The sequence below is a fragment of the Anser anser genome, assembly GCF_964211835.1.
Source record: "Anser anser genome assembly, chromosome: 3".
Taxonomy (NCBI): domain Eukaryota; kingdom Metazoa; phylum Chordata; class Aves; order Anseriformes; family Anatidae; genus Anser; species Anser anser.
Genome location: NC_139722.1, coordinates 72,061,724 through 72,133,812, shown reverse-complemented (window position 1 = coordinate 72,133,812; position 72,089 = coordinate 72,061,724). Strand labels below are relative to the sequence as shown.

Below are 72,089 nucleotides of genomic sequence, written 5' to 3'. Positions count from 1 at the left end.
TCTCCCTCCTCTTTGGGAGTCATGCTGGGCTTCTGATTGCTCCATGTGCCCTTCCCAAAGCTGTTCCTATTTCTCTTCTCTCCTCTCCTAACAGAGTGGCTGGTATTAAGTCGAGTATTTCAGAAGGTCGGCATTATTGCTTTTATAATATATCTGTGATTTTTCAATATGGCTTTCTAAACACATCCTTACTTTGTCATTTAGTACTTTTTTGACCTGCCACTAAGCAGATATTTTTGCAAACTGTCTCCAAGGATGCTGAAGCTACTCCTGAAGAGGATTCAGAAATTATAAATAATTTCAAATTTTCAGAGTGTGTTCTTTGGAACTTCTTTATACTGACATTAATACAGTTTTGAAGCAGCACTGTATCATGTTACTGTCCCCTGTAACTTTCTAGAAAAATGACCGTTCTGCAGCATTTTGCAGTGGCATGTAGGCCATTCACAGTCTATGGAAGTCATTGCATTGAAGATTGTCATAAGTCCAAATGTCAAAATATATAACTGTAATTCCTCTAATAATAATTACTGGTATTAGAGGACACCACTATCTATCTTACAGCAATTTCTTTGCCATGACTGGCATTTCATGCTATCTCAGTTTCTCTCTCTGTCAAACAGCAAGTCTCTCTATTTCTTTTCTCCACTCAGCCTCCTGACTCTTGTTTATGTTGATAACATGCCACTGAATCTAAAATACTGGGACTTTTTTCTCTAAGAAATACGGCGTGATTCTATCTGCATACAAATGTTTGGGTACAAAGTTAATGAAACTTAGAAACTTTCCTACAGTAACTGTTTGAGCATTACAAGGTGTTCCTTAGAGAGCACCTTTAAAAGAAATGTGCATGCATCCTCACTGCACATTTGCCTACTTCTGGTCACAATTCTGAGATTAACATACTATTTTTATTTTAGTAAGCCCAAAGGATTGGGAGCTGTCACACGATGTTGTCATTTTGTCCGCCTGATTGATTATACTGCCAAAGAAGAAGGTGAAACAGAACTGGCATGTGACAGCATTGTTACCACAATTTTATGTTAATTATACAGAAAAAAAAAAGAATCCATTTTTACTTTTCTTTATACAGCCCTTTTAGATACTGTTTGTGCAAAATAGAAGTAAGGCCCATTATGAAGGGCATTTAAAATCTGCTTGGATTTTTCTTTGCTTGTCTGAACAAATGAAGTGAGGTTTCATATTGGACTTGATATTGAAGTTAATGGAAGCCAACATCATCTGTCGATGGATATATGATCAAACTGAAGAAAATGTAAATAGGGGCTGCAGCTCCCTCTCCTGCTAAAAGCAGAGGAGTTTTAATAAAAGAGAAAGGGGTGAGCTTTGTTGTGGTGTGTTTTTTTTTTGGTGGTGGTGGTTGTATGTTTTGGATTTGTGGCTGGAAGAATAAGCCTTGAACAAAAAGAAACACCAGCAATGAATTTGGAAAGGGAATTTGCCTGCTTGAGGTTTTCTGTGAATTCGGAGGTTGGGAGGGGGGGAAGCTTGCCTTTTTATTTTTAAAATACTAAAAGCAACAGAAGTCAAGGGAATAACTGCTACAGTTTATCTATCCCTTAACCTACAGTTTGAGCTCTTTCTTGGGAAAGACACCAGCAGGAGCCATAGAGAAGTAAAGCATTGTTGATCAAAATTGGTTAAAATAAGTATCTCCCTTGAAATGCTTTAAAAACCTTCGTAATACAGAGAAATCCCTCAGTTTCAGAGTTTTTTGGAGTAGAACTTATTTGTCCCTTTGTATCTTTATTTGGTTTTGCATAAAAAGAAATTTGTCATCTCTCAGAAACTGCAGTTGGAAACTTTCCCAATGTTTCTGCCTTAAAGATTGTCTGCCAGGTTGCTTTGAATAAGAATGCCTGAACTTCATGATGCCTAGAGGGGGCTGATGATAGAAGTGATCAGATTTTGTGGGTTTTTCTCAACTTGGGGTCAAGTAGCACATGATTGTATTGAGTTTTGATTCTACAAGTTCTTGGTGCTCATTATGTAGCCTTAGACAAGAGCCTGTGACTTTTCTGTACCTCAGTTTCTTTTCCAGTAAAATTTGGGTTCTCTCCTGGTAACACTGCTAAATCGCATAAATATAGCTATAGCCTCACAATTATTTTTCATTAAACTTTGTTCAGTACCTGATTTTTAAGGTATTTTTCTACTGCAGGAGCCCTTCCCTTGCTGCTCCAAACGCTGTTACTCATCTGCTGAACTGTATGGTCTTTTCTGACTTTGGAAGAAAAGGATTTTGGTTTTGTTTGCCTTTTCTTCTTGTTGCAGTCATTGGAGTTAGGTATTGTAACATCAGTATATTTAGATGAAAATGAAGTCTTTATACATTGGCCTCTGATTAGAAAAGGATGTGTTTAAAAAAAAATAAAAATATATATTAAAAAAAAATCCAGCTGCAACGTTTTATTCTGACTGCTGCAGCAATATAATATACATCAACGTAAAGTATTCCAGGATGTTTTATTTGCTCTCAGTTAATCCACTATTAGAGTCCTTATGCTCTGTGTTTTGTTTTTTTTGTCATTTGCAACAGTCCTAAGTGGCACTGAATAACCTTCACTACTAATTCGTCATTTAAGTTTGTAGGCATCTCCTTTCTATCCTAATTAATCTTGACTTTGCAGTGCCCCTTCCTCCCTCAGTCATCTCTGCATCATTTGTTCATGATTTGCTTCAAGAGGGGCAGAAATCCAGCCCATTTGCAAGCCTGCGTTTTGGATTATTCGAATTCTCTCCATCCATCTAGTTGTGGCGTGGGCAAGCAGCTACTTTGCTGCCACAAAGTTAGCCACTGAAGCTAACCTTGTTGTTCTACGCTGAAGTAACTCAACCCTTGGAGAGTTTGCTTCAGCTCTTTCTCTCTAAACTCTTCTTATACAGAGATTGCTGGCTATACCGAATTATCTGGGATTAGTTACCCCAGGCTTGGTGCATTTTAAATTGCTAAACTCATTCTACTTAGACCCTGTGACTGGTTGGAGCCTGATTGTGAATAACAAACTACTCAATAGGCATTTACTGTTCATACGGGTGTCTTGACAGTAAAATCCTTGGCTAGCTTGAAAGCATTTCCATTTTTCTTTGTCTTCTAAATGCAGAGCAATCTTTCTTGATTTATTCTTTTACTCAAATCTGAAAGTTGGTATTGTCATACTGAAAGAGAGATGAGATTTGGAGGAGAAAAACAGGTCTGCTGAATGCTCAAGGGAACATTTCCTTCTATTTCTCATCACTGTTTGCAAGAAGAAGTATCTTTCATTGTTCAACAATTTGCAGTTTTTTGTTGAAGTTTTTTTTAAAAAAAAAACTTGAAGTTTTAAAAAATTGAATGTTGCACTTAAGGCTGTGAGCTGCAAAGGAGCAAAGATGTGCACAAATCAGTTCTGTATATTCCCTCTGCATTGAGTCTCATGGCTGTTTTAGACACTTTTTCAGTCTCAGAAAGAAAGTCTTAAAAATAATGTTATTTTGGTATTACTTCTGTATCTACTCTTGACAGATTTAGTTAAATAATATGCTCTTTAAACTGTTCAGAAGCATCTTGATGATTTGCAGTCAAAAAGATAAATGATAGTGGCAACCATTTCAGCTCAGATTATGTAATTGCCTCAGATGTAAATGCCTTTTCACATGCTTCTGGCTTTCCAGAACAATCAGTTTTGGAGCTTAAATATTGTGTAACTCCTCTCTTCTTCAAAGGATTTCTTACAAGAAAGAAGGGAAATGCCTGTGCAAGATCCCTTCCAATATTTCTGAGTTGTTAAAGTGAAGAAGTCTTACAATCTTTTCTTTTGTGTCCACACATATATACATAATCTCAAGCACATACATGACCACAGCTAAATGAAATACAGACCTTCAGTGTTTGAAGTTTTTCAGGTGAATTTAGGAATCAGACAGGCTTGCCTACAACACAGTTTTTAAAGTACATAGTTTTCTGGAAATTACATAGTAAAACTTCTTTTATTTTTTTTTCATATCTGGCATCCTCCGCACTGTTGCGAAGCAGCATCAGCAGGAGTGATGGATGATAGCTCCTACTTTTTAGATTTAACAGTTCTCCTGAATCTTGTGTCTTTGCTTGGTATGATTGCGAAGGAGTTTAGTAAAATTTTTTCTGGTTTGAACAGATGTTTTTAAGCATAATCAGTCACCTTAGCAAAGTTTCTTAGGGCAGCTTATGTGACTGCTCTGTGTGTGCGTGTATCTGCTGTGTGTGGACATACGTATATGTACATACAAGCAAATCCAACCCCAGTAATACCATTTTATAGTCTTTTGGTGTAGCTGAGCAGAAAGCCTCATCAGACTGTTTGAACCTAAACTGTGTTTCTGTGGTACACGCTTGCAGCTGAACAGTGTTTTTAACAAGATGACTGTTAACTGCTGTCTCATAAGAATTACACTTAAGTGTAAATTTTCATCTTCAAGTTGTCCCTAATAGTTGTATAGACCTAAGCCAACTTTCTATTGTTTAGAGAGAAAACAAGAAAGAGTACCAAAAAGAAAAGAGGGAAGAAGGGGGGAATCAAGATGACCATATACAAGCCCACGCTTCAATTCTGTAGATATAATTTACGTAAATTACATCTTGTTGTCTTTCCTGTAGCCTGAGTCAGACTCCCGGGTTAACGGCACCTCCCCCTGTGCTTCACCCCAGCATTTGGCCCTCGGCTACCCGCTTGCGCAAGAGACAAGCTCGCAGTTTCATCAGACAGGTGAGTGTTTGATCAGATAACATGCTGTATGGGTCTGAAGGTGATTACTGAATAGTTTTGTTTGCATCTTTCTGAAATGGTTTACCAATAAAAAGGAACCGATCTTTGTGATGCTACTGGGAGCAGTACTTAATGCAGCTGGAGCTGCTGCTTCCCCACACCTGCAAACAGCTGCGGTATCTCGAGGATCCATGTGACGCTGAATTATGGATTTCTGTCACTAGATTTCTTGGTCCCATCCATTTTGATCTATTGAATTTACTGGGCTAATCTGTCCTCACTGAATGGAGAACCAGATTGCATTGGAGTGAAACGACCAACAGCTGTTTGTCCTACAGTACATGCATGCAGCCAAGTAATCTGACAGATACAGGAACAAATATCCAAAAACATATAATCAAAATTTCCTAATGGCTGCTTCATGTGTATCCTCTGCTCTTCCTGGTACTTTGATGACCCCACCCCTCAAAGGCTTCACATCTTTAGGAATTATTTAGTAGTACAGCCACTGCACATGAGAGGATTTCTCTCTGAAAGATTATTTTAAATTCTCCAATAGCAAAACTCATTAATTCCACTGGGAATTAGCAGAAATAATTACGGACCATTGAATGTTCAAAATTCGGAGAAAAAACAACCAATTTTTCTCAAATTATCTAAGTGTAATTTCATCCCTATGTTTCTTTTCCAGCCTTTGTGTTACAGATTTTTAAAAAAATCTGTGGAAAGACAAAAATTCTCTTGCATACTGAAAAGTTTTCATTCAGCATGGGCATGTGTTTTTGCTATAATTTATCTGAAAAAACCGCAAAACTTCTCTCAGTTTGATTTAATGCAATGGTAGATTTATGAGTGAGGCTGTCTAATAACAGAGCCAGTTGTATTTCCTAACCATTCCACTTGCTAATTTTAAGCAGCTTTTAAAAAATATTGTGGCAAGGAGGATTTTAACACTAATGGAACTTCTGCTTCTGATTGAATAAACACTGCCTGAAAGATATTTATTTATTTACAAAAAGAATTATATATTCAGTCTGGAAGTTACATGACAAATCATCTTTAAAAAAAAAAGAATACTAATTGAGCAGCTACTGAGTACAATTCCTCCGTCTTGATGACCTTTTACTTATCTATAAATTGTCATATATTGGTCCTTGTTGGCACTTCCTTCTAGTTAAATCTTGGGTGCAGTTGTTGAGCTTTAATAACAGAGAAATTCTTTGTGCTGCAAATCAGTAATTCAACTTTCACCTCCTCTCCCAAGGCTGGCAATTATCAATGACAGTTCCTGCACTTTAAGTTACAAAGGCTTTAGCTAGTGGTTTCCCTTGAAATGTAAAGCAATATTTAAATGGATGTTTGGATGAGAATGCTTTGCAGAATGTTGTTGACTTTTTCTTTTGTTGTTGTTGCTAAATTCATTGCTCTTTTTGTTGTCATATCTGCAGATGACTTGTTAGTTCCACCTCATGATACCAACACAGATCTAACAGATGTTATGGAGCAAATCAACAGCACATTTCCAGCTTGCTGCTGTAAGTGTAATAAATTACGTCTCTGAGAATAGTATTCAATTTGAGGTGGACTAAAGAAGAAAAAAGTCATTCCCATGGTACCAACTAAGAAAAAATCTTCTCTCTGATAAGATATCTGATAATATCTTGTCAAGATATACAAGCTACATAATTCTGTTCTTTAAGGTTGTTCAACATACACTGTTTGTGAGGGGAAAAAATAAGCTTGTGTTTTAAATGACAATTATTCACTACAAGAAAAGTCTGTTGCTCCATATAGAATGTTCATCTGTGTCTGCACAAGGGAAAAGAGCTAGAGTCCCATTTGCTGCTGATGTAAACCCTATGTAGAACTGAAGTGAATGTAAATTCAGAAAATTTGAAAGCTGCTTCTCTAATATAAATTGAAAGAAATGCTGCAGGCTACAGTAGGGACCATAGCCCAATTCTGAGTCCCCGAACTAATTATTGAAGTAGTTACTAAACTAATTGGCCAGAGGAAATAACTGTTAACCACAGCACATAACATCTTTCCCTGCTTAAATACATTGAAAGTTAGTATTTTATTAGTTGTATATTAAAGTAAAACCAAGTAGCTTCATATGCATGGCTTTTATCAGCTGATATACGTTCCTGTTGATCCTGTTCCTTGCAGGGTGTCACTGCCCTTACAAAAATGAGTAGCTATCTTTCTGGTTCCACCAGTATTTCATATACATTGGTGGGTTTGGCAGGGATGGGGTGAAGTGACAGCTTTGTTATTTAGTATATTTTTTTTACATACATACATAACATATATATTTTCACCTTCACATCTTCTGCCTTAGCAAATGAGTAGTGAAATCTGTGATATATTATTACACTCTCAACAGCTCTTCAAAATGAAGTGTAATAGTGATGGTCAGTTTTAAAAGGCACAAGTAAGGGGTAGGTGTTCTTCTTCCAGTCCTTCTGGAAGCATTGGAGCTCTATTCTATTCTATCCTGTTTTGAAAACTCAATGAACCCTATTAAAATGCTTCTTTTATCTCTTGTATATATGTTGTTCATGTGTGAAGGACTGCATCAGAGAAGATGCACTTTCCACGTTTTAAGAAAGTAAATTAGTGTTTAGCAAAAGATGTTTTGTTTCAGCTATCCCTTGATGTTTTCATTGAGTTCAGTAGTTCATAGCCCATTGCATTATAAATTAAGGAGCATCTCTTCTTAAAGCCAGCAGCTATTGGAGCTACTTAGCACAACTCAGGGGTGTGTTTTATGTATACAAATAAACAGAAAATGCAAACAAATTATCAATTCTTGTTTTTGCAAATTTCTGCCTGGCATGTATAAGCAGTATAGCAGCTACTGGCCATTTGGCCCAAGTGAATTTACAACAAACTTGTAGAAATACTTTGCCTGCCCCCAGCTGTCAAGGGAAAAGAAAAATAACGTCTCTGAAAAAAGTAAGGGTTCTTTCCGCTAATAGCGTACATTGAAAGTAGTTTAAAATATTTACTTTTTCTGAAAGTAGAAGGGATATTTTCTTGTGCACTGCCAGCATTTTTGTTTAGTTTCTGTCTCCTGAATTAAAAGGAGCATAGTGTGCCACTGGGAGCAGGTCAAACAGAGGATATGGAATCTCCAGCCTTAGAGGTTGTCAAGACTATTGTTGGCAGCAGTTCTGCTTTGAGTGAGAGGTTGCACTAGATGACCTGCAGAGACCAGGCAATGTTGCTGTGGCTTTCTGAATGAAATTCCATCATATAAATTAAAGGTCACAATAGAAGGCTTTTCATGACTGATAGAGTTCCGGGTCAATCTTTTTAAAGTAGTGATAAAAAAATATACTAAAAATACTGCCTGCCAGCCATTTCCAATGCTGCTGAGTCACTCTGCACACTGTTCATCACTTTGTTCTCTATGACTTCACAACAATAACAAAGTACTTAGCATCTTCTTGGGATGCTCTGGATATCTGAGTGCTTTGGCTCCAACAGTAGCTTTGCAATGTCGTAAGTATGTAAGTGTCTACTGTAATATTTAAAGCCTCACAGCATAGTGGATATAGTCTTTTTAAAACCTCTGCAAGGTAGGGGCATTAACAGCCCCTTCTTGACATAACATCTTGACTTCTTGTTTCTTAATATGGAAGAAACAACAGGGACCAAGATTTGCAGCTGTTCATTGTGGGAGATATTGGGAGGAATGGAGAGCACTGTCAGTATGGGGCCTATAGCTCAGTTGTTTGACTCTGGACATGCCTGATGGCATGAATCCTAAATTCCCCTTAAAGAGTGACAAATTCCAAGAGGGTAAGTCAAAAGCTTTCCAGCCTAATGGGTGATATACGTTCCCCAGAGTTTAGAAATGGGGTTTTGAATTCTCGTTGATTGAACGACAGGGAAAAAAAGAATCCAGTTACATCAGTCATGGGAATGTTCATTTTTGGGTGGTTTAAACCTGTGAAACCTGTGGTCTGTTGAGCCCTGGGATTTTGTGGACTACTTCCAAAGGATGCTCAAAAAGGGCAGAGAAAGACAAGTTCACATACTGTGCATAGTTCTGTGCGGATTTCCCTATGCTGTTAATTGATTTTCTTTTTTTTTGAAGGATAAATTGGGAGGAGGGAGTTGTCTTGCTACAGCCTGTACAGGACACTTCTGTAAAGTGTATTCAAAGAAACGGGGGCGAAAAAAGTGGCATGAAACTACTAACCCCAGAGCATTCTTGGGTCAGAAACCCATGGGACCCTAAGGAACAGTCACTATTTGTTGTTACTGTTATCGTTCCATGCAAAACATGCTGGGAGAGTTCTGCATAGTCGAAGTGACAGTCACAGTATGTAGGGCTTTTCGGAAAGATGGATTTGCAAAACTTCCCCAATGTAACTTCAAGATAGCCAAGCAAGAGTAGAGAAGATGTCTCATTTTTTAACCTGTATCAACTGCTTCATCACACTGAAATAAATAAGCAGGCAACTTGCAAACTCGATGCAGTAAAAGAAATGGGGAGAGAGCAAATATGTACTGTTAACACTTGAGGTAAAGGTTCCAATTTTTGTATTCTCTCATTTTTTCTTCTTATGTTACAGCCTTTTATTCTCAAAGCGGTTCTTGTTTTAGGTCTCTGACCATTCACTGTCTACTTCCTTTTCGAATGAAAGGTCTAAGATTTCATGGGTATTATTGCAATACAGATAATATCAGTAATATTTAATGGCATACCAAGCTGATCTAGTATGATTCATATTTTTGAACAGACAGTAGTATAATAAAGCACTTCTAGGTCTGTATGGTCACAAGTATTGAAAAGGGAAAAACATAGTCTGTATTCGTAACACTTTAAATTTATTACAAGAAAACTTGTGAAGAAAGTTATGCCTAGACCATTACAATACACTTGTAGTTAAATGTTGTTGTTTGTGTGTTTGTTTTTTTAAGGTAAAATCTTTCTGTTCTTCTGTAGTAAATATTTTCTTTTTATTGCCTTTGGTTTTATACTGCCAAGCTGCAGAATCGTGTAAATTTCTAACTTTCTTTTGCTTTTGTTTTTCTATTTACAGCAAGTTTCACTGGCAGGCCACAGGTATGAGACATGTTTACGTATTTGCATTGTCATTGGAATTGAAGTTCAGACATTGTGCAGTTCTGGGATGCTGACCACATGGAATCAGCTGAAAATGATTGGGGACAGTTAGTTTCAAGCCAGCATCAGTTCTGCAAGATCAAAGCTGGTTCTTGCAACAACATCCGTATGTGCTTGTGCGCTGGTACCCATAGCTCCAGTTCCATGAGGGTCTATCCTGCAAAGCATTTTAGGCATTAGATTAAGCTGTCTTCTCTTATAAGGCAACCACTTTACAAACCCAAAGAAGATATCTGGCTAATTAATTTCACAGTTCACAAAAAATGTGGAAATCAATCTGGTATTTAGATACTACCGAGTTCCTGAAACTCCACCTGGTATGAATCATCAATTAAATTTATTTTATAAGAAAGAGAAATAGGAAAAAACACTTGCTATAGGATTTGGTTGATATTAGAGCAAATTTATGACAAATAAGGAACAACATAATCTTGTGTCATTGCAGAGTTCTTGAAAAATTTAATTGCTAAATAAGTCTTAAAGACTAGCACAACTTGCTATGTGCTAGGTTTCAGAAGAATGAAGTGATAGGCAGAGTCCATTTACTCCCCTAAATTGCTTCACCTTGTCTATTAATCCACAGGTTGCAAGGTCAGACCTCCCCAAAGAGAGTATCTAAAAATTCAGAAATATTGCTCAACAAACACTTTCATGGACTGTAATATCTTGTATTAGTAAGATTGCCCTCCCAGACAGGAATTTCTGAAGGGAATGGGATGAATCGTGCCCTGCAGTCAGTGACTCAGACTTCGGGTTTCAGTGTCTTAATAAAGTACACTCGTGAATTAAACTAACATTTTTCAGAAATCCTTCCTGTAAGCAGGCATAGTGATAGCTTGCAGTGTTCTCAGTGATTAATATTAATCTTCATAAAAAAGCATTTGATTTTTTAGATGCAGAACGATTCCCAAGTGATCTTGGGATATGCTTGATATATATGATATGATATATACGATGATATATATGCTTGATATACACCATTCCAGAGCCATTTAAGAAGGGATATTTCCCTGTTTTGCAGAGAACAGAATCCTGAAACAGGAGCCTGGAAATAAGCATCACATTTTAAAGGGATGAGTGAGTCCAAATCCTGGTTGTGCATACTCTGCATTTTTACCACCAGGGATTTTGATAGTTTGGATAGAGCAGTAGTTAGCCTACACTTTTTTTTTTCTATGGGTACACAGCAAGGAAAGCATTTAAGTTATATTTACTACTCTGTAGTCATAACATCCTTTGGGCTTTATTCAGCAAGAATTTTAAATGCTGCAACACAGTAAAATGAGGGTTCTCTTAACTACATGCCTCAGTGATTTGCTGAGTCTTGTGACAATACATCTAAATTTTTAAAGTATATATTTTTTTGTAATATTACGCCCGAGTCCTTAACTGAACCGAGTCTAGAGTATTTAAATCTCTCTTTAGAGGACTGTGCATGCTAAACAGTACTGACATGGTTATTTCTCATCATTACAGGCAATGTGAAGTGCTCATTTGGACGTCAACCAGTGCTTCTTGATGTGCAGTACAGCCCTTTTCTACAAAACGCCAATCGCGAGTTCCACTTCATCAGAAGGCTGCATGGGACCTTGGGACATGCTGTTCAATTTGACTGCGTGTTCTACTTGAAATAGTAAAACACTGAATACCCAAAGATGAGGATGTTGTTTTTATAGTATTGTTTTTTTCTTCTTCTTCCCTTTCTATGCAACTGTAAATTAATGAGCAGTGGGGTATTTGTCACTGATTTGTATAAATATACAGCCGCGGGAAAAGGGGCAGGGGCTTTATATACGTTCTTTTTGATAATCGTAAAGAGAACTGCTAAGGAGTTTGGAGCAAAATGTTACATTTATACATTCCTTTCAGCTCTTTGCTTTTACATTGTAAAATATCCTCAGTTATGTTCTCACTCATTTAATATTCTGTATGGATTATTTATATGCTAACTATCTGACCACACAGACTCCAAAATTATTCTTGATTTATTTTCAGGATTGGCATATGAAGTTCCCATGATTTGCATTATTGTTACTGTTTAACTAAACTTGCCATTGAGTACAAGCTACAGTATTTTAACCCCATTAAACAAGGTAAAATCTAATTTCAAGTCATACAATTATCATGCACCAAAATGGTATTTTTAACATTCTTTTAGTTATTTCCAGCCAACACACTCCATTTGGAGGATTATTTTATTAAGCCTTACTTTACTTTGAATCAGGAGATAGCTAAAAAGAGGACTTAGATGATAGTTTGAGTTGTTTTTAGTAAGGTCTAAGTTAGTGTGATCTTGCCCAACTTTGGAGACAAAGCTTTGCTGTTCCCTGCTGTGCCAAACTTGTTTCAAGTTTTGGAATTTACAGTCTGTGAACTAAAGCTCATTTCCGTGAGATCCCCTTCTGATGATCTAAACACACCAGTCTTTTATCTGCCTCTTGTAAATGAAGAGACAATTAGAAAGCCTTTTCCAATACTATTAGTGATGGAACGTTTTCTTCAAAGCTGCAGTGCTCTTAGATGTTATCATGTGGCATTGTAATCTTGCAACTCATCTTTATCTTTGAAATCATTTATTTATGTACTTCCAGTAGGGATAATTATGGGAAAGTTATGTCACTGATCAGCTGATCTCTAATTTTAAAATAATCATGAGAGATTTTAATGCCTTCATGGAGTTTACAATGCTGCATGGACACTTGATTTAATTTCAGGACATACCTTTAATTCGTAAAACTGCATGCAATATATTTCATGTATAGTGCAGAAAAATGATGCTATGTTGTTCTTGATTATTACTGAAGAAAAAAGAGTCTCAAAATGGTATTGGAAGAGTTATACATTTTGTACCAAAAGATGCTAGAGGACTTTGAAACAGAAAGTCAGGAATTTCTAGTGTTTTTGTGAAGTGGTGCCAACTAGATTGTCCTGCACCCACAGTACTTACTCCTGGACTGCTGCTGCTGCTCAAGGAATTGATTTGGGCACAGTGTGACCACATTCTAGAGTTGGCTCCAGTGCCAGTTCTTTCTGAACCCTTTGGCAAATTATTTAACCACTCTGCCTCTGTTTTCCCATCTGTAAAATGAGGATTGATAGTACTTACCTCTCAAAGGTGTTGTAGAGCTTAGTGTCTGAAAAGCTCTATATAAATGCTAAGTGTTATTTTGGAGTGAGTGGAGCAAAACTGTCAGGGAGGGAAGAGAAGATGCTGGCTACTATAAATGCTTCATCTATTAAAAAAGTAGCATAGTTATTCTGAGAAGAAAAACAAATACATTTTACAGAAGAGGAAAGCCATGACCACCTTTCTACCTCAGACCTATCTTCATGAGTAGTATTGGAAATAGCTTTATATTCTGTTCTCTGCAAAGTACTTTGCTTTTATCAAGCTTATGCCATTCTCTAAGCAAAGAATCCTTAAAAATAACCCACCAAATAAGTAAAAAAAAAAAAAAAAAAGTCTCATTAGTGAATTTGGTGGCTTTTATTTTTGTTCTGAATATGAGGTTATGTATAAAGTTGTTTTTCTGCCTGTGTTTGTATGCATCCTTTGTCCTCTGCTGCCAAGTAAATGCTACTTCACACACTACATTGTAACATTCTTCCTCTGAGACAGTAATAAATAAAAGGAATATATTGCAATAAAATAAGTAGTAGTATAAGTTCTTTCAAGTTTTGTGGTCTTCAAGGATGGCACTTGTCATTGCTACATCTTGTAATTTTCATTCTGAAGAGAACCTATTTTAAAACAGCAGTGCTGTATCAGTCTATTTCTACGTACTAGCATTTTGGAGTGTGGTTTTCATTTATATAAATGAGATAAAACACTTTTTTCCCATGGGTCTGTGCATATCTTCTCTAGTATTCCATCTTTAGTCTGAAATCCTCCTCAGCTGCATGACAGATTTTAAATTTGACCAACTGAGAAGCAGACTGCTTTTATGCAAAAACATGTTATGTATACATATTATAAAACAGCAATAATACATGAAGCTCTGTCAAATATTAGAATTGTAAGTTAGTCTACAAGTTTCAATGCCATTCAGTCAACATGCTCAGCTGAAACACAGTATTAGGTATTCGCTTAGGAAATACATACTTTATAGCCCTACCATGTGCTGATTTTAGGTATTTGCATTAAGAATTTGTTATTGAGTGTGTTAGAATTATGATGCTTAAAGGAGAAAAAAAAAGTCCACAATCCTAACAATTTTGGTTCCTAATAGTAAGCTGGCACTGTTTTCACGTGTAGTATTTTAATACTGATTTTTTTTTCAAAGTAACAATTTAAAATGTGTCAGTGAGGGCATTTTCCCCTCATTTTGGGAAAGGATGCTTAAAAAATAAGTTATAGGAAAAATCAGGTAGTTTCAGCAGTTAACAAGGAATATGATTATAGAAATAGCAATACCTTGAGTCAAATTACATTCTGTGTTCAGAACAGTAAATCACTAATCAGCCTCTTGTGCCCTTCTGGATGGGGATCAGCACAGGAGTGGGCGGCTTGCCTCCCAGTAGACTGGGTGGAGGCGTCCTGACTGGTGAGAGTGGGGGTTTGCGTCTTCTGGGGCTGGGGGATGGTGTGAAGTCCAATACTTTACAGCCTGGTGAGTGTCCTAAGTCATCTGGCCACATACAGAGTTGCTGCACCTTGTACGCAGCTTTAAGAGTAAGGGTTTCTTGAGGAGAAAGCACCCATCTTGGTGGCAAAGAATTTAAATAAATCCCTAGGCTTGGATTTAGACTTTTCCATAGGGACCTAGTTTTTATTGTGTGTTGAAGCAGCTTTCCTTCTCCACTTGATGTTCTCAAAGAGCACAAACTAATGACAAATGACCCTTTCATACATTTTCTGTGCCATGCTTTACTAGTAGTGGTTCCACTCAAAACTCGTTAACTTAAAATAACCTTTTTTTTTTTTAAAACTTTGAAATCTGGAAAATACTCTGAAAAGTTTTCTTTGAAAATAGTTCTGTAAAGAGTATCTTGCACCATGCAATATTTTTTTCTCTTCTCAACTGTTTTCTGTCAGAAGTACTTCACATTTCTGTGTCATGGCTTGACACTGTAAAACACTAGGGCAGTTAGTTAGTGCCTACTAAGCAATGAAAGGACAACCGAGGGGTGGAGACCAGCTAAACGCTTCACAGAGGTGAGCACAGAGGAACTAATGCTGCAGTGCTTGTTAGTATAAACCTAATGATAAGCATTTGTTAGAAAAAAAAATAGCTTGTTTCTAACCACTAAATGCATAAACTGCCATGCCAACAACTGGAGTTAAAGCAAAATGAGGCAGCATTGACTGGTCCTTTCTTCTCCAGGGAAACGGTATGGTTGACTGTCAGGCTTGTGTTCTTGTACTGCTGCCGTTCATGAACAAGTTAATATGGTTTAAGTTACTGGGGAAAAAAGGAGCTTAAGAAGGATGGCCTGTCTTTATCAAAAAGAAGCATAGAAGAATCCAATTCTGTTTGATTTTCTTTGTATTAGAGCCACTGTCTACATTATCTATTTGAAGAGACTGCATAAGCCCTGTTTTCCCTGACAGAGGATTTTTCACTATAAAAATGTGACCTTTCCCTAAACATAATGGGTGGGCACATCTCCCTCATTCGAATGATAAACCCAGACTAATTATGTTTTCTAGGTCTGCTCAATGCAGGATAGACCTCACTCATTTATTCTAAATGCTGCACTAGAAAATGAATTAAAATATGCTTGGCTTTTTTTTTTAAAAAAAAAAAGTATGTGCAAATATGAGGGATGAAGAAGTGGGGAATGGTCAGCTTTCCTCAACCCTGTGCAACTGCAAGAACTGAATACAGATTATTTTTTTTAAACAGGCATAATAAAGCAAACATTTTCAGAAGAATTATGTTCCTGTACTGAAGAGCTCCCAGTCCAAAATACATGCATATCCATCTAACTGAGAGGAACAGGGGGGCTGACAGCATATTTGTTTAAGTCTTTATTACAAAACACCCTTGAGCTGAAACATTATCAAATCAGTTTATTTTCTCAGAAATGTGAGATTGATCTAACACAGACCACACTGCAGAAGTTCGTTGTGTATTGGGGCTTCATCTTCAGGAGAATTTCTACTATGAAACAGATCTTGGGTGGTGGTGGTATTTTTTTTTTTTTAGACCAAGGAAATAGTCTGCAGATGTTCAAGCCTCACTACATGAGCTACTTACTTAGACTCCGAGACATGAGCCCTACTAGGTCAAAGAGACAGGACCCGGGCACAAGAGTTCCTGTCACCCAACTGTCCCCCGGGTCAGGGGCTCTGTCCTCCTATGGTTATTACTGTGGTTAAGAGGAAAACAAAACAAAAACAAATTCAGCTGAATTCATTTTTTTTTTGTTTGTGTAAAATGTATTTCTGTAATGGGCAAGCTTCGGATTTATGCAAAAGACCAAAATATTTTTTAAACATTTGCAGGAGAAACTGGTCTCTGGAGAGAGATTATATTTTTGTTCACACCTCTAGTAGAGAGCTGTCCTAAGAAAAACCTTTCTGAAGGTAAAACAGACACGCAACTGCAAAACTGAGGAATCAATCCTATCTACTGTCACACAGAAATGAAGCTGTCATTCCATAAAGTTAGGTATTAACCTATATTAACTATAGGTAGTTAGGTTCCCACAACAACAAATATCAGCCTTACAAATCCAGCCAGGGTATCACTTAGTAACAGTGGGGCATGAAAAGAAAAAAAAACCTTTGAGTGGGATAACATATTTGAGAAGGGAGAGCTCCATTCGACCTTATAAGCAAATAAGGCTGTCAATAATAACAAACTATATGTTATGTACCTCACAGAAGGATCTTCCAGTTGCCAAAGATGAAATATTCCTTGGCTTACATGTCTTTGGGAATTTATCTCCTGTCTTTAATGCCACTTAAATATTCATGATGTGCTAGCAAAAATTACACTCTGCAACTTAAAGCCATGCTTTAGAAAGAACAGCTGCAGGCAAGCACGGCAGCCTTCTTTGGAAGGGGAAGGCAGTGTTTTCCTAAACTGCTTTTCTAAGCACCGGTACCGGTCTGAGACACCAGCAGGGGATAGATACCGCCAGGAGCGGGCTGCTTCAGCTTCTCCTCCCAGGCAGCCCAGCACTGCGTCAAACTGTTGCAAGCAACACCAAGAAATCTTTTAGATTGAAACCTGCTCTGTGTTAGCATGCTTTTTGAAAGTGATAAGCCAGAGGAGCTGAATAGAATTCCTAGATGTGTGTGTGTGTGTGTTAAAGATAAACGCATACGCAGAAAATCAGATAGACAGGATTTGTCTTAGTTGTTATCTCTGAAACTTACTCTTTACAGATGAACCCTCATGCTTTCGTTAGTCACTCATTTCGTATCATTGAGTGCCTTGAAAATGCCTGGTTTTCTGAGATGTAATAACTAATATTTAGCTTAGAGAAACTACAGTTCAGAAATTAGGATAGCCTAGGGTAACTAGCTCAAAGGAAGATACCTTGGTATTAAACACATCCAAAACAATGGAAAACATAAAGCATCTTTACAGTTTGTTATTGGCTGGAATAAGTGACCTGGTTATACAAAAATAAAGAATACATAGTATTGCAGCAACCCTTCATTCATTCCTGCACATGGAATTCCTTTTGCCACCACAGTACCCGATTTGTCTTCAACTGTGACATAAATGCTTTGGAAAATTAGGAGAAAAAAAAAAGAGGATGAGACAGTATCCCTTACTACCAGTTTGAGAGTCTCAAGCTAGATTTAAGGAAGTTAAGAAAAAAAACTCACATGGATGAGAAAGATTATGACCACTCACCCAGATTGTATATGGAAATAGGTTACTGGTGTTGATCAAATGACTGCCTGAATCCCTGGCCAGGTGAAGTGGAAGTCCAGTGGACAACTCCTATGACTACAAGCCAGAAGAGTTGGAGTGGCCGTGCAATAATAGGTAGCAACTCTTTACTCAATTGGATAGTGACAGGACAAGGGGGGATGATTTTAAACTAAGAGATTAAAAATCTTTAAAATCTTTAAAGATAAAAAAGATTTAGATTAGAGATTAGGAGGAAATCCTTCACTCAGAGGGTGGTGAGGCACTGGCACAGGTTGCCCAGAGCAGCTGTGGATGCCCCATCCCTGGAGGTGCTCAAGGCCGGGTTAGATGAGGCCCTGAGCAACCTCTTCTAGTGGGTGGCATCCCTGCCTATGGCAGGGGGGTTGGAAATAGATGGTCTTTGAGGTCCCTTCCAACCCAAGCCACTCTAGGATTCTAGCTCGAGTCTTGCCTTCCAGCCTCAGGGACGTGAGCTTCCTGAAGGCCAGAACTATCAGTAAAGACAGAGGTGAAGAAGGGATTCAGCACCTCAGGCTTTTCCAGGTGCTTTGTCACGAGGTCCCATTCTGCAGGCCCACAATTTTCCCCTCATCTTCCATTTCTAGTAGGTGCACCTGTAGAAGTCCTTGCAGAGGTCTTGGCAGCCCCCACAGCTTCACATCCCTTGGTTTAGTTCTTCCTTGTTTATGACTAGGGGGTCTCTCCCCTCACCAGCTCCTTGGCTCACCTGTTAGAAAATTGTCATCAGTGCACTCCAAGAAGTTGTCCCTTTACAGTTAGCATAACTCTGAGCCAATGCACCGTCTTACATGCAGCCGTGAAAAAAAACCTTCTGCCATGAGAAGTGGCAGATGAGTAGGGAGGGACCTTTTAAGCACAGATGCTCTTGTTGATTTTGCTTAATACCCCTGAAAGTATTTTGGTGAGCAGTTGTGAGGAGTCTAATGAATGGCTGTGGCACACAGACATGCACAGAGGAAGAAGAACTGTCCAGATGTATTTCTTTCTCCCCAGCCCCAGCAGCTCCTCTGGAATGGAAAGCATAACTCTGACCTACTTGCTTTCAGCAGACTGCAATTACAGTGCCTATCAATTTTCTGTAAAAATACAGATGTGAACAAATGGAAAACCTGAGTGGCTCAAACATGAACAGAATAAGAATGTTGCTCTAGCCCCTACACCCCAGTCCTCACAAAGTTTTCCTTTTCCCAGGCTGAAAAGGTAAACTGGGTGAAATGGAAACAGAACAAAGTAACCGTTCACTTTTTATTATGAAATATGGACCATGTTTTGTACACAAATAAGGTATACCATGGTATCCATCTGTCTACTGCTTATACTTCCATTCTTCCCCCAAAAAACGTCTGCTTGCTTGTTGAGGAAGGAAAATTAAGAGTCATCTTTAGAATGTGAAAGATAATGATTTTTGATTTTGACCTCTCATTTGGTTTCTCACAGTGCATCTTCCACTACCCAGCTGGACACCCGGCTCAGCCCTTCGCCTCCAAAACTGGACATGGTGCTCCAGCCCCAGCATCCTCAAATAAAAGGGAGCAGTCACTTCCTTCTTTCCAACTGATCTCAGTTTTGCTGGGACAGCCCCTCTCTGCTGCCAGAGCTCGCTCTCAGGACAGTAACCAAGTCTCCACAGAAAAGGCAGAAGGTGATAGATGAGACTGCTGATTTCTGGGTTAACCCACTTAATATAGACCTTGATAACTTTTGGAAAATAAATTCTTCTGATAATGACTTAAATTCTTGTTATTGCAGAGACATTGGCTTTGTTTTCTGATGAATCACTAGTAACATTATTTAGAAAAATGGGATTAGGAGATAAATATCTTTGAAAATGCCACTACCATACATCTGCTTTTCATCTAGACTGGCTTTCCTGGGCACAGACTCATGTATATGTAGATACGTATCCTAGGTTTTGGTTGGCTTCTTCACATGTTCTGAGATCATCAGTATCTAAGCATGAGTTTAAAAAAAAATAAAACCAACCTAGCTTTTCCATTAAAAATTCTGCCAGCTTATTCAGGTTGTAGCTCACTTCATTATTTATGACATCTCCTATACCTTATAAATTACTACCAAGTGTAGCAAAAAAAAAAAAAAAAAAAAGACGGTGCTCTTTCTTTGCCCAATGCAACGTTCCCATTGAAAGCTTCTTGGAAAGTATGCCTTAAAATAACAACTTTTTGTGAATAGTACAATGTCATTACACACAACTGAGTTACATTTCTTACAAGCTGATTACAAACACTCTCAAATGAGATCCCTTCATGACACTGTTGATTTTAGGGCTCTTTATGGTTCAATATAAACCAAAACAGGAAGGCATAATCATGCCTTTTAAAGCTATTTGAAAAATACATTAGCATACATACTGCAGCTTAAGCCTGTCAGCTTTGTCTGCAGTCACTGCATTTATTTGTTAGTTTTACCCAGTTGTAAAGGAAAGACAAGTGATAAATTAAGATTGTAGCACATCTGTTTCCACAGAGATTGGATAAAATATAGCATTTTAGTTAATGCAGTAAACAGCTTAAATGGTGAGAGTGATTTTTTCTAAATATATTTTGCCTGAATAGCTGATATAGACAGATGCTTAGGAACATGAATTGTTTGGTTGTTGTGTGTTTTTCTTTTTTTTCCCTCTAGTTTGCAATGGCAGTAGTTACATCTCCCTCAAGCCATACATACTTAGCAAAAGGAATGAGACTAAATTATGTGATTAAAACCACAATATTCCACACCCATTGACCTTCCCCTCCTAGACTAGCAAAAGCGATGAGGTAAAATCAGAAGTACTAGAATTGTGATGAAGCACATCTCAAAGTTCAGTGTTGCAGACTATCCTTCTAGTAAGAAATGCCTCAAAAAGCAACACAGATGATGATTTCAACATTATTTCAGTTAGGTGACATATACCAAAGCCAACTGCGTATAACAGGACCGGGTTATGCCAAAAGTAGTTTAACAGAGTTATCTACAAGAAAATGAAAATAAAACTTACAGCTGAATCCTGCCCAGATCCTAATCCAGCTGCCTCAGTGCCTCCTCCTGGAGCTGCTGCCCCCACAGGAGAGGGGTTGCCAGCCCCCCAGGGCTCCCACCAAGGGCAAAGGCAGGGAAGGGGCCCAGCCCCTTAGTAGGGCCTTAACATTCCCCAGGGCCACTTGGTATTCCTTTGGTAGTGCCCCTTGCTCAGCAACACTTAAAGCTGTGTTTATCTGGTGGATATTAGCAGCATGATGTAGGTAATTAAGTAATAATCACCTCAGAAATGTGCCCTTACCCTAGAGCTGGAGAAAGAACAGGGATTGAAGGCTGGGGCAATTATCTCACTGCTAGCTTCAGGGAAACAAGCACCAAATAAGCATTCCTATCAAAGCCAGCAAATAATTTGGCCAATTACCTATTCCCACATCCCCATCGAAGTTTTGTGATTGAAGATTGCAAACATTTACGCTTAGCCTTCAGCTTAGTATTTAGAGCTCCATGTAGGAGCTGTCTCTGCATTAAAAATTCATCCATGAATTACTGCTTAGTGTCCATACAAATCTCTGTGAGTGGGGACATGCAGGAAACACTATTATTCTGCGATCACAAACCATCTTTTGTACATATAAGCACAGCGTCTGCCAGGGACTGAATTGCACTTTTGGGTCAAACTCACACTTGCTCCTTGACATTTTCATCTTGCTTAAGCAGATTTAAAACTAATGCATCTGCAATGGTGTCAGAAAAGGCCAGTTTTCAAGAAAATTAGGTTGTGAGTGAGTTAACTGAGGGAACTTGAGGCCAGATTTTTGCCTTTGTTGCTGTTGACAGCACACAAGAAAGCAACATAATCTCTAAATTCAGTGTCTTGCTTTCTTTCTTTTTCATTCTCTCTCTCTCTTTCAGGAAAGAAAAGGTAAACCAAGCACTTTTGATGCTGTGTCTGAGGGACAGACTTTTCAAAGACGGAGTTTTTACCAGGACTGCAGACAGCAGACACATGCCAGCTGCCAGTCCCGGCTCTTCACTTGTGGCGGGCACTAAGAACTTGCCACTGCTGGCTGCCAATTTCCTATAGCCCACCAACCTGAGGGCCCTGGGCTTCATAACGATGAATTAATTTCTGAGATATTTACTTCTCAACTACAGAACTTTACATGGAAGTACAAAAAAGTGCCAAGAGCTACAGTAGCAAGATGACTTAATTGGCACTGTAGGCCCCAGAGCCTAAAGCTGTGACTCTCAGAGACTCTGTGCAAGTAACAAACAGCCAACAAGAGCTAAAGGCAGCACCACCTTTCTGCTCAGTTTCTCAAACAACTCAGCTACGAAAGCACTCAGAAAGGTGGCAACTCAGGAGTCGCTCTATTTTCCACACAAGGGGGCTAAGCACACATATATTACATAGCCATGGCATATTTTTTAAACAGGACTTTATATCACTTTCATATAAAATAAATTAAAATAAAATAAAATAAAATAAAATAAAATAAAGGAAGAAAAGACTAAACAACCTAATATGAAACCTGCTTCTTTTTACACACCTTACCTTATCTTCATTAGAAACAGTCATGAGTCTCTGAAGTTTTATGCATGTTAATCATTCCTTTCAGTTCCCCCAGAACTCTAGGTGTTCTCCTTGAAGCTGGTGATATTTAAAAGCCAGTCTGCTAAGCAATTAATCTCAGAGGCTTTATATTTCCAGTTTTTCCTCTTATGCTGCAAATACTGAAGGATGGAAGTATGACAGTAATTACGACCTCTATCTACTTGGAGATATTTTTAGTTTTATCGCAATGACATACTGCAGTCCAGGGTTAGCAGTCCATGTCAAAGCATATACAGAATTTTTCATGTCTAGGCACTTAATCACTCTGTGAGCAACTAGTTAGAGCCTTAACAGGTAATTTAGGGAAATAAATGAGAAAAATTTTAGACAAACCTTAATTTATCACTATTGTTGGCTAGCCACACAGCCCATTTTAACAACCTGCCTTATGCCATTAAATATATATGTATATATCTAAAGTTGATACAAAATACCTGTAGCTGATCAAAGAATCCTAACTCTAAATAAGCATCAGCAACTGTCAGGGATGCTCCCCTAACAGAAACAACTGCTGGGAAGAAAGAGATCATTTTGTTTCATTTAGGAAACACAACCCCCCAAAAATCCATGTATCAGGCATGCAGAGTGAAGAGTCCAGGCTTTCTATAGAACGAAATGAATTCTATCTCAGCCAGGAGTCCACTGCAACTTACAATACAGTGGCTTGTTGTCTGTATTTACTTAATGGTTCTGCATGTTAGAAATAATCTTTACTAATCTGTTCTAAGTTAATTGCTCACTAGTTTGCATGTCTCACATAATCTGCATCAGATGCTTAGGTTGCCATCCATGGTAGCTTTTATAACTGTGGAAAGTTAAGATAAAAGGCTTCCTGTTTATGTTAGCAGAAGGCTTTATCCTGCAAATAAGCCTTTGTACGCAGTTCAAAAATAATGAGGTATGAAATCACATAATTCAATGAATGCTTCCTAGAAATGACCAGAGGCAGCTCTTTCTCCAGTTATTTGAATCATTGAACTAGGTTTCTAATACATACCTTTGCATTATCCATCTGGCTTTATAATGTGGCAAACAGAGCAACTTTTCAGACCTTATCTTCCTTGCTCTTTACTCACGCACAGTCCTTGCCTTCCTCTCCACCAGAGAGGAAGATCCTAAACACTAACATGCAGTGGAAGCGTGGCAGAACCCAAGAGCGCTGCTTACCAAAGTCACAGAATTGCTGGTATGATCTTCTTATGCCCATCCCTGTTTTTGGTGGAGGGTGTCACTCAGGTTTATCTTACCTCCATGCTTGAGAGCCTTACAGCTCGGCAGCTGGAGGCGTGCTGCAGCGCACCGCCACCATCTCATGGAGCTGCAGCCTCTCCTCGCCTCAGCCCTTGGCGGGGCAGTGACACAGCTGTAAGCCACTCTGCTGGAAGTGATTCAAAGGTGTGTAGGAGGGATGGCAATATAAAAATGCTAGCATGCTTTCAGATTTTGAGAAAAGTGTTTAGAAGTGGGGTAAAAAATAAAAACAAAAACTGAATAACCCCCCCAAATCCAACTACAAACTGTACGTTATAAATCTGAGCCCTCAATATAATATTGATTGACATAAAATGTGCAAATCTGGAATGATAGAATTATTTTTCAGTCCAGCACATGGCTCAGCCAGCTTAGCTTCCAAAAAGCCACACCAAAGAGCCCACAACCCTTGTTAGTTTACTGACAAAGCAAAGACCTGTGAAGAACCTCTGAAAACTCTCGGGACAGCTGTCAGTCTGAGAAAAAGCAACAGAGCTCCCTAGTCCTATCACACAAGCAGTAGCACAAAAGGCAAAGCAATACATTTCATGGGAAGGGTAAGGTTAATTAATACTACATTCATCCCAATACAGGGGGAAAAGAAAAAAAATCAGCCATTAAAAATCAAAATAGTACCCAGAAGCTGTACATTGTCCTGTTGGATACTCCTAGGTGTGAAGTGACTGAAACAGCCTGATGCTGCTCTCTCAGATCCAAAGTGGTATCGGGGTAAGCCAGCCGTATTGCACAATGCTCACCTGCATAAAACTTACTCATCTGAGGGTTCCTTCTCCTTTTCATCTGGTCTCCACAGCCTCAAACAACTGTTTGGCAGAAAAACTCGCTTTGCAGGTGCTCCCCAGGCCCTGCCAGAGCTTAACATCCTACCTCCAACGTACACCCAAGATGCAGCTTGAAATGTACCTTTCATTCAGACAGCTGGGGAAGAGTAACAGCAAAGTGCACACAGAGCTGGTGTTACAAATTAAATTACAAAAGGAAAAGGAAAAGGAAAGAGAAAAGAACAAAGTTGTGAAAGAGTCATCAGAAAAGTGAACTCCCCATTCACATCAGTGCAAACTGAGAGACTTCGCTGAAGTATATAGATTGCAAATATCCATGTCTACAATAGAAAGGAGCCAAAACCCAGAATGTTTATGCCAAACAACCATTTGACTGTCAGGGGAGGCTTGAGAGGTATCAGACCTGATTTCTACAGCACTCTAAGATAGATTCAGAGATGGTCTTCTGGCTTGTATGCCCTCAAAATTTCACAGCTATTAGTAGGTGACTTCAGTTTCAAGACTGCCAGATTTTATTAGAAGAGGAGCTGTTCTTACCAGCTTCTTATTTCAAACCAAAAGTTTGTTTTGTTTTTTTTTAATAAAAATGCAATATTCCTGAAACATATTATTTGAGCCAAACCCTCCATATAAATCCAACCTGATTTGATCTCAGTGTAGTCTATTTGTTTTGTCTCTACTACTGACAAAGCTGAAAGAGAACCATTTTTTGCCCTGCAGTAGTGGATAATCTCTGGAGGCCTTAACAATATATCATCCACTTCTGTATCTTAATCCTGATGAGGCCAGGCAGCCACCAAGAACAGGGCACCTCAGCCCCTTTGTATATTAGTGGATGTTACAAATCGTTAGTGCTGGCATCTGAAGCTACAAACTGCCCAGAAACACAGTGATAAATAACATGATTATACTGCAGGTGGAGGTATTTTCAATGTCGACTCCAGTGTTTGCGATAAGGGATGTAGCAGCAGACGCTGCTTCTTCACCTTCTCTCTCCCAAAGACCAAGGGGAGGGTGACAACCACGCAGATGCAAGCAAACACAACTCGTCTTCCAGCCATCATGCTCCACAGCTGAGCAATGCCACAAGACTGCCACCCCACCCCACTCACCACCACCCCGTGGTAGGCCCACAGCCCTGTGGCCAGGCGCTGGCCTGTCACACCAGGTTGCCCGGAGAGGCTGTGGAGTCTCCTTCTCTGATATTCAAACCCCTCCTGGATGCCATCCTGCGCAATGCACTCTAGGTGATCCTGTTTGGCAGGAGGGTTGGACTAGGTGATCTTCAGGGGTCCCTTCCCACCTTGGCCATTCTGTGATTCTGTACTGTCAGCTCCAGCCATGTCCCCTCAGAGAGCTGCCTGCAGACAAACCACAGCATGCCTCAGAGCGAGGAAAGGCCAAAAGCAGGCCTCCAGACCTGCACGTCTCATCATGGCACAGCTTCTGCTGGTAGGGGATGGCCCTTGCTTTCGAGGAGCTTGGTGCTGGATTTGGTTATCTTGTTTTATTTTTATTTTTTAAACCAGTGATCTTTATTCCCCTGAGGGCTGCTTAAAAATGCTTCTGTTGATGAGGCTAAAAGAAGAGCGTACACATAGCGCTGAAGATAAAGAGGTTGTACCTCCTGGATTACAAATTTAATTTAGCAAGTCTGAATTCCACTGATCTGGATTCATTGAGTGTAACCTAATCAAGTGAAAATTGTTACCTTGGGGCTATGAATGATACATGTATGATATGAAGATACCATTTCATTTTATCAGCTGAGGTCTATAAATGTAAATTGTATGCTTATGCTTGAGAAGAGATGAATAAAAATTGCAGAGATCATCTGAAACAAGTACCAAGATGCTTGTCACAGCTACCATTAGGTAGGCTATATATAACATACACTGCAGAAAAATATTTGCATTACAGTATTTTCATGGCCACGTTTAGGGACTGTTTAGAGGTTTTTTACTCTGCCTTGAGTGACAGCATCAGGCCAACAGGGCCTCAACTGTGTCAAAAATGCTATAAAAGTGTCTTGAGCAGAAAAATCCTGATCTTATGGGCCATTCTAGATCTAGAACAAAGTGTTGGCTTTGTCTTTTTAAAAGCCCTAGGATGCGTTATTGTTTTGGGATCTGTTGTGTGTTGTGCAGAAACACAACAAGGGACAGATGTGCAATGAATAGAGCCAGGAGCACCAGACACTGGTGCTCAAAGAGTTCCACTGAGCAGCAGAACCCCAAGTGCACAATTTAGGTCATTGCAGAGCTGGAAGCACATGCTAAAGCTTAGTGAAAAAACTTCTTTTTCCAAAGCATTAGATAAATCTTGGCACTGGGGATATATCCCCATGCTAGTTGTGACAAACTGTTTAATGCCAACAAGCTGCCCTGCAGTATTAATGGATGGGACTATGCTATTTATAATACCTGCTTTGGTAAACGCTATAAAGCAAAGTTTAGAAAGGAATACCACTCTCTGCTTCACTCTGTAAGTGAAGGTTTCTAATTTTGTATTTTTTTTTTCTCTTTTATATTTAAAAAATAACAATTTAAAAAATATAATTCATTGGCTCAGATTTCTGTTCAGCATTAATGATACACTTTTGGAGAATAAATACAGGTAAGATCAGGTCAGTCCCTTTATCCATAAACCTTGTTACTCAAGGGTTTATAATATAGGTGTAATAGATATTTGTGATAGATACTGTATTAGATACTGTGCTGAAATTTGGGTAGAAGAACCCAGCTAGGAGATGATTCTTGATCAGTTAAAAAAGAGCATCAACAAAAAAGAATGACTAAATCTTCAAGTTGTATTTGGTGAACATTTTCTTCTCTTTTCTTGGCAATTCACTGTGTATGACCAATGTGTTTTTACCTGATTTTCCTTTCTGAAGTCTGGTATCTGGGAACCTGTTGAGGCCTAAAATGCTCTGGTTTGGAAATATTACATTTAGTAAGCAGGTGAGACAAATACATACACTTAAGTTTTGCAGTTAAAATAAAGTCCTGAGTGATGAGTGTGGATGGGACCCAGCACATGAGCTAAGAGCAAAGAGACCAGTTGTGTATTTGGAAACAGTTGCTTCCTCCTCAATGAGAGCAGGGCAGTGCTTGGAGCTTCAGCATTCAGCACAGCTGTGGGGCAGAGAGCCTCGCTCCATGCCACGACGTTCGTGTCCACAAGCCTGTAGCCAGTAGGCCAGAGCAGGGTCAGGCTCATAACGCAGGAACCTGGCATGGGAAAGGAGCCTGGACAAGCAGTGAGCAGGCACCAACATCTCAGGAGTCACAGCAAACCCCGAAGGGTCAAAGTGTGGCAGAAGCTGTGCAAAGGAGGACTTCAGCAGAGACTTGCTGCAGCTGGGTCTGCAGTGCAAACGTGACCAGGAGCACCCCTACCACACTGGCAGCAGAGCTGTAGCCTGTTAGCTAGTTAGTCACTTTCTGGTTAGGAGATCTCAAAGGTCCCAGCACTGCTGCTCCTCACTTCCATGCTGCCTGCTGTGCCGGACAGGCGTGCTGCTTCCCTGCGAGGCTCTGGGAGTCAGGTGGGAGGAAAGTCACCTCCTGTGGCCCTTCGAGTGCCAGAGAGCAGCAATTAGTCACACTGCCGGCAGAATTCAGCTGGGCTTCAATCCTTAATGCATTTCAATTTTATTTTTATTTATCCATTATGAGGACAGGCAAGAGTCACATGTGACTTTCAGAAATAATTCTGAAGTCTCGTGCACCCTCTTCAGCAAGTCTCTGCCACGCTAGGACATAACAGAAAAATGGCACATGACCAAATTAAAATAATAGACAAAGCAAAAGTTGTGTTTACCCAGAGTCCTCAGGTGCTCCTCTTACACTGCTAACATTGCTTCCGTTAGGAAGCCAGGTGTGATACTTTATGATGCAACCCAAACTTTAGGTAGACATCCCAGGATTTTAGTACAGTTTCATGATATGTATATGTATACGTGAATAAATGGTTCGGAGCAAATTTCTTGTTCTGATTGTATGTTTAGTGCTGGTTCTAATAATAATAGAAGTGTAGGGACCATTGGTAATGAATAAAATGAGGGTCCTGCTTGCTGAGTGAACATCAGATCTGAACCAGTATCCTGCCTGGAGAAGCTATGTCTTAATTTGACCCCCCTCTGGTAAGATGTATGTAACACGTACTCTTCTTAACCAAGAGGCTTGCCAACATCTGTCAATAAGCTATTGTAAACAGGGTAAGCGCACTTCTGCTTCTGCATGGCAACAGCTAACACAGCAGTAGCATTTGTAATGGACACAGACAGAGTATTCATAGTACTCCTGGGTTTTGGTTTATGGATACCACAGCTGGGTAGTACAAAGTTTTCAGCTCTCCTTTGGAAACTGTTTTGCCATTTCCTAGGAACCCTTTACTATGAAGCTATACACGTATTTACGAAGTATCAGTAATAGCTCTGCAGATGCCAACAGGTCTGTAGGAGAGCTGCTGTGCATGCCAGTCACATTCCTCTTCTATATATTTTTATACTGATGGATAGGCAAAATGTAGTATAAATATATACAGTGTCTCTCTTTGGCTGACCCACCAGTGAAAATGCCAATACAGAATGAACTGTGAGAAAATATATTTAAAATTAGATATAGATGAAGGTTATCTTGATCGTCTATTACTTAATTTATGGTTCTACAGGAGTCTTTATTATGTGTAAGGACAATAGCCACGTGGAGTGGGAGGAGTGAGCAGAATGTGAGCTATAAAAATCAGTAAGCTCTTCTAAACTCACTGACGTGGTGTCAGGTGAAGCAAAGTAGTGAAAAGTCTGATGAGCTACAGGGTTGATGCAAATTGCCACTTAGGTTTGACAAGGCTCTCTAAATGCTGGATTTTCTAAAACTACAAGTTAGATTTGCAGGTAAATATAACTGTAAATGTTTCTTTCTTAAGTAGTGCTCACACATTATTTTGACTGAATGTGATAGCTACAGAAGACTAGCATAATTATCACAGAAAATAAAGGATAATGTAATTGCTCTTAAAGCAAGTCAAATGTGAAAAATACCTAATGTAAGCTTAATTTCTGACAATTTTGTTCCAATTACTGGTATGTATTTAGAAAATATCTCCTCAAATTAGAATTGCTTTAGCCTCTCTGTTCAACTCTAAAACATTTTCTGTGATAGCTTCTTTTCATATTTTAATTGATTGGTAAATTAACACAAGCTGTAACTGAGATTACACTGCAGAGTGATGAAATCAGAAGAATTAAATTCTTAGGGCAAGCATGCTACGTTTACTGAATTTCGAAGCTTGTCTCTTTACTTTAAACATGTCTAGTGTGTGACATCAAAGATTGACTCTGGGCTTGTCTCACAGATGATTTTAGCAGCAGATTTGAGGCACTCTCTGGAGTTGTGTCACTGACCAATTGGTGTCTCTCAGGGGTCCGTCTTGGGACTGGTGCTGTTTAATATCTTTATCAATGACATAGACAGTGGGATCTAGTGCACCCTCAGCAAGTTTGCAGATGACACCAAGCAGAGTGGTGCAGTCGATACAACAGAAGAAATGCCATCCAAAGGGACCTGGAGAAGCTTGAGACACCTATCACAAACAATAGAGCCACCAAAGTCTCAGAGAGACACTTAAGCTGGGATTGTTTTCCCAGAGGCTAGTTCATCTTTTTTTAACATGCTACTGTTTCCTGAACACAACAAATATCAACCAATCAATCAATCTAAACCTCAGCCCCAAATCCTGCTTTTATTTTCTTTCCATTGTTTCCTAAAAGAAGAACAAACAGAGGCATACCTCCTTGTTGACTTGGTTTTGGCAAGACTTTGACTGACTAGGTGCCAACTTTGCACAAAATGTTCCCTGGGCCTGTGTGTCAAGGCGTAACCTAGCTTCAGGAGTTGTTATGGAATAGGATTAAAAATACATTAACAGGCAGCAACTAGAGGAAAAAATCCAATTTATGAACTGAGTGAGGGTGTGCTTAATGCAAAGCACAGAGAAGTGACTCCTTGCTCTGCTAGCCAGCTGTCTGTGCCTACCTTTACTCTGGGACCATTTCAAAATTAACATAAAATCCTTTTGATTTCCAATGGCACTTTTAGTGCAACAGGGAGGGAACTTCCTTGCATGAACTCGTGGTGTTTGTGTAGGCAGCCATTTAAATGAGAAACAAACATCCTCAGTGCCAATGGAAACACCTGCCAATCTCCTGCAAGATGAGGGAATGTACAGTCTGCCCAACCTATTTTGTAAAGCAGCCAACATCTTCGTCCCACACCAGCATCTCAGTGCACTGCCAGGATATTTGAAATGTTGCAGTCAAGTCTCACGAGTCACAATATACCATTAATAATACAGAACATTCTGAGAAGACACCTGATCCACTGCCATGATGGCAGGGAATAAGATGTGGGAAAGCAGGCCTACGGCAGTCAAATATCCTTGGATCTTTACTACAAGGATACCGTAATGGGGAAGGGGGAAAGAATTTTTTTTTTTTTTGTAATCAAAATAGAAACCACAAATATTTACAGTGAATTATTCATAATCACATATCACTGCATGGTCTGTCTCACTACAGTTTTTCAAGCAGGCACCTTTTCCCATTGCTCTGCTAATGGACCAGATTTCTAGAAGGCTGCAGTTTTGAGTTGCTCTGAATTATCTCAAGTGCTACCTGAATTATCTGAAGTGAGAGCTCTTTTCTTACATTATGAATTCACTCTGATATCCAACCCAATTTATAATCTCTTACTTCTGATATACCTTCTTGTCCTGCAGTTCATTCCCCGCAATGATAATTCACAACATCCTTTATAAGTGAGTTGGAACCAGTATAATTTAGGGATGAGTTTGTGCCTCTTAACAGCTGTGATAAAATAATATATTTTTTTATTATTAAGTGGAGTGTGAATTTTAGTTTGTATAACAGGTCTTTAATGAGTACAGTAAAAAAGTATTCCTGAATCCAGTTGCATTACAACAGCTGATACCTCTATTTACTGTAATTACTCAGAAAAATAACGCTTTTGATCACCACCCATTGACCTGGCTACTGTTAGTGGCTCTGTCCCATGCAGAGTCTCACCAGAGATTTATCTTTGTGTTTTTCAAATTGACCTGAATTTTCATATCCATAAATAACTGCAAGAACAGACTTACTACTCAGGAGTCAGGGCACATTTTATTCAGCTCAGATCTCTAATTGCCAGGTTTACAACTGAGAATTGTATTGTTGGGAATCAGTTATGAATTGTATAGAATATACTCATATAAATATATATATATATACAATTTATTATTTTTTTTCTGGACAGTTTTTTGTTCCAGAATGTTACTGCAAAATTTGCACACTGCTTTAAAAATCCCCCAAACTCTAGACTTGATTTCATTGCTGTACTTACTCTCAATGCATTTTATAACTCTTGGAATCCTAAGGATATTTTTTGATAATGCATTATTTTATATAATTTAATTTCTAAACAATGCTAAACCATACTGAAATGCTTTCACAGCCACATATCAAAAATCACATACCGTGTGGCACAACCTTATTGAAATGTTTCTTTGTGACCTGTGTTGAGACTAGGACAAGCAGCAAGGAGGGAAAGGCAGACCCATTTTTAGCAGAGGTTGTGATTAAGCACTGAAATACAGTTCAACAGAAAATCCTCTTTTTCCTGAGTCATTTTCCTGAGTCCTAAATGAAAACTGTTGATATACATGGAATGGGGTTTGATGGTCTCATGGTACTTGCTAACATGAAAATGAGTGGCAACTTCTCTATGACTGCTCTGTCCTCTTTATCCTTTGGTGTGCCCTAAAAGGGACAGGGCTGTCCCTTCTCCCACTTGTCCTTTGTTTTGCTGGGCAGATTCAGCAGCTAGCAAAGCATGTCTTGAAATGCTTCATACTGAGAAGCCCACCAAAGAAACAACCCAAATGCAGACATGAATTTTGTGTAATACATGGCTTCAAAATAAACATCCAGTAGCATGTGGAAAGTGTGGGATTAATTCAGGCTCAGAGCAGAAGTGGAGAAATTTCAGATGAGTTTAAAAAACCATTTGAACTAATGCTGTTAGCAATTGATCTAAATTAACTCTAATGATTTGTTGCTAATCTACTCTGGCCAGAACCAATATTTGCTGCAAAGGGTTATGGAATGAATAAGCTTCTTTGTTCTGTTTCCTTGCTGAAAGAAGCCTTGTGGCAGGACAGGTGGAGACTTTTCTGGACTCCTTCTATCCTTGTCTTTTCTGGTCTGCTCCTGTTGAAGAATTCTGAATTTTGCTTTTTGCTAATGGGGCCTCCAGTAAGGCCAGCAATACCAAGCTGCTGACTGTTAGCTAAGAGATCGTTCATACAGGGAGTCGAGATACCTGGGCTGCTTTAACAGGGTCCCTGCTTGAACCTGGGCAAATACTGCCTCTTGTCCTCCTTTTTGCAAGACTGTAGGGGAAATTCCTACGCAACTCTAATAGGAATTAGAAATTTCATTTTGCACTGGTGTCTGGGGTATTAATATTTGATCATGGCTGCACTGCCAGTAAGTGCAGAGGGAAGTTGATGGAAAAGTTGACAGCTGTTTACTGCAAATCCTCGTGGTGTGTCCTAGATTAGCAGAAAGGCTTGACACATTGATGTTTAAGTCTCTTCTCATGAATGTTTCATCACTAGCAGTAATAAGTCTTTGTATGTCAATAATTTTCTACTTGATCCCTCTGATTTTCTTCCAAATTAAGTCATATTCTCACTTGCACTATCACCTAAATGCCAGATGCACAAAGCTGTTCAGGCATATCTGTGCTGACTGTCACACTACAAGCTTTTAAGACACCCAGGTTTTGCAGAAGAACTGATGAATACATGCTAGGTGAATAAACTCAGCAGATGGATAGGTGCTTGGGGAAGGAATACAGGGCAGCAGGTGTGGTGAGCACTGAGGATGCCCAAGTGACCCTGCAGAGAAGTCTTAGAGAGGCGCATGTGGGTGAAGCTTCACAAGGCTGCTTGACTCACAAATGAGTACCTACATGGGCTTGGCTTCCAAACTCAAGTCTAAGCTGGGAAAGTATACCCCTAAGCCTCAGGTTGAAATATAAATGTTTATATATTCCCTGAACAGCCAGTTGTACCTGCCCTGACCAGCCCTGCTGCAGACCATCTCTGTAGAGTGAGAGACCCACCCTAGATCAGGCTTTCAAGACCTGAGCAGGAGTTTTCCTGCAGTTTTCTGCCTCGTGAGTTGTTACAGCCACAGGTAGTAGATAATCTTTATGCTCACAGGCCACCCAGTGCCCAACCCATCCCACAGGGAGGAATAAGTGGTGATTCTCATCATAACTGAGCTGAAAGACTATGAAAATCTAACTTATTATCCACTATACAGATAGGTGTAAAGGCACACATTTTCTCACAAGTAGCCCTTGTTCCAGTAATGACTCTATCCAGCCATGTGATACAATATTTCCCTAATATAACTTAATATGTTAGGGATGAAAGTAAATTGTATAATTGCAGACACGAGCAAGAAGTATACACCTGTGATTTTAACTTCTCTTCTGGGTCCGACCAGTACACGAACTGTTCCCTGAGCATCTTTTAATTCAAAATTACCTACTTATCTGTAGACATCTCTGAAATTAATTGGATAAAATGAGAATGGATTTTACTCCTGACCTAAAACTATTTCTTTCTCTGAATTTTTTTGAGCTTTAAAAAAAGAAAACATGCATATGATTCTGCACTTTTAGGCTTCATCTAGGGAATAATTAAATCTTCACAAGATTATATTTCTGTATTATTGTAGATCCAGTTGGTATAAAAATAAACAATCTTGAACATAAGTCCATCCATATAAGTTTTTTCTAGGCAAAAATCCTCCAAAGGAATAAAGAAAGGAATTGATAGATATTTTGAGGAAAAAATTGAACTCTTTAATTGCCACAAGACCCAGTCCATAGGTTTTGATTATGGACTACCATACTATTTAGGAAAAAGCATAGTATATAGAAAGGACCACTGAGGATAGCCTACCTCTTCTAACATATGGGTGGGAGAGCGCACACAGCCTGGTCTTGATGCTGCTTGCACAAGTTTTACACAGGCATACTTTTTTCACTTCAGGTGTGCTTTTTTCAGTTGGTCACAGATCACACCAGACCAGCGTGAGCCTTACAAACTGTGAGGGATATGAAGTCACCCGGTAACTTTCTTTACCTAGGAATTGTCCCTAAATGGCTTCTGTGGTGTAGGTAGTGAAAAGAAAATAAGAAAATATGAACACACATAACTGAAATTATTATGGGGAACTCAGTTCTGGAGTGCCACAATTCTCATCTACTTCATTTTTAAAATACTAATTAGATTTTAATTACTAAAGCAGATGGAGCCCCCATGGTCCAAGCAATAAATGCAGCAGAAGTTACGTTACTTGCACAACTTACCATCAGATTCTAAAAAGCGGTGGAAAAACTTTTCTTCCATTTTGTCTGATTCTGTTAAATATACAGGGATCGGTCCATCTACCAAGTGGCTGGCACAGTAAGAACTCCTTGCACTCATCTGAGTTTAAAGCTGCCTTAAAGAATTCAGAGTAAGCACTGAACCTACCCTACATAGGATAAAAGTGCAGTACTGTGAACCTATTTATGAATAAAAATCCCTTTCTTACTGTTAGAAAGTTTTCTTTTGCAATAAATGGAGTTTCTTTATCTGTGAAGACCTAGATGGTTCAAAGTATGATTTTTCTACACCAGTCCCCCAGCACTTAATTCACTGCCTACCACCTGACTGCCTCATGCAAACCAGGTGTCCTTTGACATTACAACCATAGTCAAAATGGTGGTAATGACTCCTCCAGCTGATCCAATCAGAGTCATTAAGTATAATGGTTTATTTTGTAAAAGCAGCAGTAAATGTGAACACCTGCCTCATGGCTCCCAGGGGACTCTTTTCAAAATAAACCTTCCTAATAGTTTTGATGAGCTGAGAGAAGCCATTAACATCATTCCAAAATTGCTCTTCAAAGATTACAAAGACCTTTGCAAAGCTTTCTTTTCTCTCTCTCCCTTGCATGTCCATTGGGTTCCTGGGACAGTGTTGTCTCGGTGGGGCTGTGCCACAGAGGCAGCTGTAAGCACTGTCTCCTTCACAGCAGCCCAGGATGCTCTGTGGCTGAGCAGTGCTGTGTTGGTAGGCCTGCTGTTCCATATCAGGTCCTGTGCTGCCTGCACATCGGTTCATGCCTGGCTTCCACTCTTGTGCAAAGGAAATAGTTCTTCATCTGGGGCAATCTGGGTGAGGTCCAGCATGTAAAGGATGCTGAGGTTTGAACCATGAATACAGTAAGTGCAACTTTTACCAGATGTGCCTGTACACTGCTGTGCCTCATCCTTCAGAGAGACCCAAGTAGGTCTCTTGTGTCCTTCTGTCATGCTGCCACCAGTCCTTGGCACAAAACTGGCAGGATATGGAGCAACCAACCATGATCTGGGAGACTGTTGCAAGGGGTGCCAGTGGCCTAAGCAGAGGTTGCAGAGCCCAGGGACAGGCAGCCATGACATTGAAGACTGACGTATAGGAACATAAGAATATGATGAGCATCTCCATTATCTTACTGGAAAAACTGTCTGGTAATGACAGCCCATGAGGGAATCTTCAGCTGCCAGAAGCTCCAGAAGGCAGACAATGAAGAGGTACAAGCTACCTAGCATGTCTGAATTTCTGACTAGGCTATGGGTGGTGGTACTTACTTACTTACTGGGAGGGAAGGTGGGAACACAATTCTGCTTACCTGGGGCTTTACCCCTCATTTACTTAATTTATTCAGACAAGCAAGAGTCAGCACAAGGGAGCATAGTTGAGCAGAGGAGTAAAAAAAGAGGCTGAAGGGCCAGCTAGGACCCTTGTATAGTGTTTATCAATGTAGTAACATTTGCTTATGGAAGGTGAGCAAAGACTGAGCCTTGCTAGGAATGTGCAAAGGAGTGTAGGGCATTTACTGTGGAGTGCCGTGCTGATATGCACATGGAGTATATTGGCCAACCTGTAAGGCCTGAAGTGTAAACACTGTAAGCATAAAGAAGGCCGTCAGCCTAGGAGCTACAGAAGCATCTCTTGTTTCTAGCAAAGACAAATGCTTCTACATTTTAGGAGCAGCCACTTCCAAGTCAGTCCTGGTCAGTACTCCCACAGCCGTTTCCTTGGCTGCACTCACACTCTCCCTGCATGGTGCAGATCAACTCTGAGAGGTAAGGATGTCACATATTTTAGCAGAGGAGTTTCAATTCTTGTTCTAGGCATGGCAAAAACTAACTAAAAATGTAGTATGGGCTATGTCTAAGATGCTGCAAATCAATACCTGACTCTGAGAGTTAGGTAACAGCCAGGCCGACATCCATTCTGCAACCCTTCTCATAAAAACCATAGGATACAAAAGATCTACAGCTCTGCCTGTTGTTTCATCGCCTGTGCTAATAATTTTTTAAGTGTGTAGGTATGTTCAGTGTCAGCTAGAGGTTTCTGAAGATGGACACCTTGAATAGCATTCTCTGATATTTAAGTCAAATATTGTGTGTTGCAACAATAGATCCTACAGCTCTTTGCAAATGAGATAGTGTTATTGTGCTTTCTTTAAATGTAGGAAGTGATTTTCTCATGGTCACCCAGAAGAAAAAGTGGGGATAAGATACTAAGATTACTAAGATTAAGATACTTTTTTCTTGATCCTAAAACCAGTAGTTGAAATTCAAAAAATACACTTCTTTCCTGAGTGCTACATTTTTTTATTTTTATTTTTATTTATTTTTCACAAATACCTGAAAGCTTGATTGCAGAACCTCACTGGTACAGTTTAAGCACATTCATTTCTCCAGGTGTGAGCAGGTAGTCTAGAGCTGGTCAGGATTTTTATAAAAGAAATTTCAGGGACAGCCAAATTCTGGTAGACAAAAATCATCTGTTAAAATCGATTTTGACAAGTTTTTCACCAGGAATGTTTAATGTCCAGCTGGAATTTGAAAGATCTAAACATGGTTCTCCTATGGTTTAAACGGAGTCCTGGAATTAACAGTGAATCATAAAAATACTTGGTTTTGCTCATGTGGTTTTTCCTGGCTTACTGAAAGCACAGGAAAATATGCTTGCTTCACGTCTATACCAGACTTAAAAAAAACTTCTGTCACTGCCTTAATAGTCAGAACATAATGATCTTAATATCCCATTCATTTGGAAAACCTTCATTTGCATAATACTTACAATTACTGAGTATATCAAGAATTACTTGATCTCATTAATGTCTTGGGACAGTGAGCAGAGCTACTGTGGATTATGCTGCTTCTGTGTAAGGGCAGTAGTAACTTGTATGGAAGATGCAGTCCTATTTTGGGGTGCAGAAGACTGGGGGAAAGAGCATTCAGCTCTGTGGACATGAGCTATACTGTACCACTTGCCTCCAGAACCAGAAAAGGACCACTGCTCCTACTTAATTTGCAGCAATATATTGATCCACTGATATTGACCAGATTGGAAATTTAGCCTTTTTCACCTTTTCACAAATTTCAGAAAATATCCTTTTCAACTTTTTTTTTTTTTTCCCCAGTGGCTTGGGGAACGCATAAGCAAATATATTTGTAAAATATGCTAACTCATTTAACTTATCGTAAGGAGAAGGGAAAATAATTCTTTAATTTATGTATATATTTATTTCTTTACTCCTTACCTTCTCCAATTAAGATTATTTTTTCCTGTGGATTGCTGTAAAATATTAAAACACAAAGTGAAATTCTATCTCTGCAGAAGTCAATAGCAAAACTTCATTGAAGGGAGTAGGGCCGGATTCCTACTTTTCTCAGCTTGCATTGCCTTCAGGTGGGGTTGCCCCCAGCAGGAAGCCTTACTCTATTTGGAGACCGGCTTTGAGGAAAAAGAGGGGTGCTATGAACACTGTGCCAGGGCACAGCGAGGGCCAGCTGCTCCGCATTGCAGGCAAGCTGGGAGCCAAGGTGACCTCAGCACAGGCCCTGCCCTCACCCATGGGCACCGTCCCACCTCACACTGGGCATGGGGGCAGAGCTGGGTCTGGCAATGGGGTGCCTCCACTGCACGGAGGCCCTGGGCTGGCTTGGGCCCTGACAAACTGCGTGAAATCAGTTTAAGTGTAGGAAGAGCCAGGGCAATAATTAAATCATACCTTCAGATGATATCTCACAAAACACTTTACAGTACTATGCCTCTCTTCAGAAATGTATTAAAATCCATCTAGTTTGTCTTTACCACTTACTTATGAAATGAAAGAGCCACCATGTGCTCCTTAGCCAAGCAGTTTTGTTACATAATTGTTTCTACATATCACTTTCCTAAGTGACCCAACCTGGCCCTCCTGTAGTGTCAAACTATTGCTCCTTTTATACCTTCTTCTTCAATTGGGAATAATCCTTTCTTTTTGTGTATGTTAGCTTGAAGGAGATGCTTGGCTGTGATGAAGTTCACTTCTGAGTGGTTTATACAGTTACATAAATCTACCTCCTTTCCTCTTTCTTCCTGTGCTTTTGCCTGGTTTGAAATTATTTCCTGGCCTTTGAGTTCTGTGTACTATTTCATATTTTTCTTCAATTACAAGACAAAAATTGCTCACAGAAGTCATCAGTCTAAGCTGCAGTGGCACAATTGTGTGCTAAAGATAACGAACCTCCTACTGCTCAGGATAGTTTTGAAATTTGTATATTATCTAGGATTTCCATATCACCTAGAAATTGCAAAAATTGAGCCAGAAAACTTGTGAGGCCTTTTCTTACTGTGTTTTATAGGAATTCTTCATTTCTATGTGGAAGTTCTATGAGGACAGCCTGGTCTGCTCTGGTTATATCAATTTCATTATATTGCCAAATTCTTCTCAGAATTGTGTATTTCTCTGATAAGTTTCTGTGGATTCATTAGAGCTAAGATATTACTCGCTATCTTTGAAGCAAACACTAACTTTCACAGAGAATTTTTATTATTATTATCACCAGACTTTACCCATAATTTTATATTTATGTTCTAGAAGTGTTGGGTTCTGCAAGAAATATCAGTGCTATAGAAATTAGAATGCAATACAGTACATTTGTATTTCTGCAAAAATAGTTCAGTTTGTAAGTGAAAATATGCTTCTTTCTTAATGGAGGGTGCATGAGCAGTGAATTAAAAACAGAGCCAATCCCTAAAACCTACAGAGGTAAATTTCTAGTGGAAATTACTTAATAATTCCTTTCATGGTGCATGACTTGAAAGTGTTATCCACTCCTATTAGATTGTACTGTGAATCTTGAAGAAGAAAAATTTTTGGAGCTTTGACATTCATTCTTATTATATCAGATTTAAGAAATTCTGGTCAAATCTAAGCCAGAGTACCTGGCAGCTCACCCAAAAAGCAGTGTGGTTGATCTGTTGTTGAAGTACATATATCATAACTTCAAAAGCTTTTTGCACAGTGCACTTGCTTTTGACTATTCATGAAACATCGCTTTCATTTTTTTTTCTGAGAAAATAAAGGGGAACCTAGGTGATAAGACTTTAAAAATAATTACAATAACCTCAGTCAGGAAGCTATGAAGCTCAGAATTCTCCCATGAACTAGAAACCCTTTGTTTCAATTAGTTCTGTCTTGTAAAGCTCTATGAATTTTCTGGGCCAAAGCAAATACTTATTTATAAATATAAATACTTATTTATATTTTCAGTCTAGTAAGAGGACCTGTCCGGAGGGTGTATTCTGAGTAAGCAAAAGGCATATTCTAAGATCTTTTACTGATCTTATGAAGATCCCCATGTAACATTTTGAAAAGGCCTGTATTACTATCAAAAAGAGTCTTTAATGTGTCTTTTTAGTTAATTCTGAAATGATCTACTGAGAATACCTAATGAAAATGAATGGAACAACAAAGCATTTTTGAAAGATAAGGCTTATTAATGATGCACATAAAATTTAGAAAAAACATCTACTAAATATTTCATATAAATTACAGGTCCATAAGGTTTCACTCAATTACTTTGAACTATAATGCTGATACTCTATTTAATAAATGAAAAAGTCTGTGATAAGAAAATGTGCAGACATGTACTGTGTTAAATTATCCACTGGAGAGATCCTATAGTGTTCTCTAATGCACTGAGAATTACAAGAATGATACAAATCTGTGAATGTGAAGGCCATAGAACTGAGGTTATTATCTTTTTATGTCTGTAGTAACTTTATAATTTTTTTATAAGAATTTACAAGAATTCTGTTCTTTATGTGCAACAGAATAAAAAGCTATACATAACAGTTGATTTAAAGGCAGAAGATTTTTATTTGCAAAGAGTATTCACTGCATGACAGTAAACAAAATTTACAAGAAGAGTTCCTCTATTTCAGGAATTGACAAAGAAAATTATTGCTTCCATATATCTATATCTTTCCCTCTCTCTTTCCAGAAAAGAATCAATAGAAGAATCATAAAGGGCTTTGCTTTTTACATTTCTACCTTACCAGATTTGCTAAACTTTGAAAAAAACATAAAAGAAAAAAAAGCATATCAAAAAAAAAAAAGAAAAGAAATCCCCTCAAAAATTTTTTGAATTGTATCTTGTTAGAAAAATGAGGAAAAAAAGTATTTTTAAAAAGTGAAACTGCAAAATAACAAAAATAGCATTTTACTTCACAAAAATATTTTTTAAAAGATACTGGAGAGGTACAGAGGACTTTAAACAGGCTCAGTGTTTAAAATTATTATAGCCACCAGCTTTTTCCATTTTTAGAAATGGTAAAATTGTCTTTGTCTACCATGTTTTCTGATGCAACCTCCTCTTTTTATGGCTATGTAATACAAAATAAAAGAAATAGTTATCCCATCAACTTCTCACTGTCATCTGCATCATCTATTTTTTGTACTGTATTTTAAAAACAAGAAATAATAAATGCAGATAAACCTTTGGTTTTGAACTTTATACCAGTTTGGTCATTTTGTGTTTGAAGATAGTTTTTTCTATTTTATCCACAAGTGATAATCAGTGCCCTGAGCTCCTATTAATATGGAGCTCTTCCTTTTCATTAAGCATTATTTCTCTTTAATAAGGTTGTTCTATGTATACTGTTATCAGTAGGTTTCCACTGCAATTAATTTGAGTCTGAAGCCATCAAAAAAAGTTGACTGTTCTCTTCTGTATTGAATACCACAATTAGTCTGACCATGCAAAGACCTCTGAGGACATCAATATCTGATGGCAGAGTTTAGTGCTCAGTACTTGCTGCCCTTTAGCTGTAACCCTGGGCAGACCTTGGGCTCGAACCCTGAATCCTGAAGCAAAAAAACAAAACTGGAACTCTTAGATCTGGTGTCCTTCAGCCTAATGTCTTCAGGCAGCTGGATTGATCTTTCTTAAAGTCATTGAGGACAAAGTTTTACCTTTAAGACTGACAACACTTTCACATCAATCCCATGAGAAACTCACCTGAGCTTGCTTTAGTGTCTGACATGATGATAGTCCTGTAGCTCAGCAGGAACATGCTGTTCCACAAGTCTCTTGACAGTTGCACTAGTGTTTCACACCTGTGCATTCCTTCAAATAAACAGGAGGAAGAAATGCTATTGAAATCACAACGTATTTCAGAATTGTGAAATCAGCCAATCAAATTTATCTTTCTTCAACTCTACTGTGGTAGGGAAAAATGTATTTAAGTTACTGTTTTTTTGTTTGTTTGTTTTTCCCCTTTCCTTTTTTTTTTTTTCCCAGAGATCTCCTTTATTAACCCCTGAATACTCAGTTGGAAACAAAGAAAATGCAAGAATGTAGAATTTTACAATAAGTAAATAATTTTACTTATGCTTTGAAACGCTTATTAAACTGAGCAAAGAACAATGCAATATAGAATATCTCAGGTAGTTTGGTAATCATGGTATGTTTGAACTGTAGGATTATGTGAAAAATGTTAATGAAAGAATACATGTTTAGATGAAAAGTAAAAAGATTATGTTAAAGAGTGCTAACATCTGGTGCCACCCCTGGAGGAAGAAATTTTATATAATTTATTTAAGTTCAGAGATTAAGTTACCTGGAAAGTGTTAGGACATCCGTACAAGGGAACCTTGGAAGAACGTTGCCTTGAGGCATAAACCCTCTTTCTATTTTTTTTTTCTTCAGTATTTTTATCTTTGTAAAGTAATTGAATATATGTATGATTATATGATCTTACTTTATATAAAAATGCTTTTTATATAACTTAAATTAAGCTGTGTTTTGTTCAGAGCAGTAGAATAATGTTTCAGTGATAAACTCATGGATATATTTCTTTATTTATTTGCCTTGAAATTATTTATATACCCCAATCAGTATAAAAGTATAGCCGTACATACACGCATACATATAAAATCACAGTGGAAACACTATATAACCTCGGACTAATGGAAGTTCATGTTTTCTTGCATTCAAATTACAATGTCTCTGACACAGTGCTTTGCTTCAACTAACTCTGTTTAGTTCCTAAAGCACAACAAGTTCCAATAAAAACAACATACTTCAAAGATATCTTCATCAATTGTGGTTTTGGAGAGACTACTACTCACAGCCAAGGTTAGTCAAGTCTATGACGTTTATGCTGAGAATAGTAACATAGCTTTCAGTGGTAGATTTTTGTCAATGCCCCAAGAGATAAAAATGTTGATATGACTGACTACTTTTCACAGCATGCAAAATATATTACAGATGAGTAGATAGTCATTGTTAATATATTTCAATACTGGATCCATAACTTTGTATGGGATGAAAGAAGGTGACTGTCTGAGTGTACTGGTGCTTGTATTATCTCTGTCATTCAAGCAAAATTAATCCGGCTCTTTTGAGTTTACTGATCTGCAGTCTGGCACATGAAATGCAGGAAATACTGCATTTCTAAATTGGTTGCTGATTACTAAATTGGATGATAGCTGCAAATATAACCCGAGTTAAATCCTGCTTAGACATGAAAATTAATTCAAGTAATAGCATCTATTATCTCCAAATGCAATCTCCAAATGTAGACATCTTGCTGCTCTTGATGACTAAGCTACAATAGTAGAGGTTTCTTATAGCTCTTGTACTAATAGTGAATAAGTTCCCTCAATAGAGCTCCTCTGACATGAAATCAAATAAAAACATGTCAGTCCAAGACATACAGCATGCTAGTTCATCCAGAATTGCTGGTGTCCATGTAAAGATGCACACTGCCATCATTTTCCAAAACAAGGTTTGCTAAACTAAAGTTAAAAATGTTCCCTTGCACTTTGCTTTCCATGGAAAGCACAATAATCTCTCTCTAGATTCCATAGGTAGAGGACAACTTTATGAAAGCACTGAGAAAGTTGGGAGAAATGCAATATGCATTAAAATTCACAATGTATTTACCAGTAGGTTGAGTTGTTGGAAACTGGAAACTAAGAGCTTTGCCAGCAATTTGTTATCCTTTTCATGTTTGTCTTGGCAGAAGATGGCCAACAGATGCAAAATGCACTGATATCTTGGACAAAGTGCCACAGAACTTGGTCTTAGATAAGCTTTTTATAACCTAAATTATCTAACTGACAAATTTATCCACAAATATTTCACATGATATTTGTGATATTTATCTATTAGTTAAATACAAATTCTTTAATACGTACCTCATCTTGCTTCTTATAACAGCAGTAGGACACAATAACCACACAGGTCTTCTGTCTATGAAAAACTTCTGAGTTCTTAAATGTCTGAAAAGGAGTTGAGAAGTTATAAAACCCTATATATAATGGTTGGTTTTGTCTGTGACAAGGATTCCCATTGCAGACAGGTTTATGAAAGGGCAGTTGCATGGCTTCTCAAACAAGTACTCCTTTCCCTTACAAATTCTTGTGATAAACAAAATCTTTTTTTTTTTAATTTTTTTTTGTTCTTTTTCTAAATTATAGTCATTTTATTCATTATTTGATGTAAGGTAAAAAAAAAAAAGAAAAAAGAAAAGAAAAAAGCAGCAGGCAGATGGCTGAATGCACCTCTTAATGTGCATAACAGCACATCTTGAAATACTTCTTAGTCCAACTTGCAGATCATACTACTTTAGATCGTTACCTGAACTTGGGCAACTGGTCAGAAGAAAACTCCCTATTTTGAGTACTGCTGACATTGCTGTTACCACTCAGTGCTTGAAATGTTTGTCTTCTGAATTACAAATAAATTTTATAACACACTCCCAGCAAACAACCAATGTAAAATGTTTCCAATCCTTGTTTCCATACATTTAAAGCTTAAATGCTCCAATGACATTTAGAAATGAAGATGAGCTTCTAAATTTAAACATAAGTTGTTCCTTGAAAGAAAACACATTACAGTAGCCATGAATCCTTCAGGAGCTTTATTGCTGATGCACAGAAGCATGAACAGGTTCTTAAGATCAAAGAGTGTCTAAGTTATCACTGAGTTGATAAGCTTCCTCTCTCTTCCCTGAGTGAAACATTAATTTTAAACCATAGCAGAGGAGCTCTGATGGTTCCTTGTCCTGTTCTTTTCTAGAGCTGTGAGGGTTATTTCTTCTTTATTTTGAAAATTGGTCAGTGATCTTCTGATTGAAGAGGGATATTGAGAGCTGTGCATGGCATGATCCTATCACAAGGCAGTCAAGTACTTAATGAAAATTGCCACTACACATGCTGCTCACAATAACATTCTACAAATTTGCAAGCATCAAGTTTTTTGGTGCTTAAGCTCACTAGAGTGTCATTACCTACAAACAATATCTACTAAATGGGAAAAATCCAACACAGTCTCCCCTGTTATTTTGCAAATGACCTGAGTCTTGGAGAAGTTAGTCTGATCTCCTCCCACGTGCAGGTTGGATGGTTTCAGTGCTACCATCTTAGGCTGGTGGCTTTCTTGTCTCTTCTTCAAGGGCCCTGAGAAAAACCCTGACCTCATAACTAAAGTGAAATGTAGAAATACATATTGCAGTATAGACGCTAAAGCACAGTATTCTTCATCAGGCACAATGCAGGGGCCAAGCACTGAAGAACTTGGTGGTTGTGTGAGGGAGGGGTTGAAAAGACCACGCAAGTCCTTTGAGTAGCAGGGAGAAATATATTTCTTATTTCACATAGGAACTTCATGTCTGCCAGCTTTTCTGGCTTTCCTTCTTTCCTTCCTTTCTCCAATTCATCCAAGTATGAATGAAGTTTTCTTCCTGTTAATGTGATAGAATACCTCTTTATGACAAAATGTTATAAAACTTTTCTCCAAATCTCAGAACAGTTAATTTTGTAAGCTTCAGTCATTCTGACAGACAAGAGAAGAATGCCAAGCTCAATGTCTGTAAACTCCAAGTATCTCAGAGCTCAGAGAATAAGCAAGATTTAGAGAGGGCTGCAAAGGTTTCCAGACATGCCAGTGTTTTGCCAGTGGAGGATGAAAAGTTATGACCAATTTCACATCCTGAACAAATGGGTCTCCCACTCACTCCATGTTCTGTCAGCCAAAGGATCAGCCAATCTTTGTGTGTATGGGCAGAGTGGCTCCAGTCACTGTATCTGTCTGGAAAAGTTCCCATTTCTAGTATCGGGTTCCTCCTGATTTCAGTGTTGCTAGCTCTCACTGTTTTATTTCAGATCTTACACTATTTCTCTATTGGGTGAACATTCTAGATATAAAAAGGCAAGAGGTGGCTGGAAAAGTTTGAGAATGTGAAGCACAGCCAGTGATAGTCGAGAGAAACAATGTGCACTCAATGGAGTCTCAGAGCACGGGAATGTTACAGACACTACTGCAGACTTCATTTCCTCCCTTTTCCTTGAAATAGCTCAGCCATTTTGGAGAGCCATATACCTTTTCTGGGCCTCCTGAGAGCTCTGAGAGCTGCAAGCAGGTTTGTATTTCTCTTGAGGAGAACCAATTTCTAAACAAACGCAGAACACAGCTGAAATAAACCTTTGCTCTTCATGGGTTATGAATGTAGGCTTCCACAACTAGATATGGACCAATAACTCCACTGTTGTTTAAGAAAAATAGGGAGTCATTACACTTTTAAAGAGGGGAAAAAAAAGTGAAAGATTTGATAAAATTCATTGACATAAAAATAATGATTCCAATGTAAGATCTCTTTCCCAGTTAAAACTGAAATAGAGATACTTATTCTCATTGTTACTACTTTTTCAGCTAGTCTCAAATCTTTTATATTTCAGTCCTTCAAAACATGTGATCTAAAAATAAAACCAAATAAGTGAGAGTTTTAAAAACTTCACTTATTAAACATTTATGCTTAATTAAAACCTGCTAATGAGAGACAGATTAATTAGGGCTTCCTGGAACCAAGTAGAAAGACACAATCTAAAAAATACAAGTAAGGGTCCTGGGCCAGCTTGCTCAGAAATCACGATGTTCTAATTCCAGTGACACCAGTGTGAGAAGTCAGTGTCAGAGTCACCCCTCAAAAATTCCCACTTTTATATGATACTCAGCTCCAGAGCTTTCGGGACTCATTCTAACTTTGAATTGTAAATAAGGTATCTCTTTGGTAAATGTTTCCTGATGCATTAGGCATCAAAAAAGGAAGTAGAGTAAAATCCAGGTCTCCTTAAATACTTCCTTTAGAGGTATATTCATTCTGTACATGAAGAAATATAAATGTTTGTTTCTGATAAAATTGATAACACAGGGAGAGCAATGAAAGAGAAAATTGAATACAATGACTGTGGAGCTCAAAGACAGTATTTTCTGACCTCTCTCTTTTTTTTTTTTTTTTTTTTTTTTAAGAGGGTGAGCTTGAGAGAAACTTGCAAATGCAGGCTATGTATTTCAGAGTACATATTGCAGACACCGCAGTGCTGTGCATAGTCAGGTGGAATCATATTGCAGCAGCCTGTTCGGAATCACCTTCTCTCTGGAAGACCATGAGAGAGGGAAACCAATGTAAAAACAAGCTGTCGGCAAACAATAGCCAGTAAATATCCATAAGAATGACAGAAATTACTTCATTAAGTGATTAGAAGACTAAAGCAAACTCTTGGGGGTAATGCGAGTTAAAATGCTGAGAAATACATCAAGACTTTATTCTAGACCCAGGCTCTTTCTTGGGGATTAATTTTATCCCTTATATAACCAGCTTCTTCTGGACATTTGGGCCCCACTGTCCAGATCTTCTGCAAGGAGTGCATTGAAGGTGAGGTTTGTGCCAGGTCAGAACTTCAAAAGAGAGCAAAGATCTGCCTGGAAATACTTTTCAGGCCAATGGTTAAGAGACAATCTCTTTAGCCCTGCAGAGACTTACATATGTGTAACTACTTGAATAAGCATGCCTGAAATACCAGCATCAACAAAGCTATTGATGTACAACCTCAACTGTCAGAAGCTGCTTGACAGTCCTGAAACACATACTGGTGTTTATAATTTTTGAATCCATGTGCCTAATTTACTACATGGTCTGCATTTCTTAATTGCCAGTATAGTTTACAAAACAAATTGAGCTGGTCAGAGCAGTCTTGATGTCTGTAGAGTGCTAGGAACATACAAGTGGACCCTACAGATGGCTATTTTTAAAACACAAGGGAAATAGAAAACGCAGCTTTTGGAATGATAGCTGAATGTGGTTCAAGCTTTATAAAAAGAAAAGTGCATTCCACTTGCCAGAGACTAAGCTTCACCAGCGTAAATCCTTAAGCTATTTGAAAAAAATACTGAAAGGGGAAAACTGTTGTTAACTTTGGCTACTGCTAGTATTTGTGTTACAGTGGAACCAGAGACACATTCTGGAACATGTGCTGATGTGATCTCCAGCTAGATTGTTCTATAGAAACAATAATAAAAAGATGACTAAGTAGCTTACTTAAAGTAAGTAATGTCTGTGACTTCATGTGCTCTCATACCAGGTCTGTTAGTCTCTGAGTTGCATTTAGCACAAAGAACTTGTAAAGAAATGCAAGTGGGAATGAAAGTTTTTAACACCGTTTCCACAAAAAGACTTTGTGCAATTGAGTAACTGCAGGTGGTAAAGGTGTAGGCGAAGCAAATTAAGTAAGCATTTAGTGGAAAATACTCTGAAAACTTCTACCTTCAATCTTTAGCAGAGCAAATGGTGGCAGCTCCAACCAGAGCAGCCTCCACTGGGAGGTTATAGATTCCTGAGTCAAAGTTTAGAATCTGGCATCTTCCGTATTTTTAATCAAGAGACTTCTGCAGCTGCTTAACTTATGCCTTAAACTACTCAAGCGAATGAAAGTCCTAAACTCTGAAGAGTGGAATAAAGCTGGAGGTACACAGACCCAATGGTCAAAACACAAGAACACTGCTTGTTTTTCAGAGGGAATGACTAGTTGCTAGTGCAAGCAACCTGTTCCCAAAGTCTGTTGCACTGATTGCCTTTTTGCTTGCAACTGGCAGCTAGTACAGTGAGAGCTCTGGGAGGTTACCTAGGGGAAAAAAAAAAAAAAAAAAAAAAAAAAAGAGCATTTAAAATACTGCAGCTGAAGCTGTTGAAAAAAGATCTCAATGATTACAGTGAGGCTTTTTGTAGGCTTTTAGCAGATACAAGGTTTAATACCTCTGTACAGGCCTGTTTGCAACCCACCCAAAGAATTACTTTTTGGATTACGATCTTGATGTTGTCTTTTCTTTATGACCGTTTCACTCCCCCTCCTCACCCAATATAAATACTGTATCTGCGTGGGAAAGCAGTTGCAAATTGGTGCAATTCACAAAGCTAAAGCTTACTTTCTTATTGTCTTTCATTTGCTTGCTCTCTTCCTTGTTTGCTCTTCCACTCTCCCACTATTTCTTTTCTCCTTAATGGCTGCCTTGTTCATGTTGGCTTTTGTTGCTTAGAAAACTTGAAGACAGAATGAGAAATGGAGTTAAAAGTGTCTGTAATCTTATGCATGTTAAAAATGGTGAGCTTTTTCAGACACTTCAGAAACATAAGTTTGTTAGTCATAATTCTTAGTAGCTCAAAGGCAAATAGATCAGTTTACTGAAAAAAATAATAATAAAAGGGAAGCTACATATACATTAATTTTGTGGCCAGGAATATATATACATATATATATTATTTGAATGTTGATCCTGTTGCCAAAGGCAATAAGTCTGAACATCAACAAATAGGTATGTCAAACAGAGAAACATTATTGCAGTCTAAATAATCTGACATCTCAATGTTTTCCCAATAGACTATTCAATTCTTTTTTACTTATAGATGTTGATTTATGTTCTGATGTGGAGCTGTGATGACTCAACAGTTGCAGAATCATTTTCGCTTCTGTAAGCTGCAGGGGTGGATAACAGCAAAGGGACGAGAGCCCTTTCCCTCTCACCCTGAGCAACAGCATCTGAAATGGCAGATCTTCCGAGACACTTGATGGGGCAGTGCCAAAGTCCCTTCCTGCACTCTCCTCCACAAGGTACATCCAGGCACAATGGTTGGCAAAATACTGCCAAACCATAATCCTGCATTCACTCATAGTGTTGATAGTATTTTTTATCCAGTCTGCACAGTGTTTGGCTATTAAAGTGCAGAGCAACAGTGTATTAGACAGTAGCTGTTTAGTGGAAGAGAGGGTCATAGCAGAAGACACCCAGGAAAGGTTGCTTGTGGATGCATGTGTTACCTATCTGTATAGGATTTATGCTCTAGTTTGAAAAATAACATGAAATAGATATTTCTTAACAGAACTCAGGGCTTTCTGTCTTCTTACTTTTTATTTTTTTTTTTTTTGGCATTGCTCTGAAACCAGCTAAATTTCAGGAAATGCACATCTGACCCTATTTGCAGACAAGATATTTCAGATGTACAGCAAAGTTAATGCAGTTAGTACGTTCTACCCTGTAACAGATAACCTATGCCCTGAGCAATTATTCTTTTCCTGTCTTTGATTTCTTATCCTCTAACCATTTTATGCTGAAAGACACTATGTTATTGCCTTGTAATTTCCAATAACTGTGTTAAGCTGCAGAGGAAAAAAATCAATTAGCCACTCACCAGTGAGGAATATGTCTTCACTGGAAAATGAACCTGCTCTTCATATTTTTCCCTCATTCTCAGCATAGTTATTTGTATGCTCAGACAAAGCAGAGTGCATGAATGCAAACACCATTTCTTCATTTTAATCCGGTAGATGTACCTGGTTATACTTATACCAGACCCATGAGTGAAACGTATATTTTCTGTGTCATACAGTAGAAGCAAGAACATAGTGACCAATGGGAAGCACCCTGATTTACACTACAGTTTGCTTCAACATCTTCTGTTGGGGCTCTAAGCACGTGTTTATGGCCCATAGAAAGTGAAATTCAATTCCCTTAGTGGCCCTGCTGCCTCTGCATCCAGTGAGGGGACTATGCAGGGACCATCATACATTCTTTTAAACTGAATTTCATTTACTTCCACAGGTATTAGAAAGATGGGATAATAGAAAAGAGCATTGCCTGTGAGTGTTTTGCAGACTGGTTTGCACAGCTGGGGTTTTGTGCCACTGCCTTCTCCTTTGGACTAGAAAACCTCTCAATTCTGCCACTAGTAAGGGGGGCAACACTTGTGTGTGGAGCAATAAAGGATGAGAGTCTGTTTAGGAAGTCTCTACTTCCAGAATTGCAGATAGAGTGCTATCTATGCAAGTATAAGTGATCCCAAGTGATCTCAGATCTGACCTTGAAAGCCTGTCAAGTAAGTATTCATAGATGGTAATATCAACCTTTTTTTTTTTTTTTTAATTCTCCATATACTCCTCTACCTCCTGACAATGAGCCATGCGTATAAACAGCATATAAATATTTTCCCTGAAAACTTCCCCCAGTGTGATTGTAATTACACTTTCTTTCCCCAGATGGGGTGCTTCCAGGGGGGTCAGAATCAGATAAAAATTGAAGTTGGTTTCTGGTTTCTTTCATAAGCCAAGGAGGGAGCATATCACTTGAAGAGCTAGTTCATAAAACTCCTGCCAAGCTAAGAGTATTCAAATAAAATAATAATTAAATATATATATATTTTAGTAGACAAATAAAAAGAAGTCATGAAGAGTCTTATATAAGCACTAGAGATAGAATTCTCCTTTCTCTACTCTGGGCAAGAAGGAAAGAATGGATTATGAATCTAGCCAGCCTGTTTCTCATACTTTAAGGAGTCAGCTTTTCAGTAAGTGGGTCAAAACTGACTACAAGCAGAATAAAGATCTACATTGTACATAATCCCCTATTTGCAAATACATTAATAAAATGGGGGAAAATAAAAATAGGAAGCAGATATGAAAATTTCACCAAACTGTTATTAGATTGTGACTGAATACTGTTCTGATAACTCCCCATGGGATGGCCTTTGGTATTTTCTGAAAAGCTTTGGAGGTTCTTGGATCTTTTAGAGAAAGGCAAAAGGGGCAGGCTTATAAAGTGACTTCTGCTTTCCTAAGAAATGCAACTCCTCTTGCAGTTCTCTGCTAGACAGAGTGATTTTAATTGGAGTGAACTGCCATGCTAATTTTTGTTGCTTGTTCTAACTCATTCTTTCTTTGTAGCTCAATGACTTTTCTGGATCTAGCTGTGGGATAAAAATACAGCATGCAGACAAGGATGCTGGGATCCAGACCCCTAGTTTGCTTTCTGAGTCATAGGACTTCCTGAGGTAAGCAGCACCCATTTGTGACAGAGCACCAAATGTAAATCACAGAAAACGACTTTTAGTAATGTGGCTTAAAATGACCTTTACTTCCTCATGCATCTTGTTTAGTCACTTAAATATAACATTATGTGGCATTTCAGAACCTTTGTGTATTTATAGCTTCCCTCTTCCCCTTCATGTCCCTGTGTATTAATTAAATGTACATGAACTCAAGGAGATTTTTTTTTCTCCGATGAATATGCCATTGCAACTTGTTTAAAGAAGTTTCAAACAGTAAAAAATAAGAACCTGAAAACCTTTTCTGATGTCTAACTTGATTTCTGGTTTTGGCATCTATGATGTTGAAGCCAACTAGGAAATTTCCAAAGGGAAAATCAGGAAAATGCCACAGTATAAAAAGAGAAGCAAGTCTCTATTAGGGGAGATAAAATCTATTAGCACACTCTTCATCTGCTTTCTGAGTACTAAAAACCTTGTCCACCTTTCCAAATTATTCCACTTGGACCCATAAAAGCTACTTCCCACTACCTCCCCTTACAAGCCTGACTTGGTTTATGTATCATAACAGCACTGTTATGATTACAAAATTCAAAGGATGATTTGACTTCATTAGGTAAAATGATCATTGACTTTTATTTGTCATATTCTGGAGGAGAAACTAAAGACATTTTTGAGCATATTTGAATTTTACTACAAATATTTCAGTGTTATGACTCCTTTCCAGTTTCAATTGACAGATAACCTTTGTTGGAAAGAGCTTCCTCTTCTCTTTCCCCTCTATTTTTTGGAAAGATCTTTTTGTGCAATTCTCATCTATTAGGTAGGATATACTATATAATGGAAAACAAGCTTTGGGATCTACTGCAATGAAACAAAGACTTTAAGCACTTTGTTGTTGAGTAAAAGAAACAATTTGTTGGAAAAAAGATTTCCTCTGATTAAGTAACTAAACATAATATACAAAAAATTTAAAGTTATTTAGTGACTCCAGAAAGACAGAAGAGTTGATCTTGGATAAATTTTTATTTTTTATTTTTGAGTTGTAAAAACAACTCTCCTGAAAAAAGGTACCCACATGTACTTGATTTTCTTCAGAAGCCTATAAAGAATATGACACACTGGCAAATTGCAAGACAGAATTTTCATGCACACTAGATATATGAAGGCATATACTCTCTGATGCTATGATAAGTCATCCCAAGCTTCTATAAATAGGGGGATCTTAGATGCTGTGTGCCTTGTCAATGACAAATTAAATGGTATTGTCTGCTACCAGTTGGGGCTGGTGGAATTCCCTTGTTTCTGTGTGCAAATACTCTGTGTAGCATTTTGGATTCTGCAAGTATTTTTATCTCTAAGTATACCAATTGGGCAGAGAAGGTAGGTTATTTGTAGGCTGTTCATTTTAACTGTCAAGTAAGCTTTAGGTAAGATGTGCATCTGGTCATGAAAATCATGAGATGTATTTTGCCTCCCATCATTTCTTGGCCGAAACGTTATAAGCTCCAAAAATAAGCATGAAAAATATGACAACAAGTTTCTGTTTAACCTCATGACATTTCCATGAAATTTCTTTTTTCCTTTGTTGAAACTGATTTGGATATTTATGGAAAATGTTTGTTCGTTGTTGAATAAAATTCACTGTCAGCATTAAATAAGTGTATCAGTGAGTACCTAAGTCAGACTGTAGAATAAACCATTCCCATTTAAAGTGTGGAATGTCAACAGTGCCAGTCAAGGCTCTTTTGTGCCATCCTTCATAAATGTGAGTAGCTCATTGTCCCAGACAGGTTCTGATTCAACAGCTTCATTCTGTGGTGACTTTACACCGGAGCTTCAGTGATATGCAGAAAAAGAACCAAGCTAACATCCCTGTTTAGGTTTTATTGAGCCATATCTACCTACTTTTTTTTTTGTGTGTGATTGTTTTTGTTTCTTTGTTTGTTTTTCATGTGTGTGTGTTGCAGAAATTAAACTAATGATTAAACTAATGTTTTATTAAGTCTTATTGGTCTCTTCCAACCTAAATGATTCTACCTTTCTATGATTCTAAATATTACTATATCCAATTAAGAAATAAAGATAAAAACAGACCTTTAGTTGCTTTTCTCCTCTGCTGAACTTCTGTATTACATTGTTATCAAGTTACTAAAATATAAAAACAAATATTTCTGTGTCCTTTGACTCAAGTATAATGATACATGTTAGTGAATAATCTGTTTCTTTTTTCTTTCACCAGTCAAGTCAATTTGAGGGAAGAAGTAGTCACAAGCAGAATTCTTAGAGGACCCCAGATGAGCAACATCAGCCAACAGTTTCTTAGCGCTAGATCTTTACATTTTAGAAAGCATTATCTTTACTGAAAACTTGACCACAGTGTGCCTTTTTAATTATTCCTTGGTTCATAAGTGATTTACTGTGCCACTCATATGTTATGAGGAGTATTAGTATCAAACTGCTGACATCTATTGTCATATAAATACTGGTGGAAACCATTATGTCTTCAACTTCTCACAAACTCAGTTCATTATTACTAAGGTACCATGTTAATTAACCACAGCCCTTAACTGTAATGAAAAAAACACATAGTAACTGTAATCTTTTATTAGTAAAGCCACTTAGAACGACCTAAGGGAAAAAATAACTAATGGAAAACAACATTAAGTTCCTTCAGATTTTCCATTCTTCTTGAGTGTGTAAATATACAGAATTACTTAGATATATTATGTGAATTATACTAGTTCCAGGCTTGTTTCTTAACGCATTCAATTCTATTGCTAGATTTCCAAAATATCTCTGTGCTTTTCTTTTTCATTATTTTGTTGGTTTTTTGTTTGTTTGTTTGTTTTTATAGAGAAGAACTTTGCTCAGATGATGGCTCTGCTACTAGATGTTTTTTTCTTTCCTTGAATATGTGATATAGAGGGATAAGAAAAGTTTTTTAGACTGTAGCTGTTATAAAAATAATTTCATCCTGAAAGAAATAAAAGAAGTTCAAAGAAGACACTGAAAATATTGGAGAAGGAAAGAAGGGTTTATAGGAATAAGCTAAACACTTGTTAGCAATATTGTGTTTGCATATGGTTGGAGAGAGACTAACTGGGAAACTGATTTAGATCACCTGTGGTAGACCTGTGACTACCCTAAGCACTAGACACGATTGTTACACCATGATGTCAAACTTGTACTCCATTTATTAAATCCTTGGTATTAATCCTATATATGTAAATAATCCTATTTATGTAAAAAAGAGAAAGTGTAAACAGGAAGGCTTCTTATTGCTCTATAAATTCCATGGTTTGTTATTTTACTGTATACATATAGTATTCACACCAGTTTTAATCTGCTTTATTTTGCATTTCTTGCTTCCTTTTTTAACTGTTTATTATCCATGACCAATAAACTGTCCCTCTCCTAGACCTGTATTTCTATGGCTATATGTGGTGGTTTTTGTTTTTTTGTCGTTATTGTTTTGTTTTGTTTTGTTTTCCAGCCATGTTACTGCTGCTCTGGTAGCTCTGCAATTGTTTTATTTCACTTCTATTAATGATATCAAATCAAACAAAATGTCCGTGGCTCTCAAGTGAATAAAATGGCAATTTATGGGAAGTCATGAAAAACACAGAAGCAGGCCATGTATTACTGAACTTTTAGGACTGTTTGTATCCTATCATTCTGCTTAGTGAAACTAGATTTATAATTCAAATTTACTAAACACTTGTTAAAAAGATCTTTGTTCTGAATGAAGCTTAGAAATTCACCTCTTCGACTGCTACTGATAGTTAACGCCAGACCTTTAAGAATAGAAACACATACTTCCACACTCTCCTAGATATATCACAGTGAGCTCTAAGAAATAGTGTAAACATCAGAGATAGAATTAGAGACAGATATGATGTCTGCACAGTGAGCATTGATGTAGCATCATTCATATGGCTAAAAATTTGTTTTTCTCCACTTAATTCAAGCAATTCAAACAACAAATTTTAGCCAGTAAGGGTAAGAACTCCACAGAGAGAAACCCTTGCAATATGCTTGATGCCTTGACATTTCAGCTGAATAGTATCCAGCATGGAGGCAGCAGGTCAGCTAGATAACTCCCTGTAAAAAGCTGTAGTGTCAGGCACTGGATAAGAATTAATAGTTCTCAGGATGCTTTACTGTGGCCTCTGCTAACATCCATCTTAGAGAAGAGTCTAATAGATCCCATTAGCTCTGTGTCTGTGCACAGGTAGTGGTTCTGAGTATCAGCACATGCTTCACAATCTGCACTAGAATGGATTACCAAAAAACTCCCTGAACCTGTCCTCGGGCATTTGCGTTATCATTTTTTGTTCGATATAAGAATTTTTGGTGCAGCTGCTTTGCTAATGCCATGGTTGATCTTTGCACTGTGAGAGCCAGTGTTATTGCCTGAGGTATGTTTAGTCTCATACGCTCCATGACCTTCACACAGTGAGCTCCATCCCTACCAGTGTCAACATTTTTCAAGGGATTTATAATGCTACTATTTGTCATTGTTTGAACATTTCCAGTCAAGAGGGAGAGGTCAAAGAACAGAGTGAGTGAGGCTGTTGCTTGGACACAAATGGCTGTTGCTTGGACACTGATAGGTCTTCTAAGGATAGCTTTTCTTACTATAGAAGAGCACCAATCCTATTGCTCTCACCTTTTCTGATTTATATATATATATATATAAATCTCTATTTATTATAATGAACAGGATCTTGAACATGAGTATGAGTTTGGGTGTCTTATTCCTGAAACAAATGCCATCGAAGGTGCCCAGTCACTTCCAGTTGCTGACTTTTCATGGATAAGAACCATATATTTTGCTAAGAAAGAAGAGAAGAAAAAAACTCCTTCAGCAACCTCAATTTTCCATGAAAAATATCAAGCAAATAAAATGTTAAACCAAAGGACACAATTTGGCACTACTTGCAGACCCATTTTTTCAAGTTTTAAAAGTAATTGTGCTGCAGTGGTCGAGGCCTTCCAGATCCTTTCATTAGAATGTTCCAGTCCTAAGAAAATACCCTCAAAGTAGGTAATAACTGTCCTCATCAGCCTTTATTGAGATGGGGATAAACATCCCATCCGACAATTATATTAGGAAAGGGAAGTGTTCCAGGGTGGTTTGGCAGTAAGTGATATGCTTGTATCTCAAAGTGGTTTGGCAGTACAGCACAAAACAAATAATGAATTTTGGATTTATGCTTCATCTTTTCCTTCAGCACAGCCAGTGCATACTTTTCAAGATACTTAATCAATTTCTTATGTTTTACTACCTCTTTTCTCTGAGACTTTGTCTTTATCCATCATCTTTTTCCACTCCTAATTGCCTGCACCGAATGGTGAGAAACTTGAAGTGGAAAAATTTAAGAAATCAGCAAGAGTGATTCTTTTCTCATTACCAGATTGCCCTGCTGCTATTGCATATTCTGGTTGTTATGGGTATCCATCACTTAGGCATCTCATTTATCTATGTCTTTATCTTGAAATAGCAAAAAAATAGAGTTGGTCCCTTTGTTTGGACCCACAGTATTTTTGCTTAGTTCTAATTTTATCAGTTAACAATTCAGGTATTTGTGGTACTTGTGTTTTTGAAGGCCCTCAAGCAATACCCCTATGCTCTTGCTGTCCTTACATATTTTCCAGCAGAATTGTCTTGTAGCAGACAGCCACATACACAAGTGCCTGTCAAAGAGCTGCGTGAGTCTAAAACGGGATAACAAAACATAAAAGTCTTTAGCCCTATTGATTATTTTATTTCTCAGTGTATTACTTCATTATCTCTTAATGTTTAAAATGTTTCAACAGCATTGTCTATGACCTTCACTGCAGTTTGATCTTACATCTTATACATTCTTAGCCAATAGCTCATCAACATTGCCAGCCTGAAGGGTTACATACTTTTTTAGATACTTTTCCTTCTTTTTATTTTTGGAAAGCACAAAGATCCAAACTATTTCTTTCACCTTTGTGTCATGTTGAAGTAATTTGCTCAAAGTTATACATACATAATGCCTTGAGATGCAGGGTACTCTGCTAGACTAAGAAGATCAGGTGACATTTTTCCAGCAGACTGCTCTAGTACCATTAACAAAAGAAGCAGGTCATTACTGACGTAACTGTTCCACCACTTGAACTGAAGGGGACAACAAACTGTTCCCCAAGGCTGCAGAATAATTACAATACTTTGAATTGTTTTTTCTGTTTCAGCTTACAGCTAAAAGAGAGAAAAGTGACAGGAATCTAAGCTTTTCTCTTTTCCTTCCTTCCTTCCTTCCTTCCTTCCTTCCACTATTTCAGAAACCTCTCAGCTTTTGTATTACACATTTTAAGATAATGGAGTATATAGTGTAGCCATCAGTAATATAGCCTATGTAATACACAAGGATATAATACAGTATAGTTCTTGTTAGCCTAAGATGTTATATACTTTATAAAATGAAATAGAAAAAAGCCAACATATAAAAGTAGCTCAGGTGCCTCATATAACATTGTAAATGGCACACAGATAGTCATGTAATCTTGCCTGTGTTACTTTATGTAAATGAACATTTATTATCCTAGTTATTTCCAGATCACAGGCAACTTTAACCATAGGCAGACTACATAATTCGATTCCTACTTTTTGAAGATTTAAAAAATCAATCTTTATGAAGACACATAATTCCATACTCTTTTCAGTTTGTCTCTATCTTCAGTACACAGTGATCATTTCAGTGTTGTATTATAAGGAAGCAATTGTATTTAACCAAAAGCTTTCCTTCATGTTAATATTTCATTTCCTTCTCCTCTACCAAGCCTCAGGCAAGGCAGTAGTTGCTCTCTCTTGCCACAGTACTGTACCCTGTGATGAAGTACAGTCATTCATGTGACACAATATAGTAATCAGAAGTAAATTACATCCTTTTATACTATCACTCCCAAAAACAATACCTAAAACAATGTGATAATTATTGTCATAGAAACATGGGAAAAAATAGAAGACTAGTCATTGAACAAATACTATAATCATTAATAGTAACTGCCATGTGAAATAACAGTTTTCTACTAATGACTATCGTAAAGCTGTAGTGCAAACTGCAGATTCCTTTCCATAAGTAAACTGACTGCATCCAGGATTAAAAAAAAAAAAAAAAAAGAGTATAAGCTTTCCAAAATATTTTGTCCATAAACAGGTTCTCTGCTGTTTTGTACGTTGTACGTTTCCCCACATAAATACACTTTTCTATATGCAGCAGTTACACAGCAATGCCTGAATCTTTCCTTTGGCTTCTGGCCTCAAGTAAGCTATCAAACTCAAGCTGCTGGACTTTATTATATCACTCCTCCCACATCTGTTTGTTTGTTGCTTGTTTTGCATTTCACCTCTTACTGCCTGTCATGACCTCCTTACTCCACGTGCCTCACTCCTTTCTTTGCTTTACTTTGCAGAGGGAGAGTCTTCAAAGTGAATATCCTTTCCTCTGCTGGAATTTCCTCCTTATCCTCATCAAAAAGCCCACATGTTCTCTAAGGGCAAGAAACTCTCTTTCCCTTCACATGCAATCACCACATAATATCTATATAGAAACCTTGTTTTTTTTCTGCTGAGTTTTCCAGTAATTATTTGGAGGCTGGAAAATACATCTCAGCTTATTTATAGTTCCCTTCTGTGGCTATTCAAGAGAAGGTCAAAGAAATACCTTAAGATTCTAGAGTAACCTTTTTCATATTGCTCATTCGTTGTTTAGACGGAGAGGAAGAGTTGAAGGAGGGCAGTAGGCAGAAACTAAAAAGAAAGAGGAGATACTGGTTAATTTGGCTTCAGATTAGAATGGCTTTCCCAGATGGTTAAGGTCAGGCTATAAAGAATCCTGGAAGCTCTAGCATCTGCTTTTTCTGTGTTAGAAGTGCACAGCTAGGACTTTAGAAAGCTGAATATCTGAAACCTTGTTATCAGAGCAAGTAGGAAAGACCAAGGCAGAGCTGGTCAGCCATGTGCATCCTCCAGATGTCAACAGATATTTGATTAGAGACAGAAAAGCCACAGTGACCAGAAAATGATACTTCCTTGCACATGTAGTAAATAAATTTTCCCTATCAATTTACCTATCTGCATTTTCTGAAGTATTGGGATGTGTTTCCCTGTTCATTCACATCAGAGCACAATCTTAAAAAGACCTCTCCTCACTCTAACAAATAACCAAGTCAACCAGTTAAGGTAAGACATGTAAATGCCTATATATAAAGGTCTCTGTCCTGCTCAGAGGAAGGTGAACTAGAGCTTATAGCATTCGTGAGAAGCATTGCTGTGACTTTTAATTCTACATGAACTACAAGTCTAAGTATCACTTGTGTGTGAACATTTCTGCTATTTTCACAAGTTAAGCATGACACTGTGCTGAATAAAGCTGTAGCCAACGTACCTGTTTTTGCAATGTGAATGCTTTCCTTGCAGTCTTCCTAATAAATTGGCTTCCTCAGGACAAATGGATTTTTATTAAAGTATGCCAAAAAGTCACTCCTGTTATTTTCTATCTATCTCTATCAAAACAAACAAGTAAAAAAAAAAAAAAAGCCAACGGAAAAAATGCTTATTAATCTGTTATACAAATGACCTGTGTAAGCTATATCCCTCTTACTATATTTTTGTGCACTATAAACAAGTCCTCATTTGCTTCCAGTTATTTCTGTTTCTTTTTTATAATGGTGATTTCCTAAGTTACACACCACACAAGCCTTATAGCTCCTCTAATCTTTATAGCAATGGCTTTTAAAATATTCAAAATAAGCAATTTATTTTAATGATCTGTTACTCTGAAACAGTTCAGGCAATGTGCTTTATACTCTGCAGAAAAATTCTCCAGGGTCCTCAGGGCAAAGTTGCATTCTCTGGGCCAAGCCAATTTTGTCTACCAAATGCTTATTGAAAAGAGAGAGAGAAAGAGAGAGCAGGGGAATAGTGTTAAAAGCAGTGTCTTGTGGTTCCCGGTGACCTTTTTAAACAGAATAATACTGAGACTATTTTTAATTGCTTTGAAACCTCTAAGCATTTGTATGTGGAAAAAAAGTTGGTATGACATGCTCTTAAAAGAATTGTCTTCTTACTCATTTACACAAATGGGACTATTGCACATTTTGATCACTTACAAATATACTACTCCAAATGAAAGTTGTTTGAGAACTACACCTCTAACAAACATTATGGTCTAGTGCCTTTTCTGCCATACAGAAACTCCTGTTCAAGAAAAAGTTATATCCCACAACATCTTTGATGAAGAAGATTTTGATGATGCTGTAGAGATAAATGAAAAACTCAAGTGTTAAAACAGTTTTTGATGGTACGATGAGATTTCATAGAATCATAGAAGCATTAAGGTTGGAAAAGACCTCCAAGGTCATCTGGTCCAAGCATCCTCCTACCACCAATGTCACCCACTAAACCATGTCCCTAAGCACCACGTCCAACCTTTCCTTGAACACCCCGAGGGATGGTGACTCCACCACCTCCCTGGGCAACACATTCCAAAGCCTGACCACTCTTTCTGAGAATAAATTTCTCCTAATTTCCAACATAAACCTCCCCTGCCACAACTTGAGGCCATTCCCTCTAGTCCTATCACTAGTTATCTGTGAGAAGAGGCCGACCCACAGCTCCCCACAGCTTCCTTTCAGGTAGTTGTAGAGAGCAATAAGGTCTCCCCTGAGCCTCCTCTTCTCCAGAATAAACAATCCCAGTTCCTTCAGCTGCTTCCCATAGGACTTGTGCTCCAAACCCCTCACCAGCTTCGTAGCCCTTCTCTGGAAATGCTCCAGGGCCTCGATGTCCTTCTTGTAGTGAGGGGCCCAAAACTGAACACAGTACTCAAGGTGCGACATCACCAGAGCTGAGTACAGGGGGATGATCACCTCCCTTGTCCTGCTGTCTACACTGTTCCTGATACAAGCCAGGATGCTGCTGGCCTTCTTGGCCACCTAGGTACACTGCTGGCTCATGTTCAGGTGAGCGTCAATCAGCACCCCCAGATCCTTTTCCTCTGCACAGCTTTCGAGCCACTCTGTCCCAAGCCTGTAGCGCTGCATGGGGTTGTTGTGGCCAAAGTGCAGGACCCAACAACTAGCCATGTTGAACCTCATCCCACTGGCCTCTGCCCATCAACCCATTCTGTCCAGGTCCTTCTGCAGAGCCTTTCTACACTCCATCAGATCGACATTTCCCCCCAGCTTGGTGTCATCCACAAACTTACTGAGGATGCACTCAATTCCCTCATCCAAATCATCAATAAAGATATTGAAGAGGATAGGCCCCCAAATCCCTGGCGAACAAGTAATGTTAAGTAATTTTAATTACATTTAAGTAATGCCACTCAGGAAAGGTATTTTTTTGATTATTGAACTCATGAGTGGAGGCCTATGTAGCCTGTCCCATGGATTTCCCCCCAACTCCCCTTCAGTTATGCAGGTAATGTTGCTTACGTATGTTTTACCTTACACACTGAGACAGATCATTGGACTTTAGCTTTGACACCTCTGATTAGTTCAAATTAAGCACATGCACTGCCTAGTATGCATATGGTCTGCATACCAGAGCAACACGTTTTTCCACTGTTCCTGTGCTTGACCAGCATCTTGTTCTCCCTCAGCTGCTTGCTTACAAATCTTTGGCCTTGCCATGGTTTCCTGCAGACACAACCTCTGAACAGGAGCCTGGTGCTGCAAAAGGACCCCTTGTTCACAGCACTGCTGCTGTTCCTGTCTTGAATGCTTTGCATAAGGATTATACTTAACTGGTGCTAAAAATGTCCTTTATCTGCAGCTTGGGTTCATTAAACCCATTATGGGTCTGGAGAACAAGTCTTATGAGGAGCGGCTGAGGGAGCTGGGGTTGTTTAGCCTGGAGAAGAGGAGGCTCAGGGGAGACCTCATCGCTCTCTATAGGTACCTTAAAGGAGGCTGTAGAGAGGTGGGGGTTGGTCTGTTCTCCCACGTGCCTGGTGACAGGACGAGGGGGAATGGGCGAAAGTTGCGCCAGGGGAGGTTTAGGTTGGATGTTAGGAAGAACTTCTTTACTGAAAGGGCTGTTAGGCATTGGAATGGGCTGCCCAGGGAAGTGGTTGAGTCACCATCCCTGGAGGTCTTTAAGAGACGTTTAGATGTAGCCCTTAGTGATATGGTTTAGTGGAGGTCTTGTTAGTGTTAGGGCAGAGGTTGGACTAGGGGATCTTGGAGGTCTCTTCCAACCTAGATGATTCTGTGATTCTGTGTGATTCTGTAAAGCTTTTTCAATATTCTCAACATTATTAGGTAATATGAGTTGACTGTGAGATGAGAGGTCACGTTTGGAAACATTGCTGGTTCCATATCCTTTCTTCTGTTGTTATAGTTTAATTTTAAAGCATCAAGTTTGATAATGCTTACCATTGACTGAAACCTCGGGAGGGATTGCTAAGCACTCTGTTTTCTGTAGCAGGTACATTGAATTCCATGAGATTTTTGTGGTGGGCTTTCCTTCTTTCCTTAGTCTGGAAGAGGTCTTTAAAACAAAGATCCTGTATTTCTGCTGCCTCTGGAAAATAAGGGCTGTTTTTAAAGTCAGACTGAGAAACACCTTACTGCCTGTGGTACAGCAACTTCAAAGTGGCCTTGCAGAGGCTGTGTTCCACTTTCTTTTTAAGAATAGGCTCCCGCTACCTGAGAGAAAATGGCCAGCATAGGCTCAAGTGTGACAGGATAGAATTACACGGGCAAATGCACCTTCTGACCACTCCAAACTATCCAGTACAAGAAATCTTCAAAACATAAATGTCTGGAAGCTATGTCAGAAGTAAGACAAAGAAGTTTTTTTCCTTCTATTCCTCTCGTGCTAGGTTCTTTTGCTACCCACATCATTTTACTGTTTCTAGAAGTTTTGGTACACACATCCTGTGCATTATGAATAGAAATGCTGTGTGGTGAGATTATATTTCCTTGAGAGCTTTTTGACAGTTATACAATGTGAATCATGCCAGTTTCTTATATGGAAAATAAAACATGGCTTGGGATATTTAGATAAATTCAGATAGAACTAAATGAATTATAATATTCTACCACCTGTTTGGCTTTTCAAAATCTTTTCATTTCAAGATTCACAGAGATAGTAATGGAAACTATTCATCAACTGAATAAAGAATTAAGCACCAGCAATGTGAAACATATTTACATAAATATCATACAAAATAAGCTAATGATTGTGTCGAGATCACAGTAATTATAGTTCTGAAAAAAAAAATGTGGGAAGTGACTCAGGAAATTCAATGCAAATTTTATTTGGGATGTTAATATTTTTATGGAAAAAAAAACTCAGGAAGAATTCCAAACATGAAGAAAAAATCTAAATTCCCATTGATTTACGTGACCAATAAAATAGTGAAAACTGCTCAACAGTTTCAAAACAAAACATTTTTCATTCAGAAAAGCTTTCTATAAAAATGGTTTTCATGAGAACACTGAAATTGCAAAAGTTTAAATTCGTAAAAACAAATCTTATTCAATTTCGTATTTATTTTCTTCTGTTGGAGGCAGAAATTCACTCTGAGTACAATTTCATGCTTACAAAAATCATTTGTAATTACTTTAAGTTTGTAATAGTTTATGGGCATTAATTTCTTATGTTAAAACAAAAGTTTGCAGTTATCAATAGCTGCTTTCTGATGACAACTGGAAAATGATGTAGAACACCTACAGTTCTAAAATTAGGTAGTCAGAGCATTTTAAATTCAGAAATAATTGTTTATTCCTTGGCTGCAAAACATAGAGAATTTTTGAATTATTAGAATGAACATGCAACTATTGTCTCTTGGCTATGAAAAATATATTTATTTTCTTGGAACAGAGGGAAAACAATGAATTGATCATCTGGATTTGTGTCACGTAAACCCAGGGGGTATAGGGAAAACATGAATAACCCATCAAAACTGTCAAAATATGAATGACATTAATTACAATGAAGAACTAGCAACAAATAAATTCTACCAGCAGTAAGGCAGAGAAAAGGATATGTAAAAATAGCATAATTATACGCCATGAGAGAGCTGGCATAGATGGACAGACATTACTCTTCCTTGTAAAAGGCAACTTTGACTCTTTCATCTTTACAGCATGTGTATTCATGTGTCCGCTAATCATATTCTTCGGCTTTTGTCATTCTGCCCAGCAGCAGCACCAAATGTACTGGTCTTCAATAGTTGGCATTCCTCCTGAGCCTCTTTTTAAAGATCAGTGCCAAATTTGTCACACGCCACCAAGTTTAGCTGAAGTAATACATTAAACTCAGCAACTAGTTTAGCAATCATACATTCTAATTTCTTCAGACTTGGACAAAAAAAAAGCCTATTTATGGCAATTTATTACTGGAAGTTTCAACTAACTCCTCAGCTAGGTTTTTTTTTTTTTTTTTTTTTTTTCTCTAATAAGTCTCACAGATTCTTCTGTTTAACCACAGTGATGTAGGTGAACAAGGGAAGGGAAGCACTTCTATAGTCAGCATTTTTAATAGTTGGAATGCATTTGTTGTAGAACCCAACAGAAAACAAAATGTCCTGCAAGTATTTTATCCACGTAGCTTCTGTTTCAATATGCTTCTAATTAGCTTTCTCAGCTTTATCTAGCTCAAATTTCTGAAGTGAAGTGCTACTATGGTGTGTCTTTTTTTCTGTGTAGCTGTTCCTGTGAGGACCCTGAGTGTGAATGCCGTATGATTCTGTGTCATTGCAAGCATGTTTTGCATAGCATTGAACTCCAACACCACATCAGTGCTTTTTGCACAGAAATACAATGGTGCAAAGAGCAGAAGACTAGCAATATGATCTTCTCTCTGGCAAAGGGGAGAATCAGAGCACGTAACTAAGTACATATATTTCCAGAATACTTTAGCAGTGGAGGGAAAACATACTACATGACAGTAGCATAATGGGACACTTGTTGATCACATGCCAGTTTCCTATAGCTGGATATAAAACTGTGCTTTATTGCAGACAGTTATCACTTGCAGCACACAGATGCTGTGTGTAGATATTAGATGCAGTCCTATTTTACATCAATATGTTAATGTTTTATTAAACATAATGCAGTACCTACCTGTCTCATAATAATTAATCACTGATTACACAACCTCAAATACTTACCGTACTGAAACAGATACTGCTTTAAATGGGATGGTTGCATCAGGAAACTACAAAATTTAGCACATGATATTTGCACAGGCCAAGTGGGGTCAATTGGTGGAAAAGCTTTTTATATCAATAAATAATAAATCACTACAGAGATAATTCTTGAAATAAGAAACCTACAGAAAACTGGGAATGATTGTTAGAGCACTGAAGCAGTCTTCTCCATGTCTGCCAAGAATTAGGAGAGCAAACATTCCAGATACATGAGACTATTAAAGCACAAGATACACCTTGTCATCACAGAATGATCCAAATATTATGTCCTCAGTACTGTTTTTTGGAAACACCTTTTCTGTGAAATATGAAAGTCGAGTTTCCTCCAATTATCTAGGATGTTAGGGCTGTCCTAATTCAAAATACTGATCATCATCTGCCAGATTAAACACCAAGTGCCATACATGAACACACAATCACCACACATATTGTCTTTACTTTAAAATTCTTACAGCATTTTCCTCATGAATCTGATGAAATTGACATTTCACCCACAGGCCTCAATTAGATTTGTTTCTTGGAGAGGTGACACTTCATTGCTTTTCTAATTGTAAAGGGTCCTTGTTCTAGCAGAAATGAATTGTCAGTTGTCAAGAGCTTTGTTACAGATGGAAGCAAAACTTTTAAAACTCAGCAGTCCAAAATACAGACTAGATTTTAGGCTCTGGTGAGATGCTGAAGAGCTCTGTACTTGCTACTGCGGGCTCAGGCAATTCGTGCACTTAGAGCAATGCTCTCAAGAGGGTACTCATATTCTTGTTCTTCTTAGCCAGAAGTAGCTTCTGTGAAATTCTTCACAAGAGACATTTATATCATGCTGCCTGAGTTGTGTGTCTGAAAGCTTATTAGCATTTATGCTGCAAGATAGCCTTTCTTTGCAATAGCTAGTTATGTCTGCTGCCTCCTGGAGTTGTTAGCCTGAGCTAAGCAGTTGGGGTGGCTGTACAGTACATGAGTTGTGCTGAGTGCCACAGTGGGGAAACAGCAAAGTTAGTTGCTGATGGAAGAGCCACAGGAATGGGCTGAAGTAACTGTAGTAAGAGGAACCTCTGGTGACCACTCCAGATGTTAATATGTATATGGCAGACACCTAGAGGTTGCATGACATGAAGGTTTGCTAGAGGCAAGGTGGTTCAGCTGGCATCAAGCTGTGGTCCTGAGCAGCTTTGTGCACCTGTACGTATACCACTGACAGGAAGTTAAAGGTAAAGAGATTTTGTAGGTTTAATCCTCAATAGTGTTTACACGTAGAATTGCTTATTATTATCTGATTTCCTCTCTGGTGTTTAATTCTGAGAACATTCTGGTGTTACCTGTGATTACAGTCTGTATGTGAGTTTTTAAGTTATGTTAGAACTGATATAAAAATTCATAGAATCATAGAATCATAGAACGATAGAATACCCCTAGTTGAAAGGGATCCATAAGGATCATCGAGTCCAACTCCTGGCACCACACAGGTCTACCCAAAAATTCAGACCATGTGACTAAGTGCACAGTCCAAATGCTTCTTAAACTCCGACAGGTGTGGTGCCGTGACTATGTCCCTGGGGAGCCTGTTCCGGTGCGCAACAACCCTCTCAGTGAAGAACCTCTTCCTGATATCTAGCCTAATTCCATTAAATTCAAACTCTGACATAAAGTGGTTTCCTTTGAGAAAAACAAACAAACAAAAACATAGAAAAAGGTATCTCTTCATGGCAGCCGTTATTTCATGAAAAAACACTTCAGATTACAGATTACATCTTCAGTTTATGAACATAACTAAACCTTCTTGGGTGGAATATGTTGAAGAGGGAACTTGCTGTGTAAATGGAAAAGAAAGATCTGAGGATCCAGGTTAGACCTCTTCAGGGTCCCAAAGTCCTATTTCAGGCTTTTGCTTGTATATTTTGGCACTCCCATTGAGATTTCCCCCATTGAGTTTTCTGTTGGAAATTGATTAGGAAAGAATGTAAGTGCAGTTCATGTCTGTTATGCTGTCTGCATGAAAAGTTGTACTATATTCCTGTCTCAGTTCTCTGGTTTATTTTCTCCTGAGTTGAAGAAGTGGGCTCTTCTGTTACCGCCTAAGACTCATCATGATAAGACAAATGAACCACATCTTATTTACCTTTGTAAACTAGAACCTATATGTGTTGTCATCTACCTGACCTGGCTGAACACTGAGGAAGTGCTTTAATGCCTTTGAAAAACAGGACATCATTTTTTATTCCTTCTGGTTATTTTCTTTCTGTGAAGTTCTCTGTTTCAGAGCTCTACTGAGAACATGGGACAAAAATGCATAAACATCAGAGGCATAGTGAAGAGGATGTGGTAGAAGTTATAAGAAAAAAAAAATGTTTTCATCTGTGTTTCTAAGTTCAGATATTCAAACCTAGAAGATTTAGAAAAGAATTTAAAAAAGAGAAGCTTGCAAATGTATGCTAAACAAACTATTTCACTGAGATTTCCTAAGATGTTAGTGTGAGAATATTTCTGATATTCTGTGCTTAATTAAGAGTGATATTAGCACTCATGGTGATAAAAATTGATTAAATAAATTTGAAGTCAGCTACTCCTATTCATCAAAATATGCAGAATAAAAAGAATGATAAATACCGTTTGCTAGACAGGATTAAAGAAAAAGCTAAGTTTGTAAAAATGATCCTTGAGGGCCTGAGATGTACCAAACCTATTTATACACCTTTCTTCTCCTCTTAAAAAGCGAATTTTTACTGGAAAAGTAATATAATGAAATTCAGCCTGCTGTGGAGAGGTCAGTTTCAGGGACTCTTGTCCCTGCTAGCTAGTGACTCAGATGACAAATTGCTGGTACAAATCATCAGACTGATGCCTGGAAAGAGCCAGAGCTGTCCTTGTTCAGTATTTTTTGAATTTAAATTAAAAACAAAAAATATATGTAACTTCTAATGAAAGAGTGCTGCACAAGAAAGTAAGAAGGGGGCATTAGGAAAAGGGGAAAATGCTCTGACAGGGTTTGGCTGGTTCATCTCAGCCAAAATCAAGAGTCCTAATGATGAGGAGGTTGGGGATAGGAGAGGAGAGAAGAGGATAGTCCTGCTCATTCTGAGCAGGCCTGATCATTTTAACCCATGTGTCCAGGTAGTTTTCATCCTGCATTTCCCAGGCCTTTGTGAAGTTGCTATAACAGTGATAAGGGGAGAGTCCACTACCTCCTAATAGGGAAGAGTGAGGGGTACTGTCTGAGAAAACTTGAAATATGAATATTATTAGTTTAAAGATTTTAATTTAATTCAGGCTGTTAAGCATATAAACTTCTTGGGAAAGAGCCAGGGTTTTCCATCCAGCACAATGGCAACCATATCAAAAGAAATTGGCAGTCTTCCAGAGCTACAGGGAAATCCTCCAGTCTGTTAAAATGGAAATGTTTTGTAAACATCTCAGTTTTGAGAAACTCTGGTGGTGGCAGGGCCAGAGAGCTCTGCCAGCTTTTCTAGTGGGCTGCTCTGCAGAGTGAGCCTCTAATACCTACAGCCACTGGTATTTCTGCTCAGAGACACAAGCCTGCAGGTCCAACAGACTTCAGGCAGGAAAAAGGATAAAGGTGAAAATAAAACATAGGCTATAGCATAAGCAATGGTATTTTCTTTATCCATGGAAAGTTTCACATACAGATTGCACTTTTGAGGATAACACTTTCTTGCAAGGGGTGAGCAAAGTGTCTGACTCCCCTAATCAGCAATGATTTAGAGAAATAGTCCTGTCCTAGATAATAACAGAGAAGAAAAAGAGCTTAAACTGGACAAAATAATTGCATAAAATGTCCTGATGCTTGCTGTGATTAAATGGAGAATATCCTTAACAGTTCACCAATGAAGGACAATGTCTTTCATTATCTATATCCTGTGAAACTGAAGAAAACAGTTAAATTATCTGAGTAAAATAAGGAATTCAGGCAGCTCTCCTGAGATGAGCAAATTAATAGGTATTCAGGAAGGTTGAAGTTCCAGTGAAGTTTATATTTAAATCCACTGCTTCCCTGTTTATGTAGGCTATCTTCTGGAATACATAAGCTCCTACATACAAGGCCAAACCGTTAAAGTTTGAAGCTACAACAGCCTGTCAGTCTCTCATTAAAATTATGAAAATGAAAATTGAATTCTCTGGTAAAGCTTCAGCCAACTCATTCAAGCCCTGGATGACTAAAGAGCACTGTTGGGTGGGTGGTTGCTTACTTTTGCTGTGTTTTTTGTTCTCTGTCCAGTTGTCATTGTGTGCAGAGGTGAACATGAGCATCTGTGATGGGTGCTAGCTAGTTGAGGGCAAGGGCAGATTATGCTCTTGCTTTCTCTAATTAGGCTGGTGCAGCTCTTTTCTTTCATGACTCCTTTATTAGATGGTGTGATTAGATTCAAAACTCAGTTAATTTCAATTTTATTAATTTATTTTAATGAATTACTTATTAATTTGAGCTTATACGCAGGAGGAAAGTACTTCTCTCTCACTTTGATGACCATATTACTTGATTTTTGTGGCTGGAAGATCTCAGTTCTTCAGTGTGACAATACTTTTCCAGTTCTGTCCATTTCCCATAATGTCCTTTGAGTTTCATCAGTGTTTAAAAAGACTGAGAATTCTGCCTCAGATGCGCCCATTACAAAAGTCTTTCAGCTGTAATATGATTTATTTAAAATATATAATTAATTCTTAAAGAGAACTTTCAACCTTGATTTGTCACTGTTCATTTTAAAATATTGTGAAGATCGTTCTTACATCCCTTCAAAGTCAGGACTTAAAAGTTACACTGAAGTTATTACATTTTTAAAGTAAAACACCCTACCCACAGCAAACTGGTGTTTCATCCTATAGTGATCTTAAGCTTTTGTCAAAAGCAGGATGTGAGCTATTTGCAAATGGGTAAGATATATTTGGTCTAAATTCTGGAGAAGGGGGTAAGAGGAGGAAGGGAAAACAACTGAAGAACAAATACCTACTTCTTCAGGATTTCTGCTGCTGTTAACAAGGGGAATACAGAATTTCTGATAACAGAAATCACCTGAGAGCCTTTTGGGAGAGGCTGGGAGCCAGAAAGCTCTTACCAACCTGAAAAGGTCCTGGTTTGACCATGAAGATCTGTAACATGACTGAGCATTGCTGATGCTAGGCAGATTCACAGCTACCATCATCTCTGAGAATCTTCAAAACTGCAGTGTTCCCTCTTACTGACTGACTCTCTTTGGTAACCAGGTTTATAGCACTGGCTGGCAACTTCTATCAGTTTTTAATATTTAATAAATATACAAGTAAAGATTAGTGGCTGAGACCACACACTAAAGAAAATGAAGAAATACATTTGAAGTGAGTAGAAAATATAAAAAGGTAAGTGCTCTGGAAAAATTAAGACTGGGCTTGCTAACTTAAAGGGCACTTTCAGTAATTTGGGGAGTTTAGAAGTCATCTGTCTTGCCTTTCAGTTCCGTGGCTACAGAATGGGGTGATTCATACTGCCTAGTTTCACAAGACAAATTAATTCATATTTATGAAGCACTTCAGATATTTTCTTGAGAGCACCACCCTGCTACCATCAGCAAACATATGCAAAGCCCTGGTGGTAAAGTGTGCCAGCTCCCTCTAATGCAGGTGTACGCAGAGAAAGATTGCTCTTACTATCAGGTATTCTGTTAGGTCTGTGAGGTAGATTCAATGCATCCAGCCTTACTGATGACATATGTGCGTGTCAGCACGATGCGGTATTATAACAATTATGATTTTTTTTTCAAACTTCTTTTGTCTGGAAATTATGCACAAGAAATATATTGCTAATGAAATTTTAACACTCCAGAAATAAATGTTTGCAAGCTATGAAGAACTAGAATTAAAGTTTCTAAAACAAGTAGAGAAAATAATTTGAAATCATGATTTGAAGACATTA

General features: G+C 38.2%; 1 protein-coding gene and 3 long non-coding RNA genes across 9 annotated transcripts in view; 3 read left to right on the top strand and 1 right to left on the bottom strand.

Moving 5' to 3' along the window:
• The window catches only part of UTRN (utrophin), a gene marked incomplete at its 3' end in the record, with an annotated part of 371,669 nt that extends 358,134 nt beyond the window's left edge, over positions 1–13,535 (top strand). The window contains exons 72-75 of one of the 3 annotated variants that reach the window (XM_083828444.1): positions 4,637–4,745; positions 6,194–6,280; positions 9,803–9,825; positions 11,362–13,535. In XM_083828444.1, coding sequence (XP_083684570.1) covers positions 4,637–4,745; positions 6,194–6,280; positions 9,803–9,825; positions 11,362–11,370 — 228 coding nt within the window. Of the gene's footprint in view, positions 1–4,636; positions 4,746–6,193; positions 6,281–9,802; positions 9,826–10,906; positions 11,322–11,361 lie in introns of those variants that run through there. The other 2 variants (XM_083828443.1, XM_083828445.1) reach the window with 2 other exon arrangements.
• On the bottom strand, positions 9,833–20,924 carry LOC310896297. Its single transcript, XR_014581363.1, has 3 exons — positions 20,740–20,924; positions 18,249–18,447; positions 9,833–10,042 (listed from the first exon to the last, which is right to left on the bottom strand). It is a non-coding gene; the product is annotated as an uncharacterized lncRNA (long non-coding RNA).
• A 14,477-nt stretch (positions 20,925–35,401) lies between these two features.
• LOC310896163 lies at positions 35,402–55,815 on the top strand. Of its 3 annotated transcripts, none has more exons than XR_014581243.1 (3): positions 35,402–36,088; positions 51,898–52,004; positions 54,241–55,815. It is a non-coding gene; the product is annotated as an uncharacterized lncRNA (long non-coding RNA). The 3 variants fall into 3 exon arrangements; XR_014581244.1 differs by lacking the exon at positions 35,402–36,088 and adding an exon at positions 36,143–36,643; XR_014581245.1 differs by lacking the exon at positions 35,402–36,088 and adding an exon at positions 49,268–49,791.
• Positions 55,816–70,366: 14,551 nt separating this feature from the next.
• LOC310897393 overlaps positions 70,367–72,089 on the top strand; it is an 8,753-nt gene continuing 7,030 nt past the window's right edge. Inside the window, exon 1 of one of the 2 annotated variants that reach the window (XR_014582310.1) lies at positions 70,367–71,536. This is a non-coding gene — a long non-coding RNA (uncharacterized lncRNA). The remainder of the gene's footprint in view (positions 71,537–72,089) is intronic. The other variant, XR_014582311.1, reaches the window with a different exon arrangement.